Source organism: Cibotium barometz, chromosome 47 (assembly GCF_041138505.1).
Source record: "Cibotium barometz isolate CiBa-2024 chromosome 47, ASM4113850v1, whole genome shotgun sequence".
In the NCBI taxonomy this organism is placed as follows: Eukaryota; Viridiplantae; Streptophyta; class Polypodiopsida; order Cyatheales; family Cibotiaceae; genus Cibotium; species Cibotium barometz.
The window spans coordinates 31,491,272-31,563,360 of record NC_141092.1 but is presented as its reverse complement, the minus strand read 5'-3'; positions in this window follow the sequence as shown (position 1 = coordinate 31,563,360).

The following is a 72,089-nucleotide window of genomic DNA, read 5'->3' as shown; positions in this document are numbered from 1 at the left end:
AAGCACAAAAATAAAAAAATTAGAGCTACGCAAGTGAAGACAATTGAGAAGAAGAATAAGAAAAGAAGAAGAAAAAAATTAATACCTGAGTATGCACATAGAGATTGAAAAAAGGGTGAGATAATAGAGACTATAAACCCTTACCTTCACCATGAAACTATGAAAACACATAAATGAAGGAGAGCATGTTTTTTATGCTTAAGGTGCTTGAGGTATGGAAGATGAAGGGAGGAGAGGAAACGAGTTTAGCGCAAGTTTTTGAAAGAAAAGATGGACATAGAAAGGACATGAAAACACATAAATGAAGGAGAGCATGTTTTTTATGCTTAAGGTGCTTGAGGTATGGAAGATGAAGGGAGGAGAGGAAACGAGTTTAGCGCAAGTTTTTGAAAGAAAAGATGGACATAGAAAGAACACGTGGGAGAACTAATTTTATACATGGCTATAGCTGATATGTCATCCATTATGAGGAGTAGCCATGAGAAATAATGCTTCATCCTTATATTAGATTGTCCAAGCTCAAACTAGCTTATGTTTATATATACCCCCCATTTTGAGAAGTATCCACCATATTTTGAGAAACCGAATCTCGTATTCATAGGAGAAGGTGGCCTAAGAGGCGAGATAGTTTATAGATTACTTGGATTAGATTTGGCACCACTACCAAATGGTTTATAAATGGCTTTGATAAGATTTGGCATCATTGCCAAATAGGCTACATGATACACTAGACAATTATCTCATAATCGTCTTTGCATGGAGTAGGTTTACTTTCCTTTTGGATACCCTATCCTGACATTCTGAGGCTTCAATTGAGCCCAGATGGACCTGGGAGAGGTGGTAGCATTTTGTAGTTCAAATCTTTGTTAGAAAATATGGTGTCATATATTCATATAATTGAAGGGGAGTGCGGGAAGCATATTTTTGGTTAATATCAATTGTGTAATATTGCAAGGATAAACACATGTTTAGGTGGCATCTTTGTGGAAAGGTGACAACTCATGAATAAAGATGCCACATGGCAAAGAGTCTTGGTTAGAGGCTATCTATATATGAAGCTTCTCATTATATGATTGATAATATATTATAATACATTTGGTTGAGTGTGCTAATTGGTATCCACATTTCTTAATCATGGATTATCTTTATTATTTTGAGCCTCCACAATCTTTATTATCATGCTTAATATAAAAGAGGAGATGCTATGTGCGTGGGTGGTTCATCCAAAAATATGTAAGTATACCATGTGAGTTCAAAAGAAGGGATTTTTAAATTCAAAAATTTAAGGTAAATGTATAGAAATACATTTACCGAAGGGATTTTTTAAATCTATTTTGAATAAAAACCCATAAGTTCATAAAGAAAAAGGGATCATTTTCTTCATGAAAAATTAACAGGTAAGGGGTTTTTTTAAAATACCCCTTGAACGCATGTGATACATAGGGTTTCTTTAGTAGTGCACCCCCCAAGGCTATGTGATGGTATTTGTGATTGCCCTGGTTTTTACATTTGGCAAGAAATGTGAAATGGTGCCAGATTATCCAACTAAGGGATAAGTGGTTGATATAGCCAACCTTGAGCACTCCAAAAAGAGAGTTGTGCTAGTTAAGTAATCTCATGAAAGATATGCAAAATGGTATGAAGGTTGTTGAAGCCTTTCATGTTAGTTTTGCATGTAACTCTTAAAGATTTAGCATGCAAGTATGCATGTAATAAGCTCAATATTGAGCTCTAGTTTATTTTAGAAATTGCAACAAGTTGGTAAAAAAAGTGATATGCCTAAAATGACACTACAATAATAGAATGAGGGTTTAGTTAGTGAAAATAGCGATGCTTTTATAACTAGAAGGGTACAGAGATATCAGGCCTATGTCGCTGCTAAAAATGCTCTTATTTTTGCTGCAAACGAGTTTGTCGCTCAGCAATGAAGCTAGCAGTGATATTTTGCTACTCAGCCAGTGCTATGTCGTTGCCCAGTAGCAAAACTAGCAGCGATATTTTGCTGCTAGGCAGTGAAAGTACGAGGCAGCAAAATACTAAATTTGGTGCTGAGCAGTGAAAGTACTACATAATTTAAAAAAAGCCGGGACATAATACTGGGGAGTATGCACAGGACTCCCCAGTATGCTCCAACTCTTTCTTTTGTAATGTAGACACAGTAAAACTAACACAACTTTACATGATCATGGACAAGTGAAATGTAAAAATTGACAAATATATAAAAAGAAAAAGATAATTGCAATTCATGGTTTTAGGAATGTCAAAATTCAATTACAATACTTAGCGGAATTCCATAAGTGTATGATTCCAAAAAACTCATATACAAGATAAAGTGTAATGAAAACGTATGGAGCTAAGGACTATCTAGATCTCATGCTGTGTGATTATTATGATTCCTTGCAGCTCTACCCCCTTCGCTTCTTACATTTCCATTGCTCCTTGCTTAGACATTTGCATCATCATTTCTAGTTACATGATCCTAAAACATAATAAAACTAACATAATTCAAAATCAGTTTTACAAAAATAAAGAGGTTTAGGGTTTAGGAATGTACTTACTTACCATGCTTGCCAAGCATGTCCTCTAGTAATAACAATATATCCTTTGTCTTGCACCCTATCAATTAGAGCTTGCAAACCCCATTGTAATGCAAAATCATGTTGCGTAGGGGGACAGTCCATTGCTTCAAGCTACGGACATACAAACAAATGAACATTTTAGAAAGTTGTTATTTAAGATAACCTTCTTTAATTAAAAGATAAGATATAATTTGAGGCTAATATATACTTATACAAATATTATTGGGATATCGACGCCTCCTTCACATGTAACATCGCGCCTCAAGTTATTTGTATCTATCCAAGAAAAACCATAAATACTTAAAACTCTCATGCATATATACGGCCTTATACATATAGCCTTATATATATTGCTAATACATATGGCATAATGCATAAGCTACCAGCATGCTTAAGAAGCTACCGGCACGCCTAGGAAGCTACCGATATGCATAGGTAGCTACTGTCATGCATTGAAAGGTATCGGCATGCATAGGTAGCTATCGGCACGCATTGGAATCTACTGGCATGCATAGGTAGCTACCGGCATGCCTAGGTTGCTACCGGTACGCATTAGAAGCTATCAGCATGCATAGGTAGCTACCTGCACGCATTGGAAGCTTCGGGCATGCATAGGTAGCTACTAGCATACATTAGAAGCTATCGGCATGCCTAGGAAACTAGCAGGATGCATTGGAAGCTACCGACATACATTGGTTGCTACCGGCATGTGTTGAAAGCTACCGGTGTACGTAGGTAGCTATCGGCATACGTTGGAAGCTACTGGCATGCCTAGGTTGCTATTGGCATGCCTAGGTTGCATTAGAAGCTACCGGCATGCATAGGTTTCTACTGGCATGCATAGGTAGCTACCGGTATGCCTAGAAAGCTACTGGCATGCATAGGTAGCTACCGGTATGCCTAGGAAGCTAGAGGCATGCATAGTAGCTACCGGTATGTGTGGAGCATGGATCATGGAAAAATAAACAAACCTTAAACTTACAAACCCTATAACATGTAAAAGCATAAGAGAAGAAACATACAAAAAAGAGATCTCTTACCTTCTGAGGCTTGTATGTGTTGAAAACTACAAAATCAAATCAAAAAAAGGAAAAAATATATTAATAAAAAATCCTAATTTGAAAAGCCCTAAAACTTACAAACCCTATAAACATGTAAAAGTATGAAAGAAGAAACATACAAGAAAGAGATCTCTTGTGAGGCTTGTATGTGTTGAAAACCTACAAATTTAAACCAAGACAATAAAAAAAAATTATTAAAAAAAATCAAAATCTCTTACCATATGAAGCTTTAATGGAGAGCTCTTAATTAGAGAAAAAGAAGAAAAGAAAAACTTAAAAGAGAGGAAAGAGAAAGGAAATACTTAAGAAAGCTTTCATGGAAAACTTATTTTGCAGGAGATAAATGAAAAACAGTAGACATACCTTGCTTGAGCTTGAGGAGAATAGGGTAGGAGAGGTAGAAGTGATAGACAATGCAAAAACCTGCAAAAAAAACTCAGAGTACAAGTTTATTGTATTCAAAAGATAAAACTATGCGCGGCGCCAAAAGAAGTGATAAAAGAAACGGGATATTTTTATAGTATAGCAGCGTTTTTTTGCTGTTATGGATGCTGCAACATTATTTTGCTACTGGGTAGCTAAATGTCGCTGCTAGGCAACGATATTTTGCTGCTAAAAGTGCTACAGAGCAACAATAGATCGTTGTTGAGCATCGTGAAAATCCTCGATGTTTTCCTTCCGAAAACCTTGCTTTGCTCGCGATGTGTTATAGTTTGAAAGGGAAAAATATTTATAAAAATTTATGCCATTAATAAAAGTCAGAACGAGAAACTGCTCAAATACTGATGAGCATCATCAAAGCAACAAAATGTATGATCAAACAGTGAGAAAAATCAAAATATCATGATGAAGAGAAGCAACAATTAGAGATAGAGAAAAGGTTGAATGACAAATAAAAGGGTGACAGAGTATGAAACGGAGGAATTGCTCAAATTGTAGACTCTGAGGTGTTTGAAAAAGAAATTGATGACTAGAGAGCTCAAACAAAGGTACATATGAGAGAGAGATACCTTGCTTGGAAGAGAGGCACCATTTATACAAAAAGGTGGGCAAAGAAGTCACAACCCATCTTGAAACTCATCATCATCAGTATTTAGTCCCTTGTAGGACACGGGTGTAACTAGCAGCCCCAATATAGAGTAGTGTTGCTTCACTGTAGCACACAGAGGTGGGTAGAGCTTGTTTCTTTTTCCTCTCAAACCTATAGATGACTGTTGATTATTACACACGCGGCTGTTGCACCCTCTCTTTGTGTAGCATTATTCTAAAGTTATGTTCACACTTAGGATTACCTGGCTACTTTAAATTTTTCCTCCCTCATGCACACTAGAGCTATGAGTACTGAGATATAAATGGAGTAGTATCCAGAACAATCTCAGGCTGGCTCGCACAATGGTCATCAGAAGTAGTCCGGTTCTAGAAAGAAACGCCTCTACGTAGTACAATCAAGCTTATTTAACCAAAAATGGCACAACACTGTCTACGCTCATAATATCACTAACAATAGCTCGGCAACACAACAACAAACAACTCAATGAGTAAGAAAAAAAGTAGCAGCAGTGGCATCTTCCCTCCATCATGAGCAACATTGTGCACTCCATCAAGAGGCTCCACTGTACTCCGTGAGGACCCCTAGTATCCTCTAAAAAGTGAGGCTCCCTTCTAGTAGTTGCTAAATGTGTCTTATAAGAAACACATGTATAGGCTATATGTGGCTGGTCTCCATGATGCACGTTATGGAAGCATACATGCCGAGTGTCATTGGTGTGAAGGTGCCCAAGCGGAGGCATACTTGGTCTTTTGATGGTCATGTAGAACCACAATGGGGCTATGATATCCCATCTTGTGGTGCCCATGGGAAGCACGTGATGGTTATGAGAGCCATGTTTTGGGGTTTATTGCATTGTATTTATATGAGGGTGCTCAACATTCTACACGCTTAACATATTCAGTGTTGAGTGTTGTGAGGTGTCCTTGCAATAAAGGAGCTCTCTCAAGCAATCTATGAATATGTGATTAATGACACTCTCCGGCAATCTATGAACATGTAATTAATGGTACAATGTTTACATCAAGGTTGTAAAATGTGAAGAACTATAGGAGTTGAAGTACTCTAAGTAGGGTAATCTTCCACCTTGTGTGGTCCACAAACATAGAAGCACTACAATACTCTAAGTAGGGCAGTCTTCCACCTTGTGTGGTCCACAAACATAGAAGCACTACAATACTCTAAGTAGGGCAGTCTTCCACCTTGTGTGGTCCATGAATATAGAGGCACTACTACTGTAATGTTTGCCTAATGCCTTCCCTGGCAAATTTTATCCCTTGGGTTATTTTAGCTTGGGTCAAGGAAACTTGATGTGTACATGGGGTGTCTTGGATTTGAGGTAACATTTATACATTTGTTGCAGATGAATGACAACACTGTGATGTGTCATGACCCAGAGTTTTACAATGGTTTTAGTATAGAGATATTGAATTAGGATATGCTCGATGTTAGTTGGGTGGTATTGCTAGCAATGTACATAACACATTCGGTCCACAAGTGAAAGGTGAGGGATTGTGTTCAATTGAGCTCATCCCCTTTTCTGAGTCCCTTCCCAAACTTTTCAAACAAGGTGGTATAAAGTTTTGAGTTGGACATTTCAAAGATCAATTTCTCTTTAGAGTTTTCTTCCATTATTCTAGACATGGAATATTTCATTTCACAATTATTCTCCATGATGTTATCATCTAAACGGATTACTTCTTTGTAATATCAATCAAAAGAATCTAGATTTGAGACTATGATCAAGTTGTGCAAAGTTGCCTCTTTAATCCCATGAGGAAACATTATTTCATTTATTCATCATTGAGCTTCTACCAGTTTGAGATCACATCTCGAGTTCATGGTTTTCACGTCAAGATGCAATTCCTTACAATTTCCTATAGTTTCCACTCTACCATGTAGATTAATGGCACAATGTTTACATCAAGGTTGTAAAGTGTGAAGAGCTATAGGAGTTGAAGTACTATAAGTAGGGCAATCTTCCACCTTGTGTGGTCCACAAACATAGAAGCACTACAACGCTCTAAGTAAGAAAATCTTCGGCCTTGTGTGGCCCACTAACATAGAAGCACTACTACTATAATGTTTGTCTAACTCCTTCCCTAGCAATTTTTATCCCTTGGGTTGTTTTAGCCTAGGTCAAGGAAACTTGATGTGTTCATGGAGTGTCTTGGATTTGCAGTAACATTTATACAATTGTTGGACATGAATGGCGACACTGTGATGTGAGTGTCATAACCCAAAGTTTTACAATGGTTGTAGTATAGAGATAATGGGTTCGGATAAGCTTGATGTGAGTTAGGGTGGTAGTGCTAGTAACACATTTGGTTCACAAGTGGAAGTCATCAGGGATTGTGTTCAATTGAGATCATCCCCTTTTTTGAGCCCCTTTGCAAACTTTTCAAACAAGGTGGTATAGAATTCTGGGTTGAACATTTCAAAGTTCAATTTCTCTTTAGGATTTTTCTTCCATTATTTTGAACATGGCATATTTCATCTCACACATATCCTCCATGATGTCATTATCTAAACGGATTACTTCTTTATAATATTGATCAAAAGAATCTAGATTTGAGACTATGATCAAGTTGTTCAAAGTGTTTCTCTTCAATCCCATGAGGAAACATTATTTCAGTTATTAATAGCCCTTTAAAATATAATGCAGTTCTTAGTGTTCCATATTTTCCAAAGACAGTAGAATCTGATTATCTTTAAGATAAGATCATCATATCCCTCATTGGATGCCCATTTCCCAAAAAACCAATCCTCCCATAGTCTGTACAACCCAGTGCAACTAAACACCCATCTCAAGATTTTGGACCAGATACCTCTAATAGCTGGACATTCCCAAAAGGTGTGTTTCCCATTTTCAAGAGAGAGTTTTGCATCTGGGAAAGCACCCATTAGTAAAGTTTCTCTGCACCAGTTTGACCCCCAAAGGAAGAGCTCCCATACATACTCTTCACACGAAGACTTGGGACTTAATAGGGATCTTCAATTCGTAGATGATCATCCATCTTTTCCTCTAGCTGCAGGGACCCCAACTTGTCTTCCAGATCTTATTACAATAAACCACATTCTCCTTAGTTTTACTTAGTTCCCTATATAGTATATTGGTGGTCCCCTTGTCCAGCTTAACCCCATTATACCAAATCCAATCCTTTACCCACAGCATGATTCATCATAGACTATGGAACACTATTCTTTTTGCACCTCTTCCAACACAAATTTGACTATTTGTCTTTCCCTATAGTTCAAACTAAAATCCTCATCCAGCTGTTCAAGCTCCTTCCATCCTACCAAAACCCTATCCCAACAATCAGACAATTTCTTAAGGGCTTTATTATTCAAGCTCCTAGCAATTTTAAGGTCCTGTAGGGCTAGAGGAGGGTTAAATTTATGTTTCCACCAAATCCCAAGACATAACAAAGAATTTCATGAAACTCTAACACATCCCTCCCATAGTGTTAATTCAAAAGTCTCTTTCCATTTGTTACTCAACAAATTGGACAAAGAGGATCCAGTGATATTGAGGAGGGCATAGGAAAACAACTTATCCTTCCAATCTAAACCTTTCCATTTGCCTCCATAAGAGACATGAGAGCCTTCAACAATTTCCTTAAGAATCTTTGTCCAAACCTCCTCTTCATGCAAGCATTTAGGAAGAAAGATTGATATTCTGGCCATTGTGTGAGAAGAGAAATGAAGAATACCAATGTCTCGTTCTTCCTTAGGCAAAGTTAGTCTGTCCCATGCCAAACAAGCTAAGGCTTTCTTAGTAGAGATACCATTTCTCAAGAGAAACTCTCTAATGGACTTGATGATTTTTTTCCAGTGACCTTTCCCAAAGTCAAGCACTAGGCATAAGAAACATAATGTAAGCATTTAACACTGTGTTACATATGGCCACTCTATCATGAAATGGGACTCTAATTCCTTCCCACTTTTTTAACTTCAATTGAAACCTATCTAGAGCCCAATTGTAAGTTTCTTATTAGTCAAATCTACCCCAAAACGAACCCCTAAGTGTCTAACTATTTGCCCTCATCTAATGACCTCACACCCCCATCTCTTTTGGGTATAATGATTCAATTTTGACACCTTGGTAAGGAGAAGGGGGCTCTTCAAGGAGGCGCCTATTTCACATGTATGGTGGAGTTTTAAACTCAAAAATATTGTGATATTTATATCTCTCCTCTCTCCTAGATCAAACCAAATCAAAAGGGAGCCAAACTAGGTCCAAATCTTGTCCAAGTTCAGCCAAACTGAACCTCGAAAATTCTAAAAACTAGTTGGACTTGCTTAGAGGCCTCCCCCATCTATAAATAGATCCTTAGCCCTTTGTAAAAATATAGGAGAGCTTTACCACGCTAGTATTATACTAAAATAATGATATTTTCTATTATCCTCTATAAATCCTCTACAAATTGAAGAGATTGGAGCTTCTCTCTCTCTTCAATCTTCCTTGGAGACTTCATCAACATACCAAACCATCTGATTGGTTGGGGGCCTCTACTGTGATCAAATAATCAAGTAATTTAGGAGGTAAAGTGTGGATTATTGTCTTCTTTTTCTTAAATCTCCAAATGTTTCTCTTCTCAACCCCTCTCAAGCTTGAGAAGCATTAAATTGAATGGCTTTTGAATACTATTGAAGTTCTTTAATGTATTGTAATGAAGAAATACATAAATTTTCATTTATGCTTAGTTTATAAAACGGTTTTTAAGCATTTCTCTCTCTCCCCCAAAGAATGGTCATTCCTTTGACCTATTCTCAATTTGAATAAAGCTTCTCATGAAGCATTTCTCTAATCTAAAAGTAATTTCTATGCTTGTCTAATTGGAGGCCAAAATAATGGCTTTTTAATACTTTTATGCTATTAAATTTATGATAAAATTAAGAATCAATCCATAATTGGATAATGATCCAATTAGTGGTTATTCTAATCATAGGGATATTACTAAACTTTATGCTTTCAAGTTATTTGAGAATTATCAGTAATAGCAACGGAGCTATGGCAAAATTTTAAAAAAAATTAACACATAAATCATTTTCATTCATAATATGAAAAGAGGACTTTCTACCATATTCTAGGATATCTCATCCTAGATTAATTGAATGTTCTCATTATAATCATGAAAAATTTGATCATTATGTCATGCATAAATAGTTAATTAGGAAAAAGAGGAATTTCTAGTAATCCATTTTTATATTAAAAGAGTAATCCCCCATATGACAATGGAAATCCATGTATTCCAATGAACTAAGAGAAAAAAATCTGATGCTAAAATAATGTATATTTTATTTAAAAATTAAAGAAGGATTCTAGTTAAATTTTTCTTTTTGTATAGATAAGTTTAAATGATGAAAGAGGAATTCCCACCATATTGGAATTCAAATATTTAAATGAGGAAAGTGTAATTTTTAGCATATTGAAATTAATGGGTATTTTATTTAAATTCAAAGATAATTTTTAGATAAAATTATTTTATCTATGAGAAATATTTAAATGTTAAAAGATAAATTCCTATGACATTTGGAATCCCATCATTTAGATGGGAAAAGAGAAATTCCTAGCATATTGAATTAATGGGTATTTTATTTTAGATGAAATTACTTTATGAGAAGTATTTGATGATAAAAGAGGAATACCCATGACATTTGAATGCAATTGATTAAATGTAAAAAGAGGAATTCCCATGGTATTTGAGATCCAAGAATTTAAATGAGAAGAAGAGGAATTTTTAGTATAATTCAATTTATGATTATTTATCAAAAGTGGAAATATGGGTAGAATTGATTTCTATAAATCCCATGAATTCTTTTATTCAAAAGAGGAATACTGAATATAATTTATTTGAGAAATTGAGAATGAATATGGAAATAGTTGTCGAGAAAAAGAACCTTTAATTAGGCCAAGCAATTGGTAAAAATTTAGAAAAAGTCTCATTATCGGGATCAACCTGGAAAAAGCTATTAAATGGGAATAGCATGTGAATGGATGAGATAAGGTTAAAATAAGATGCGATAAGATGTGTATGAGATGTGATAAGATATAAACGAGATGCGATATAGTGAAAATGGATGTGATAAGATGTGTATGGGATGTGATAGAATGTGAATGGATGTGATAATATGTGAATGGGGGATAGAATGTGAATGGATGTGATAATATGTGTAGGGGATGTGATAGGATGTGATAAGATGAAAATAAGATATGATAAGATGTGATGTAATAAGAATGAATGTGGATGTGATAATATGTGTAGGGGATGTGATAGGATGTGATAAGATGAAAATAAGATATGATAAGATGTGATGTAATAAGAATGAATGTGGATGTGTATGTGGAAGAACGGATGCGGATGTGTATGTGGAAGAATGGATGTGGATGTGTATGTGGAAGAAGGGATGTGGATGTGTATGTGGAAGAATGGATGTGGATGTGTATGTGGAAGAATGAATGTGGATGTGAATGTGTATGTGAAAGAATATTGGAACAAGGAGTAAGAGTTGTTTTCTGAAATCGGGCATGGATCTGGTTGATTGACCTTGTTGGTCCTCAACGGATGAGTCCATGGCTCTTTTATATGGATTCGTTGGTTGATCTTGCTGATATTCAACAGAGATTCCATCTTGATTTTTATAAGTGAAAACTATCGAAAAGGCCCCCGAGTGGACAGGTGGTGAGCGTTCTGGTTGCCAATGATGCCATAGATACACCGATGAAGGAATGATTGGAAATAAGGATTCAACCGGAGATTTTGAGGATTATGATAAGTGACACTATGGTTTCATTAAATGATTGTTTTAAAGATAGATGAATCTGTGAAAAAGGTAATTTCATATTGGGTGTGTAAGTGGTGTGACTGGCATTAAATTTGCATGAATATCTAGCTAGGGGGCCTGGGAACTCTTTTCCTTGGTACCCAAGACAAAACCTAACCAAATTCCTAATTGGATCCCATCACTATAATGGTTGCGCGGTTGGCTAACCCATGGGACTGGCTGGATTGATGGATCCGTAAAATAATACTCAATTCTGTTATAGTACGATAGATGAAGTAAATCACGGATAGTAATTGAAAAAAGAATCAATGGCTGTGCCTCTCGAGATGGGAAAAAAAGCATTGGTTTCTATGATCAAAGTGCAAGTTTCTTCCTTGATTTGACCAAGTGTCTCACAGGTTTGGTCGGATTAGTTTGGTCAGCAAATGACCCTGACTATGTTAAAGTACAAATATCTATGGGTGAGGCCCCAAGTGAGGGATCCTGCCCTGCGCAAGGAGTGCTACTACCGCTGCTAGCACCCCCCGAATCCGTTGCACAGAGGGGGCATGGATCTTTCAGCTAGTATCAGAGCGAATTATCTAATGTGGATCAACTGAAAAAGCCAAAAATGTTAAAAATTTGTGAAGTAACAGTAAAAAATTATAATTGTGTGATGAAATTCATACAAATTGATATTCAGAATGAAATTCATAAATTGGTAATTGGGTCTTTAGATGGAAGTTCCACAATTGTATGGAGTCCCTGACTTGCTTGAGGCCTAGTCATGATGGTATTTACCTTATAACTCCAAGGAACATGGCTACTCGTATATACTGAGGGTATAACTGCAGCTCTTTACTGGCGATATATACAAGTAAATCTAAGACCTTGAAATTATAAGTAAAAATGCTATCCAGATGATGAATTCAAATGTGGTTGATATGATTTTAAAATTCTGGTTGAGAATTGATGAGTTGATTTGGATTCTGATTGAAAAAAGATGATTCCTCAATTTTGGTTGAAAAGCGATCAGTTGAACAAAGCCACAATGAGGATGAATGGGACAAGTCCCTGTGATGATGTTTGTAACTAGAATGATGATAATGACTTCAGCAAATCACTACGAGATTAGTGGATTGTGCTGTGTGATAGATTGCTACTGTTAACACTTGACCTAGTGGATCCAGTTAAGGGATGATGAAACTTCCATGGAGGAATGTTCAGATGGAATTTTTGGTCTGATGGACCATTATTAAGTTAAGAATATGAAGGATATGTTCTAAATGAATTGTTATGTGATAATGAGTTCTATATAAGGGATCCTTATCCCATGAGTCTGTGGAGAGCTTGCCAGTCTAAAGAACCCCAGAATCAGTTGGATCTAAAGTCAGATTTGAATTGTAAATAAAAGGACTGAACAAGAATTTTCGTATTGATAGGATCATGGATTGAGGTCGTCATGGTAGGAATGATAACCCCCAACTCGATGAGGAAGAGCTCGACTTGGATGTTTGTAAAACTCTTCATAGATCGCAGCCTAGACCTTTCAAGGGTGAAGGGAAAAACTTGGGCAAGACTGTGGAGAAGTGGATCGAAGCAATGGAAGAGTACTTCGATGTCACCGAGTACAATGAGAAGAGCAAAATGGCTGAAGATAGTAGAAATAGCAAGAGTAGCATGGAGAAACCATTGCGAGACAAACCGTGTGGATCGAAACACTCAGACATGGAATGATCTCAAAATTTACTTAAGGAAGAGATTCTGTCCTCCCGGCTTTTTGGAAACAAAGATGAACGAATTCTTAGAGTTAACCTAGGGGAGCAGAACTATTGAAGTATATCACCAAGCTTTCGCTCTCCTCCTCACCACTGTTGGATGAAGAATAGCTGATGGTGGCCAGGATCATTCGGGGACTAAACGAACTTTTGAATATCCTAGTGAAGAATGACAAGCCAGTTTCCATCGCCGAAGCAGTGTGGATGGCGAAGATTTTGCCAAGGTCTTTGATGTCAAGGTCCCGCCAAAGCCAGCACCATCACCTTTCAAAAGGTTTTTAGCTCCAGAAGGTGGTTACAACCTTCCACCGTCTAAGATATATAAGGGTCAAGCCCAAGATATGGGAAGTTCGAGAATGGAAGAAATGTCCTTTTCCCAGAACTCAATCCCTTGGAATTCAACTTCAAAAGTTCCACCCTTGAACAAGGGAGTGAAATGCTATAACTGTCAAGGATTTGAACATCGCAGTATGGATTGCCCAACTTCTTTTGGAACAACGTTTTTAGGGCAAGAAAAATCAGGGATCAAGATTCCATACTCCAGCTCCTTCCTTCCAGAATAATCAAGTTTCTTTCCGCCAAAATCATAGAAATCCCAGAGATAGACCCTCTAACCAACCCGCAATTTCAATCCAAAGTAATGCAAGACCTCTACCTCAGAATAGGGAAAGTCAAAGAGAGATGTTCCCAAATCGGCCGTCCACTTCCAAGGAAGTAATGCTGGAAGTGATTGAAGAAGAAGAAGAACATGAAAGAGATCATACTCCACCTACGAGATGAGGACATCTCGTGTTTTTTAAGTGGGGTAGGATGTAAGATTCCTACCTCCAGCTTTTGAGGTGTACAGGTTTAAGAACCTCCCCTTCTGATCTTGTAATTATTTCCCTCTTTGAAATAAAAGAAAGATTCTGTTTTACCCTATTTTGACCTAGAGAGAGAAAATATCTAGAGAGAGATAGTCCAAAATTGAGATATTTTTAGATATAAAAATCCTCCTAGTGTCTAAAATGGTTTCCTTTGAAAGAGAAATTGTTTCTCTTCTCAACCCCTCTCAAGCTTGAGAAGCATTAAATTGAATGGATTTTGAATACTATTGAAGTTCTTCAATGTATTGTAATGAAGAAATACATAAATTTCCATTTATGCTTAATTTATAATGGTTTTTAAGCATTTCTCTCTCTCCCCCAAAGAATGGTCATTCCTATGACCTATTCTCAATTTGAATGAAGCTTCTCGTAAAGCATTTCTCTAATCTAAAAGTAATTTCTATGCTTGTCTAAGTGGAGGCCAAAATAATGGCTTTTTAATACTTTTATGCTATTAAATTTATGGTAAAATAAAGAATCAATCTATAATTGGATAATGATCTAATTAGTAGTTATTCTAATCATAGGGATATTACTAAACTTTATGCTTTCAAATTATTTGAGAATTATCTGTAATAGCAACGAAGCTATGGTAAAATTTCTGAAACAATTAACACATAAATCATTTTCATTCATAATATGAACAGAGGACTTCCTACATAATTCTAGGATTAATCATCCTAGATTAATTGAATGATTCTCATTATAATCATGGAAAATTTGATTTTTATGTTTATGCATAAATAGTTAATTAGAAAAAAGAGAAATTTCTAGTAATCCATTTTTATGTTAAAAGAGTAATCCCCCCATGACAATGGAAATCCATGTATTCCAATGAAATAAAAGAAAAAATTATGATGCTAAAATAATGTATATTTTATTTAAAAATTAAAGAAGGATTCTAGTTAAATTTATCTTTTTGTATAGATAAGTTTAAATGATGAAAGACGAATTCCCACCAGATTGGAACTCAAATATTTAAATGAGAAAAGTGTAATTTTTAGCATATTGAAATTAGTGGGTATTTTATTTAAATTCAAAGATGAATTTTAGATAAATTTATTTTATCCATGAGAAATATTTAAATGTTAAAAGAGGAATTCCTATGACATTTGAAATTCCATCATTTAGATGGAAAAAGAGAAATTCCTAGCATATTGAATTAATGGGTATTTTATTTTAGATGAAATTACTTTATGAGAAGTATTTGATGATAAAAGAGGAATACCCATGACATTGGAATGCAATTAATTAAATGTAAAAAGAGGAATTCCCATGGTATTTGAGATCCAAGAATTTAAATGAGAAGAAGAGAAATTTTTAGTATAATTCGATTTATGATTATTTATCAAAAGTGAAAATATGGGTAGAATTGATTTCTGTAAATCCCATGAATCCTTTTATTCAAAAGAGGAATATTGAATATAATTCATTTGAGAAATTGAAAATAAATATGGAAATAGTCATCGAGAAAAAGAACCTTTAATTAGGCCAAGCAATTGGCAAAAATTTAGAAAAAGTCCCATTTATCGAGATCAACCTGGAAAAAGCTATTAAATGGGAATAGCATGTGAATGGATGAGATAAGGTGAAAATAGGATGCGATAAGATTTGTATGGGATGTGATAAGATGTAAACGAGATGCGATATAATGAAAATGGATGCGATAAGATGTGTATGGGATGTGATAGAATGTGAATGGATGTGATAATATGTGTAGGGGATGTGATAGGATGTGATAAGATGTGATGTAATAAGAATGAATGTGGATGTGTATGTGGAAGAATGAATGTGGTGGATGTGTATGTGGAAGAACGGATGTGGATGTGTATGTGGAAGAACAGATGTGGATGTGTATGTGGTGGATGTGTATGTGGAAGAACAGATGTGGATGTGGAAGAACAGATGTGTATGTGGAAGAACAGATGTGGATGTGTATGTGGAAGAATGGATGTGGATGTGGTTGTGGAAGAATGGATGTGGATGTGGATGTGGATGTGTATGTGGAAGAATGAATGCGGATGTGTATGTGGAAGAATGGATGCGGATGTGTATGTGGAAGAATGGATGCGGATGTGTATGTGAAAGGATGTGATATCGATGTGAGTGAATGAATGAGATGTGATGTGATGTGAATCGGGATGTGAATAAATGAGATGTGATGTAAATTGAGATAGATGTGAAATGAATGAGGTGTGATGGGATGTGAATATGGGTTGATGCGAGTGGATGAGATGTGAAGAGAATAAATGAGGAAAGATGACATGATGAGATGGAAAATGATGTGATTGGATGAGAATGGATATACATATGAATTGGATATGGATTAAGTAATGTGGACGGATGTGGAACAATGTGAAAGACGAGAGTTCATTATAGGAACTATATTTATGACCTATTTTTAAATGACTGTTTTATGTCAAAAATGTTGGGGAAGTATTTTTGACTGTCTTGTGAATGAGGTCGTTGGTGACCTAACTGATAAAGTCGCAACAGCTGACGGAGAGTCAATGGAGGACATCTCATGTAGTAAGGTCGGTCGAGGTCTTGACCAATCTCGGTTCAATTTAAATGGTAAGCTTTCGGTACGGTGGATGAGGGACCAAGGAAGCGGCCTATGAGTGAAGCACTAGGTCACCTGCGAAGGATCCTAGAGGGTGCTGATCATACGGTGCTCGGGCTCTGGGTTACCGAAGATACCCACACGTGCGTCGTGGAAGATATTGGAACAAGGAGTAAGAGTTGTTTTCTGAAATCGGGCATGGATCTGGTTGATTGACCTTGCTGGTCCTCAAACGGATGAGTCCATGGCTCTTTTATATGGATCTGTTAGTTGATCTTGCTAATCTTCAACGGAGATTCCATCTTGATTTTTATAAGTGAATATATTGCGGGTTACTATGAGCTAGGAACTATCAAAAAGGCCCACGAGTGGACAGGTGGTGAGCATTCTGGTTGCCAATGATGCCATAGATACACTGATAAAGGAATGATTGGAAATAAGGATTCAAACGGAGATTTTGAGGATTATGATCAGTGACACTATGGTTTCATTAAATGATTGTTTGAAAGAGCTACCTCGTCCTCTTCCTGAACTTGTGTAGAAGGCCTATTGCTCTGAACTGTTTTTGTTTTGTGAAGACTGTTGGTCTTCACCCAAGCTCTTCTCTCCTATAATCAACATAGACACCAAATCTGTGAAATTGGGAATGTTTGCCCGAGTCAGAATAGACGTCTTGAACGCCTTGTATTGTGGCCCGAGACCATGTAGACAGACTTCCACCTTATCATCATCATCTACTGAAATGCCAATAGATGCAAGGGATTCCACAACACCCTTGATCTTCAATGCATAGTCATTCACAGACATACTCTTTTTCTCCATAGTATAAAGTTCATTCTTCAACTGTATCTTTCGTGCCTTGGTATTCGTTTCATAGAGTTTTACCAAGGTGTCCCACGCCTCCTTGTTGGGGGACTTGGCATCCTGCATGTGCACAATCATGGTGTCCTGTATACTGATAGAGAGAGCCAATACATAACTTTTCTGGCTCCTTGGTTCCAATCCTTGAACTCTTTCACATCTGCAACAATCGGATTGATCTCAAGTATCTCCGGTGCCTCTTCATGCTCACCTTCTATGTAGTCCAAGTAACCCTTTCTCATCAGGAAATTCGTCAACCTGAACCTCCAAGCATGGAAATTGTTCTTGTCAAGCTTCTCAGTAACAATCTGGTTTATGCCATCATTTGACATCTTGCCAGACACACAAATTTACCAGAAACAGTACTCTAGTTTGTCTTGCACAAACTGCTGTATTTTCTGCAGCGGTACTGTACTACACTCAAATGTCACAACAACCAGTGGCCTCAATGTGCATACATACACCCAATGGCAACTGTTTGACCTCCTTGCAGCAGCACACATAATGTCTGCACAACCAATCTATCTTCCTGGAGTTCTTAAAACAGAGTTCTACATAGAATCGATGACTTACCCGCAGTGCTCAAAATCGCCTGCTTTCCAAAAAACGGAGGTCCTAACACGCCCGAAACGTATTTTTGACACGAAAAATTCTTTCCGATAACTTTAATCCTGATAGGACAATATATTTGCCCTATAGCTTTAATCCCGCGAAGAAATCTCCTCAATCAGAGATCGTTTTTCGGTGCTTCCTGTAGAGCTCCCGACAAGGGTGTAGTCACCAACACAAATAGGAAAGAGTAAATGAAGCTCTTACCCTCTACCGCTTTCTGTGCTTTTCTTGCTTGCAGCTCAGCCCTTAGCATGAACCAGGCTGTGATACCATGAAAAGATGCTGAGGAGAAGAGAGCTTGAGTTCTTGCAAGCACACACACACTCACAAAACCCTAAAAGAGAACACCCAAGGTGAGAGGCTGAAAATCTTCTTCTTCTTCACACAACACACAACACACCATATACAAAGATAAGAGTACACACAATATGAAAAGGTACTCAACCAAATACATACTAGGGTTCTCTATAGTGTGAACCCAACTAAATGAGCTGGCGCTATAACTATGCCAGTTTCTAGAATGGTTGTCACACACCCTGTCATCCCACTGGCCGCATATCACCCATGACCTCACCAACCATGCTAGTGGTGTAAGTGTGGGGCCTATCCCCCAGGCGGGTCATCAGTGTCCACCACCTCACTAGATGAGCTTGATATCTCAACATAAACTTCTCCTGTGGTGCTACATCTATGGTGCTACATCATGTATGACTGTAGTAGGAGTCCTGTTCATGATATAAAGTATTGTAGACATAGCCTCCGCCCAATATCTATGCGGCATATTCTTCTTTGACATCAATGCTCGTGATATGACTACAATGTGCTTGTTTTTTCACTCAGCAACTCCATTTTGTTGCAAAGTGTATCTACATGTAAATTGTCTCTGAATTCCATTCTTTCATAAGAATTCAGAGAACTCATTGGAGAAGTATTCTCCCCCTCCATCATCTGACCTTAGGCACTTCACATGCTTTCCTATATGTTTTTCAGCCATCACTCTGAAATTATGAAAATGAGTGAATACTTCACTCTTCTCCTTCATGAAATACACCCACACTTTCCTCGTGTGATCATCAATGAATGTTACGTGTAGTAGCACCTGCAACCACCCACCATAGACATAGTCTTCGCTGGACCCCATACATTTGAATGCACAAACTCTAGTACATTCCTGCTCACATTTATGTCATGTGGAAATAGATGCTTTCTTTACTTTCCAAATTGACATGGTTCACATACTTTCTGCATACCTTTAACCTTAACCTTAGGAAGCCCTGTCATAATGTCTTTAGTCTGCATAGACTTTATTCTTTGCACATTTATATGCCGAATTCTCTTATGCTAAATATATGTATCTGTAACAACTCTTGCACTATTTACAAACATTGCAACACTCGCTTCAAGCATATTTACATATTCAATGTAAACAGTATGGCCTCTCTATTTCCTTTTGCAACCAACCTACACTTATCTTTAAAGTCTTCCACATAATAGCCATTAGGGTTAAACCGGACGTGCAAACCCTGCTCAATCATCTGGCCAACAAAAACTAGATTCTTTGTAATGTTCACATTTGCAAGGTATTTCACCTTACCATCCTACATAGACAATGGCACATCTCCAACATGGGCAATCAGATGAGCAGTGACTATAGTTCTGATTACCTGTTCGGTTACCACCTTGGCCATGCCCACGACCACTACCTTTTCCTTTACCTGAACTTATGTATAAGGCTTGTTGCTTTGAACTATTTTTGTTTTGTGAAGACTGTTGGTCTTCACCCAATTATTCTCTTCAATGGTCAGCCATTGACCAAAAACCTGTGAAGTTGGGAATGTTCTCCTAAGTTTGAATAGATGTCTTGAACACCTTGTATTGTGGCCCAAGACCATGTAGACACACTTTCCACCCCACCTTATCATCATCATCATCATCATCAACAGAAACACCAATCGATGCAAGGGATTCCACAATGCCCTATTTTTCTTCTCCACAGTATGAATCTCATTGTTTAACTGAATCTTTTGTGCCTTGGTGTTAGTTTCATACAACTTCACCAAGGTGTCCCATGCCTCCTTAGGTTACTTGGCATCCTGTATATGCCCAATCATGGTGTCATGTATACTAATAGAAAGCCAATACCTGACTTTCCTTGCCCCTTGATTCCAATCCTTAAATTCTTTTACATCTGCAGCAGTTGGATTAATCTCCGGTATCTCTGGTGCCTCCTCATGTTCACCTTCAATGTAATCCGAGTAACCTTTTCCCATCAAGAAATTCATCAATCTAAATCTCTAAGCATGGAAGTTGTTCTTGTCAAGATTCTCTGCAACAATCTAGTTTATTCCATCATTCGACATCTTGTCAGCAACACAAATTTACTAAAACAACACTCTTGTTTGACCTGCACAAACTCTTGTATTCTCTGTAGCATACTATACTACACCCAAACTATTACAACCATTGACCTCAATTTGTATACATACACCCAATGAAAAATTTAAGACCTTTTTGCAGTACACACATGTCTTCACAACCAATCGCCCTTCTTGCAGTTCCAAAAACAGAGTTCTGCAAAGAATCAAAACTTACCCGCAGTGCTTGTGAATGGCTACGAACTGAAAAATGGAGGTCTAGATGTGCTGAGAACACATTTTCGGCCCAAAAAAAATTTGTCCAACAAACCTTATAGTTGCCTTGTAGCTCTGCTCCCACAAAGAAAGCTTCTCAATCAGAGTTCGTTTGTCGGTACCTCCCAAGGAGCTCCTAACAAGGGTGTAGTAGCTAACATAAAGGGGGAAGAGTAGATGAAGCTCTTACCCTTATACCACTTCCTATGCTTCTCTTTCTTACCACTCAACCCTTAGCATGAACCAAGCTCCAATACCATGAAAAGATGTAGGGGAGAAGAGAGCTTGAGCTCTTGCAAGAACACACACACTCACACAAACCCTAGAAGAGAACACACAAGGTGAGAGGTTGAAAATTCTTCTTCTTCACACAAAAAAGAGGCTTACAAAGAAGATAAAGTGATTAACATACATAATAGACTATATACAAGTGGTCCATAATGTGAACACACAAAGTGGAGTGGGTAGGTGTGGACTAGTTGGTGTAGTCCAACTGTAGAATCTCTGGCGAAGATATGTTGGTGCTAGCTACCAAACCCACTAGTGATGTAAATGTTGAACAATCATGCAGGAGCCTCGTGAGTGTCAGATCATGTTGAGCTTGACATCTCAACATTTTGTGCCCCCGATATTCCTCCATTGGTAGCTTTTCTTGGATGGCCACTCTCACATTGGGCACAAAAAATTCCATGGGCATTATTGCCTCTAGCCCGTAAACTAGTTTAAATGGTGTTTTACCCATTGAGACTTTGTAAGGTGTGCGGAATGCCCATAGGGCAGCATCTAGCTTTTTTGGTCCCAATATTCCGCCTGGAACATGTATAATTGAAATTCTCGTAGGGGAATGTTCGGATGTTAATTGGAAATTACTGGTCTGATGGACCATTATTGTGTTAAGGATATGAATGATCTATTTTCTAATAATGAGTTTTGTATATTTCTTCTTATAGAAGGGATCTTATGATCCCAGGATTCTGAGAGGGTTGACCAAATTTTAAGAAACCCCTTCCACCTCCTAAGAGACAACAAGGTACTAGTTAAACCCAAGATACGAGAAGTTCCAGAATGGAAGAAAGGCCTTTTCCTCATAACATAATCCCCTGGAACTCAACTTCAGAAGTTTCACCCTTGAAGAAAGGAATTAAATGCTTTAACTACCAAGGATACGGTCATCGTAGCATGGAATGCCTAACTGCTTTTGGATCAAGGTCTTCATGACAAGGAAGTCAAGGACTAAGATTCCAGATTCTAGCTACTTCCTTCCATAGTAATCAAGGTCCCTCCCAAAATCAGGGAAACCCCAGAGGTATATTTTCAACCAACCCTCATCTTCAATGCATAGTAACGCAAGACCTCAATCTCAGAATTAGGAAAATCAAAGAGAGAGGTTCCCAAACTAGCCATCTACTTCCAAAGCAGTGATGCTGGAAGTAATAGAAGAAGAGAGAGATGAAAGGGATTATCCTCTAGCTACGAGATGAGGACATCTCACGTTTTTTAAGTGGGGTAGGATGTAAGGTTCCTCCTCAGCCCCAAAAAGATGTATAAGTTCTCCTCTCAATCCCCTGTAATCATCCCCTAATTCAGAATGCAAGAAAACATTGATTTCCTTTTTTTTTGGGCCTAGAGAGAGAAAATATTCTAAAGAGGTAATACAATTTTGAGATATTTTTGGATATAAAGTTATCTCTTTTATTTAAGATGAATTCTCTTGAAACAAAAGTTTAAAAAGAGTTTTCTAATATGCATTAGAAATTATTTGAAATATGTGCATTAGACACTTTAGCCTAAGGGGACCCATTTTCAGAAAATTATGGATTAAGGTCCATAGAGTGTTCTAAAGGGCCAATGTGGTTAATCTAAGTGTTTGAATAAGAAAAATGCAAGAATAAAATAAAATCCCCCAAAAAGGAGTAAATTCTCATATAAGATGAAGAGTTGACTAGAACAAGCACTTAATAGTAAAAAAATGGGGATTTATTAGAAAAAAAAAAGAAATTTTGACACCTTAGGAGGGTGAGTGGAGCTCATGGAGGCAACTAGAATCCTCATGATTACCCTAATTTTTTTTTTAATGAGATATTTTATCTCTCCTCTCACATCTTTCAAACTAGATCAGAAAAGTGGGCCTAATTGGTCCAAAACTTGTCCAAATTGGATCAAACTCAAGCTGGAAGCCTCTAGATTCTACTTCAGTTTGGTTGGCAGCCCCCCTCACCTATAAATAGACCCCTATTCCTTTGTATCTTCATCTTAGAGAAATTATATGCTAGTGTAATTTTAAATTTAGTGTATTGTCCTCTTTCCTCTTCATTGGCCCTCCATTGTGAAGCTTTGGTGCTTCACTAAACCCCTTCTTCTCTTCAAGATTACCCTCTTTATTTGGTGGCCAAACCTTTTCTTTGAGGGCTATACAACTTCTGCAAGGTAAAGAATCAAGCATTCCAAGGGTAAGCCTAAACAATGAAGTTTATGCCCTCTTTTTAATGTTAATCTTCTTCCTAACTCCCCTCATGCTCGGGAAGCATTTTATTTTATGGGTTTCCTCTTAAAACTGTGCTTTTCTTGATTTATAATGAATTAATGTTTATGTTCAAGCTTAGTTCTATGCATAAACTAATCTTTATACTAAAAGTAAAATTTTAACCATTCTCAATTCATAGAAAATGCAGGAAAGTTATGGCAAAATTGTATTATTAAAAAATGAAGGTTTATGCTTAATAAATTTTATTTTAAAAGTGTAATTTTAAGCATTCTCATTTCATAGAAAATGCAAGGAAACTATGGCAAAATTTTTATCATTAAAAAAATAAATTTTATGCATAAATAATTTTTATATTAAAAGTGGAATTTTGAGTAATTATCATTTCATAGAAAATGTGGGGAAGGTATGGAAAAAATTATATCATTAGAGAATGAATTTATGCATAATAGATTTTATGAAAGTGGAGTTTTGAGCATTATTCATTTGTTAGAAAAATAAAGAAGGTTATGCATAAATTTTCTAGATTCATTCAATTTATGAGAATTATGGAAATGATTATGAATATAATTAATTTAGAGAAAAATAGATTAGTAGGTGTGCATAAATATTCTATGCTAAAAGAGGGATTTCCATTATATTTTATTTTGGGAAAATAGAGAAAAGAATGTGAAAATATTCATAGGGGTGCATCGAGAAAACATAGATAAATTTTTAATCAGAAAGAGTTATTATGGGTATAATTGATTTTGTAAATCCCATGAGATCATATGTATAAATATTTTATTCAAAAAGAAGAATATTGAGCATATTTTATTTTGAAAAGTTTGAGAAAAGAATGTGAAAATATTCATAGGAATGCATCAAGAAAACATGGATAAGATTTTAGTCAGAAAGAGGAATCACGAACATATTTAACTTCTGTAATTATGAAGTATACATCTAGATTCTCAAAAAATAAAATCTTGGGAACATTCTGAATGGGAAAAGGATTTCCCACAAAAGACCAAAAACATGTGTAGTTGGATGAACGTAAATAATTGTGACTGACTTATTCCTAGATTCCTTGGGAAGAAAGGAATCTAGAATCCTTGAAAGGATCGAGGATCCAAAAGTGAATGGAAATTTAGACTTAAATTGAGTCAAGAAAAAGTTGCCTTTAACTAAGCCAAGTAATTGGCCGAGACTTAGAAAGTCCTGTTAGTATGAAAAGTAGAGTAACTCTACTCTTAACCTAGCTGATGTGGAACAAAGATTCTGATAACTAGAGCAAGGAAAGTTGATAATCAAAACTGATTCGCTCAAAGCAAAAAGAGATAACCTTTTTTGTGGAAATTGGATTGAGGTGAGAAAATGATGTGGGGTGATGTTGTGTAGCGATGTGTGGAATGATGTGGAGTGATGTGTGGAAGGATGTGGAATGTGTGGATTGATGTGGACTGATGTGGATTGAATGTGGAAATGATGTGAATGAATGTGGAAATGATGTGGGATGATGTGAATGAATGTAGAAATGATCTGGGACGATGTGAATGAATGTGGGATAATGTGAATTGATGTGGAAAATTGTGGAATAATGAGAAGTGATGTGGAATGATATGGAATAATGTGGAACGATATGTAATGAGGAGGAATGATGGAAAATATTATGGAAAGATGGGAATTTTGTTTGGAAACTGTAGTTTGTATGTGAAACCTATTTTTAAAGTTTGTTTTACGTCAAGAATGCTAGGGAAAGCATTTTGACTATCTTATGGAATGAGGTCATGGGGACCTAAGTGGAAATGTTGTAACAACTGGCAGAGAGTGAAAGAAGGACGTCTCGCATGGCAAGATTGGCCGAGGTCTTAACCAGTCTCGGTTCGGTTAAAATGGTGAGCTTCCGGTAGGGTGGATGAGGGGCCAAGGAAGCGGCCTATGAGTGAAGTGCTAGGTCACCTCCTACGAAGGAGCCTAGAGGGTGCTAACCATATGGTGCTCGGACTCTAGGTTGCCCAAGATACCCACACGTGTGTGATGAGGAATAAAATGAGTTGGAGTTGTTTTCTAAACACGGGCATGGATTTGGTTGATTGGCCTTGCTGGTCTTTAACGGATGAGTTCATGGATCTTTTAAATGGATCTTGTTGGTTGATCTAGTTGATCTTCAACACAAAGTCCATATGGATTTTATGAGATTATACTCCTGGGTACTATGGGCTAGAAACTATTGAAAAGGCCCTTGAGTGAAGTACTAGGTGAGCCTAGAGGGGTGGTGAGCGTTCTCGTTGGCAATAATGCCATAGGTACATCAAGGAAGGAATGACTGAAATTTGGACTTTTTGGGTGGAAAGTGGAGAAGTTGGAAATTGGACCTGGAAATGGAATACTGAGGATTATGATGAAAACACTGTGATTTTATTGGAATTCTATTTTGAAAATAGTTGAATCAAAGAAAAGGCGATTTCATATTGGGTGTGTAAGTGGTGTGTCTATTTAATTTATGCATGAGAGCTGGCTAGGGGGACTAGGAACTCTTTTCCATGGTACCCAGGACAAAACATAACCAAATTTTTATAATGGATCCTATCAATACAGTGGTTGGTGGGCTATTGGCTATCCCATGGGATTGGATGGGGTTAGGCTAGATTGATGGATTCCTATAATAAAATTCAATTTAGTTCAAGTTACTATAGTTGAAGTAAATCACAGGATAATTCTTGTTCTATGGAAAAAGAATCAATGGTTGTGCCTCTTTTGATGGGAAAAAAAGCATTGGTCTCTATGAACCAAGTGCAAGTTCCTCCTTTGATTCGTCCATGTGACCAAAGGGTTCGGTCGAAATACAAAGGATAGTTAAGGCTCTTGAATACGTTAGAAGATTTTCCTGGAGAAATCACCTATGCTTTTTGGGCAAGGGAAGTTTTTTCCGTGTTCGGTTTTGAAAGAACCGCCAGATCAGTCTCTTGTCCAGATACTCGTGGGCGAGGCCTGCAGCAAGGTTGCTACTTCCGCTGCTAGCATTCTAGTTTCTGATGCATAGAGAGGGCAGGGGTCTCACAAATATTCACTAGTGATGGTGAGGATGACATACATGATGTTATGAGGATTTTGAAGTACAAGTTTTAGATGAAGGACATGGGTGAGTTGTAGTATTTCTTAGGCATAGAGATAGTGAGATCACCCTATGGTATTTTTTTATACAACAAAGGTATTATGGCTTGGACATGTTGTCCAAGTATGGTATGATAGGATGTAAGACTATTTTAGTGCCATTGGAACAGAACACAAAACTTTCCACAAATATAAGTGAGCTTTTGGAGGACCCCACTACATACAGATGCATAATGGGTAGCTTGATCTACATGACCACTACTAGGCTAGACTTGAGATATATTTTTAGACTTGTGAGTTAGTTTATGTAGGCCCCTAGGGAGCCACACTTGGATGTGGCTCAATGGATTCTCAGGTACATAAACTCTATAGTTGATTATGAACTTTATGAGGCTGGTGCAAAGATACAACTACATGGGTACATAGGTGCTAAATAGGCTAGTAGTGCCATAGACAGGCGGCCTACTAGTGGATTTATGTTTTTTTTTGGGAGTGCTGTGAAGAGTTGGAGCAGTAAGAAATAGCCAACAATTGCTTTGTCGAGTATAGAGGCAAAGTATACTGGTGCTTCTATGGTAGCTTATGAGGGAGCTTGGTTTTAGAATCTACTTAGTGATATGGGTGAGCTCATGGGAATTTGTTATTTATTATGACAATATGAGTAGCATACAGTTGGCCAGTAGTCCAGTATGCCATGCTATAAATAAAGCACATAGGTGATGTAGATCTTGTATATGTGAGTAGAGGATCAAGTGGCTGACATCTTCACAAAGGAATTAGGCACAAAGAAGCTCCATAGGTTTAGGAGCTTACTTAGAGTGCAATGTGTGGAGTTGAGCTCGAGGGGGAGTGTTGAGATATCAAACTCAACACTTATTCCACTGTAATAATAGCACTTATGCCACTAGCATGGTTGGTGAGATTATGGTTTATATGCTGCCAGTGGATGATAGGGTGTGTGACATCCACTTTGGAGTACTAGAGTTATGGCATAGTTATAGCCCCAGTTCATATTGTCAAGTTCACACTATGGACTGAACATTGTATGTTATTGTAGGAGACTACTTTCACTTATAGTATCTACTCTTATCTTTTTAGATACATGATTGTAGAGAGAAGATAGAAGACAATTTGGCCACCATCCAGCTCTCTCTAGTTATGTCTTACTCTCTCTTATGTGTGTGTGTTTGGTTGCAAGGAACTCAATATCCCCCTTTTCCCTACATTCTCTTTACTGGCAAGGGTATTAAGGCAAGAGAAGTATTTTGGTCCCTAAGGTCACACCATCGGCTCATCCAACCTCTTCAAATACAATTCAAAGTTTTTCACGTATAAAAAGGTTGCTACCTACAAAAGCAAGATAAACCGTAATTAGCCCTTCACAACAACAGCCAGGAACATGAATATCCCAGGTTTTTCATGCCCAAAAAAGAGCTTCAAATCTATCAGTCAAGATGACAAGGTCCTTCCCTAGGGTACAACAACAACCAAGGTTTGGTCAAAACCCCAAAACAAAAAATTCCAAAAGTTAATCACACCATGATTATCTACTTTATGCATGATTATATAAAACAAGAAATATCTCATCCTATGTTGAGCGACAGTGGCGATGACGAGGTGCCAACCCTATTTATCATAGGGAGAATGAACATATTCCCAAGATGTAAGAGTGAGGAGTCACTCCTTATGTCTATAGTGTATGACTTCACTATTGAACATATAGAATATACCTCACTAATAACACCTGATGATTTCACTATTAAACATATAGAATATCCCTAACTAATAACACCTGATGATTTCACTATTGAAAATATAGAATATCCCTTACTAATAACACCTAATGATATTACAGATAAATATATGTCTTTAATAGGACAAAACCACCACCCTCTTTAGGGAAAGATAGAGAGGGTTATAACTACTAAGAATCTTCTTCTTTCAACTTTGATTTTCGTATTAACACTCTTGGCCTTGAGAAACTACCATTAGTATATAGAGACACTAGTATAAGCACCCTGGTTGAGGTAGATCTACCATCCCCTAAATTGCATCACAAGTGGATTATTACATTGACAAAGATGTTTGGGAAGATATTATTCCTCTTAGATATTATGAGAATAATAAGAATGACAAGTCTGCCATCCCTTGCCACATTACAAGGGTTTACATTGATAAATATGTCTTGGAAGATCTTATTATTATAGATTATGAAGATATTATCACAACAATGAAAAATAAAATTTTGAGGCTAAAATTTTTCTTTAAAGTATTGATGATGTAGATCATGCGCCTTTCAATCCCATGACAAGGATCTATCCAGAGGCTTACATTGCAACACCCTAGAAAATACCCTACATGAGATATCCAATCAAGGCACCAATGCAAGAGTGAGAGGAGCTTATGTCGATGGTAGGGAAAGGCACCTTATTGGTAAATTTAGCATCAAGCACAAACAACCCATAGTTGTATGACCTTGTGGAAATTAGAATGGTCATCACATTTATGATAGCGTATATCTACTATCGAGAGGTGCAAGAAATAAAATCAAATTGGTCATATTTGTGAAAGCACACATCTACCCCCAAGTTGCAAGAAACAAAATCTAGTCGAGGATACACAAAGAAATAAATAAATGATGAGAATCCCCAAATGAAAGATTTTGGAATACAACTTGAGTGAAATAAAGAGTTATTGGCAATCCACCAAGAGTACATCTGAATCTATAGATGGGTTTTGCCAAAGCTCCAAGTGGGACCATGATAACCTCTATTATTGGGGCTATTTTTTAAGCATATTTTTAGAGTAAAAGTAGTCAATTTTATATATATTTTAGTGAACTTTTAGGGTGAAAATTAGGAAAATAAGATATTTTTAAAAAAAAAATATAGAATAGTTTTCCACCTTTTTCATTTTGGTCATTTGTCTCTATTTTTAGGTGTACTACTCATTTTTGGGCTATTTTGATGTATTTTTTGCCATATTTGCTAAAAATTTAATAAAGGGACAAGAAGCCAAATTTGTGTGGCCAAGCCGAATGAGAAGTGGAGGCATAAGCCAAATTATCAATAATGTCTAAGAAACAAGTTTTTAAAGGTGAAATTTAGCTAAGTTTGGACATTTTGGGTAGCTGGACATGTGTACATATGAAGGGGAGCCCGGAATAAGTATGAATAGCAGGTTCATGTGAAAGGGGAGGGTCATTGAGAAAGAAAATGGTGAGTTTTGCAAGTTAGGGGGGGTAAAGGAGGATTAACCCACAAGCAAATTAGTAAGGAGGGGAAGGTGATTTTATTACATTTAGGTACCTAGCAATATTTTCACATGATCAAATCGTAGTTTTTCTCTCTCATTCTTCCCTAATTATCCATATGATCAAACCAAGATTAGAATTTTTTTAGAATGGTTTACATAAGATTAAAGAGTGTTTAGTGAAGATTAGGGTCATTACGATGTGTCTCTTTCATATAATAAGAGGAGTCAAGTGATAAAGAAAATGATATTTTCATACTTTTTTTAACTTTTTATACTTTGATCTTTTTTTTGGGGCAGTCCCTTTGTGGTGGTCTTAAAGAGGTCATGGAAATTATGTTTGTCAATCCGTTTGTGCTGGGTAGTACCACTGTGTTGGTCTTAAAGAGGTCATGGAAAGTATGTTTGCCAGAGTCCCTCTGTGCTCATCTTAAAGAGGTCATGAAAAGCTAGGATGGTATGTATAATAACGAGATAATATATAACCATGAAAAAAAATTAACATTTCCTTGAGTACTATACACACTGTAAGAGCCATGCACTTTAGACCTACCATATCTCTAGGTGCAAAACATTAGTTAATAACTATTAAAAACAAGATATCTTTCGTATAAGACTTTTGGTTTTGTGAATAATTGTGATCATTACAAATATGATACAAATACACTCTCTTTTTAACATTTTCTTTATAAAATCTATGAAAATATTTGTTACGAATAATAAAATTGACTATTTATATTGGGTGACCCAAGTGTGATATAGGAATTAAGAGAGAATCCGATTAATTCTTTAGAGGGTGAGCCAAGTTGGTTTTGTGAGTGAACCCAGCCAGACATGACATGTGTGAAACATGCATATTAAGTGATTATTTAATTATGAGTGAATCCGACCAACTCAAAGACAAGTGTGATGCGTGTTAAGATTGTGTGAGTTTGGTTGTGAGTGAATCCAATCAACTCTAAGACATGTGTGACGAGTGTAAAGATTGTGTGAGTTTAATTTTGAGTGAATCCGATCAACTTTAAGACACGTGTGATGTGTGTAAAGACATTGTGAGTGAATCCAATGTGAGAGTGGATCTGATTAATTATGTGTGATGCCATATGTGAGAGTGGATCTGATTAATTATGTGTGATGCCATATGTGAAGTATGTAGATCGGGTCAGTATTTGTGTATGGGATGTGCCTTTTTTATTTATATCATTTTCAATGATTAATGTGATTAATCAGTTATTTACGCTAGTATGATATAGTCAAGATTAATGTATCTAATGGATTGTGTGCACATACTATATTTTTTTTGGTGTAGGCAATGATTGAGTGGCGAACTATGAGTTAGCCGCGGTTGGAACATGCGTTGGACCACAATGAGATATCTTGGTAGACATGTGATCACCTCTTAGGTTTTCATATTTGGCATTTATATTTTTGGAAGGGTTAGCGTTAAACCTCTTTACATACCAAATACTATTTTTGTGCTTTTAGTAGACCCAAGACTCTATAATTAGGCTTGCTATATTTTTGGAAGGAGCTTGTATGCTCATGGACTCAAAAAGCTATTAGGCTTTATTTTTGGAGTATCTTTGTGTAAATAGCAAGCATCAATATATTTTAATATGTATGCGTGGTACGATGGGCACAGGTGAGTGTGGCCCATCGATGGTCACTTCTTCTCTATTTTCAAGCTTTAATGGTTTATGCTATTTTGTTGAATTAATTATGTAAGGTTTTGTTCTTTAATTTTTGCAAAGTCTATGTTTTGTTCATTTTTGTGTTTAAGTTTGAGTAATTCTTGTCCAAGGTGTCATAATATCTTGATAGTGGTATCAGATCTTGGGGGGTGATCAAGGAAAAGAATACGTGGGCAAAAAATAAATTTAAGGCAAAAAATTTTTTGAAGCTTTTTGGAGAAAGAAGGTTACTCAAATTATTTTTGGATAATTATAAAGTTTCATCAAATTAAAAGGAAGAATTATGAGAAAATGAAAGGCCCGCAAAAGGCCTACAACAAAGCTACAAGCTGGGCTTTGGACAAAGAAATGGATTCATTCAAAAATCCAAAGGGAAAAGGAGGCAAAAGCAAGGAGAACCTTGGACAAAGATTCAATGGTTTAAGGGAGATTTTTGGGCCATCCAATCAAGATTTGGATCAAGGGTTGAGGTTTTAAGCTACCTTAATGCATAAAACCACTTTTCTTGAAGTGAAACCAACCTTTTTCTTCCCAAAACCACCTTCATGAATTTTAATCCTCTTTATAATCCATCAGTATGGATGGAATCAACTCATTGAGGAGATCATTAGTCCAATTTCAGAATTGATAAGCTTGGTATCTGCTCAAATTATATAACGGAAGGCTTACATAAATCCTCTAAACCCACAATTTTTGAAATGGTCTCATGGGTAGATTTGTGATGCGCCTATGGCCAAGCTTAAGCTTAAGGAAAGCTTAATAACCCTACTCTATAGCATTTATAACTACTAAGGCTATAAGATATATTAAATAGCTTTTTTAAAGCTTTACCATTAAGCCTTCAACCATTCAACCCACTATAAACCAAGCTTAAAAACCCATGCGTTCTCAAGTCAATTAAAGGCTAAGATACCCCTTTTTGCTAAAATTTCAAATTCTACACCAATAAACAATGAGCTCCAAAACTCAAATTTTGGTCAAAGATGGAGATAGATGGAGTTTCTATGCCATAATTTTTTCTTCATCCTCGACTCTCCTATTTCTAAAATTTGAGACAAAAACAAGTGTTTGGGGCTTCCACTTGCATACAAAAAAGTTTGCCATATTGTCAAACTAATTAAAGGGGCTTCTTCAACAAACTTTTTCAAGAATTCTCCAAGTTAAAAAATCCACTTACGGATTTATTTGACACTTGGAGATTTATTCTCGCTCACTCAAGAATTGGTGCAATACTCAACTTCCAAAAAATTGAACCAAGGCCATACGTATTACTCCACACATGTATTTCTTGCTTTGCTTATCTTAAATACAATAAATTTTTACAATTTTTTGGTCTTCTTAATTCATTAGGAATTTTTTGGACCCAAAGAGAGCCTCTTGGATTAACTTTTGATTAGGAATGGACCAATAGGAAGAGGGCTGGGTGCACATTTTTTACTTCTTTGACCCTAGGGGGCCTAGGCTTTGGTTTGCTAATGGGGCCTAGTTGCTACTCTTGTCCCCCTACCTCCTGGGCCCAAACTTAGAAGTCCCCCCACCTAGAATCTCGCGGATTAAAAAACCCTAAAAATGGTAAAATTTTGTTTTATTTTCCCAAAAGTGTGTTTTCCCTCTCAAACTTCCCCCCAACATACTCTAGGTTTGGAAAGCTCATTTTGAACCTCTTTCTTCCTCTTCTAAGCTCTCCATTGCTGCAAAAACTCCATACCTCTCAAGATCTACCTCCTTCTCAAGATCCTTCTCAAGCTCCCTCCCTCTCAAGATCCCTCCCTCTCAAGCTCCCTCTCCCTCTTTCTTCCTCTTCTAAGCTCTCCATTGTTGCAAAAACTCCATCCCTCAGGCCACAATACAAGGCATTCAAGACATCTATTCAGACTCGGGATAACATTTCCAACTTCATAGATCAATACTTATCATTGAAGAGAAGAACTTGGGTAAAGATCAACAGTTTTCACAAAACAAAAATAGTTGAGAGAGAGAAGCAGGCCTTCTACACAAGTGCAGGTAGAGGTCGTGGATGTGGCCAAGGTGGTGGTGGCTGAACAGGTAATCAGAATTATCATCAGTAGCAGCAACAGTCACAATAATCGCAACAACACATAGGTGGAAGAGGCCAGTTTAGAGGTAGGGGGAGCCAATAAGGTCGTGGTAATTGGCAAAGGCAGCATAATGATACACGGGGTTATTTTTACTCTGTGGCCTGGACATGTGCAAGCATATTGCTATAAGAAGCAGAGTGACATGCGAAATGGAAAAGTGCAACAAAACAACTATGCATCCTCTAGCAAAAATAATGAGGATAATGAGAGGTTGTTTGTTATGCAACATGTGATTAATGATGTGTCTGGAAATGATGTGGTAGCATGTAAGGATGATACATGTAAGGATGATGTGTGGTATGATGATTTAGGTGCTTCGAACCACATGACAAGTCATGGTGGTGAGTGGTTCAAGGAAATGAAGAGTCTTGAAAGACTCTTCATTTCCTTGAAAGACAAGTCATGGTGAGTGGTTCAAGGAAATGAACCTAGTCGTGAAAGACTAGGTTCTGTTTTAAAAAAGTGGATGACACTGCTCATCCAATTGCCCATGTTGGGGATGTGCCATTGTCCATGCAGATGTACTTCATGTTCGGAACATTACAAAGAATTTGGTTTCTGTTGGCCCGATGATTAAGGTTTGCAGAATTTGTTTAACCCAGATTAGCTACTATGTAAAAGACTTTAAAGATAAGTGCAAGTTGGTTGCAAAACAAGCAATAGAGTGAGCAAAATGTTAACATATTGGACGTAAATATGCCTAAAGTGAGTGCTGCAATGTTTGCAAATGGTTTAGGAGTTGTTACAAATACAGACATTTGACATAAGATAATTGGGCATGTAAATGTGCAAAGAATGAAGTCTATGTAAACTAAACAAATTATGATAGGAGTACTTAAAGTCGAAGGTATGTAGAAAGTTTAAAGTCGAAGGTATGTACTTAAGTTTAAAGTCGAAGGTATGTAGAAAGTTTGTTAAGCATGTCAATTTGGAAAGCAAATAAAACATGTATTTCCACGATAGAAATGTGAAAAGGAATGAACTAGATGTTGTGCATTAAGATGTAAAATAATTAGGCATGTAAATGCACGCAAAGAATGAAGTCTATGGAGACTAAACAAATTATGATAGGAGTACTTAAGTTTAAAGTTGAAGGTATGTAGAAAGTTTGTAAAGCATGTCAATTTGGGAAGCAAATAAAACATGTATTTCCACGATAGAAATGTGAGAAGGAATAGACTAGATGTTGTGCATTAAGATGTATGGGGTCCTGCGAAGACTATGTCTATGGGTGGCTGCAGGTACTACGTAACATTCATTGATGACCACATGAGGAAAGTGAGGGTGTATTTCATGTGAAGGATAAGAGTGAAGTATTCACTCATTTTCAGAATTTTAGAGTAATGGCTCAAAAACAAATAGGAAAGCATGTGAAAGCCGAAGGTTAGATGGAGGGGGAGAATACTTCTCCAATGAGTTCTCTCAATTCTTGCATGGAGGAATGGCATTTAGAGACAATTTACATGTAGATACTCTCCGCAACAAAATGGAGTTGCTGAGTGAAAAAAACAGGCACATTGCAGAGATAGCACGAGCATTGATGGCATAGAAGAATATGCCACATAGCTATTGGTGGGCTGAGGCTATGTCTACACCAGTTTATATCATGAACAGGACTCCTACTCTCTGCAGCCATACATGATGTAACTCCAGAGGATAGGTTTAATAGCAAGAAACCTGATTTAGCTCACTTGAAAGTTTTTGGATGTATTGCATATGTGCATGTGCCAGATGAGTTACGTACTAAGTTGGATCTAGAAGTAGAAAAATATGTCTTTATTGGGTATTCCCTTGAGCAAAAGAGATATAGATGTTATAATCCTGCTACACGTGAATTGACTGCGGTTAAGCAGGGACGTATTTGATGAGATGAGTAGCTCATATATGCTGCTGAAAATGATGTTGTTGGGGCTGATGTTAGTGGAAATGTGGTTGCACAGAATGCAAGTTAGCAATCACAGTCATTGAGTGGACTAGGGGAGTTCTCATCTAGCAATTCTGTTGAAAGACCATGGAGTGGTAGGCTGCATCATAATACTAGTCATGAAAATGTAGTTGGTACATTACATAAAGGCAAAGAGAAAGTGATTGAGTCCTTGGTATGCCTGATATTTCTATAGGGCATTCTCTTGTTGATGGAGATTCTAGTGGCTTAGAGATGAGCCTTGATGAGGAGCTTCAAATTCGAGCAATGAGAACACCTGGTGTGAAGAAGGCTATGGAAGCCATGAATGCAAAGATACAAAGATCTCGAAGACATTTCTTTATTTATATAAAAGTTACAATATGTACATAGATCAGCTCGGCTCCAGAAGTCAAAATCTCCTTGAGAGACGCATAAGATGATGGTACTAGGCTATAGACATGCCCTAATACAAATGTTCCCTTACTGCCAACAAGGGAGCTACTATCATCTCCTTAGGAATAAAGTGACTCAGGAGTCTGTAGATTTGGCAAGAAAGTCTGAAATTGTGAGGCCTGGAGTGATATAAAATGACACCATGTATCACTTTCAGCTTCATTAGAATCATGGCCAATGAGAGGTTCTGCCTCAGCATCGCACGCTGGTCACAAGAGGCGTGGACATACTGCCCTACAAACCACTTGTGCTACCGTCTCTCCACTGGGTATATAGATCCTCGAAATGGCGTGCGAGTCTTGCTCAGCTCGTTTGAGTTGTAGCGGAAGAGATGAGATGCTCGAAGGCAAACGCAATCATGTCTTGTGAGTGGGTGAGGTTGGGAACACCAGATAAGTATGGAACTTCCATCTATAAAAACATTTTCTTTGATTAAAATTTCTTCATTAATGAAGCTTACGAAATGAGAATACAATATGAAAATGCTTTTTTGAGTTTTTATTATCAAATTTTGATAAGAATTTGTTTGTCCTTATTAGCTTTTAACAAAGCTCCCCTTCGGGGCTCCGCAAGCGGAAGTAGCATCGGCCTCCCGTGCGGGGCGGGGATCCACACTCGGGGCCTCGCTCGCGGATGTCCGGACGAGAGGCTAGCCCGGGTGGTTCCTCCAAAACCGGGCCCGGAAAGACTCCCCTCGCCCAGAAGGCACAGGCAATTCCACCATGGGAACATCTTCTAACGGGGGAATTATTCTAACGAGTCAAAGTCTTAACTAGTTAAACTGATCTGACCAAACTTGAAGTCACATGGTCAGATCAAGAAGAGACTTGCACTTGGTCCATGGAATCACCGCTTCTTTTTCCATTAACGAGGCACCGCTGATCCCCTCCCACAAAACAAGGTCTTCTCAGGATTTAATTTAATTAATGTAACTAATCGTATCTAGTTGTTTTACCGGAATCCTCCGATCCAGCCTAACCCCATCCGGCCCATGGGTTAGCCAACCAGCTTAACCCCATCCAGCCTAACCCTATCCGGCCCCTAGGTTAGCCAACCAGCCTAGCCCCATCCGGCCCATGGGTTAGCCAACCAGCCGACCACTGTATTGCTGGGATTCCTTTATAAAGATTTGATTATGTTTTTGCCTAGGTACCAACAAGGAAAAGAGTTCCCAGTCCCCTTAGTAGCCGGCAATTCATACAAAAATTAAGGTAGGCATACCACGTATACACCCAATAAGAAATTGCCATTTATAACAGATTCGACTAGATTTAAACAATCCTTCAATAGAAATTATAATATTTTTTATCATCATTTTCCAAAATTTTGAGTCCATTGTATTACAAAATGTGTCCTCTGGACACTCCGTTGAAGACCACCTGGCAACCAACGAGATCTAGTATCAAAATTTGAGTCTCAAAAATCTTTCCTTTTAGTCCATCTGAAATCTTCCTCGACTTACGCATGGGTGTCCTAGCAACCGCGAGCCCGTGCCTCGCCTGGTTAGAACCCTCCTAGTTCGAACCCTCTAGGATCCTCCTTAGGTTTCCTAGCACTTCACTCAGGGACCGCTTCGTCGGTCCTCGCCCATCATACCAGAAGCGCACCATTTTAACTGTACCAAGGCTGGTCAAGACCTCGGCAGGCTTTGTCGCTCGCAAGCCACGTCCCTTGATGACTTCGAGCCAGCTGTTCCAACGATCCTCCTCTTAGTAAAACACATGCCGAATGCTTCCTCCAGCATTTTGGCGTAAAATAGTCCTTTAAATGAAAAATAGAGGTTCCAATGCAAGTAAATTCTAGTTTGAAATTGGTTCCAAAAATCCCTTTTTTCCATAATTCCCACTTTCATAATGAGGATCCTTGATCTCTCATGAGGGTAATCTACCCATCATTTTGTATGTTTGTCCAACTAGATTCTTGGTGAGTTCCGTCAAAGGAAAAACTAGTTTAGTTCCGGTAGTCTATTCTTTGTATTTAGGAACTAGAATTGGTCACACGAAGTTTTTTACTTGATTCATATCGAGAGATGGACAAGTAGGTTTTTTGCTTGATTCAGATCAAGATCCTTACCTCGTCTATAAAGAGTTGCAGCATAAGTTCGTAAGGTGCACTCTGTTTTAGCAACTTTCTTGCTAAATCTTTTCTTATTTCCTTTCCTTCTGGAAAACCATTAGCTGAAAAGTTAACAATTCTCTCACTCCATTCGGAGAAATAGCCTCAACCTTGAATAGTGTAGCATTATTAATTCATCAATAAACCCCGATTAGTGCTTCACCCCCATTAGGTATGTGGGATAGATTATATTCCATGACATGTTTTGTGCAAGGCCTCACAACCATTGTAAAATCGAACTCAAGGAGAATCAACAACCACCTTATGATTCTTCCCGTGGTGGAGCATGGTTTGTTTACTAGATATAACAAGGCTTGATGATCAACATAGAAAATAAATTTGTTAGCAAAAAGATAATGACGATATTTCTTTATAGCATAAACCATTGCTAACCCTTCATGCTCAGTGGGTGGTGTAATTGATGTTAGCTTCATCTAGTTGCCAACTTGCAAAACTAAAAATTGAGTCTATTTTTTGCTCCCCTCGCTATGCTAGGACAAATCCAATTACAAAATTAGAGGCATCAATGTGTATATGAAAGATGAGATCCCAATTAGGTGTTCGCAAGATTGGAGCACTAGCCATGGCTTCCTTCAGCACATCATAAGCTTCTTGACACTCCTTGGTACATATAAATACAATCAATAGCTTGTACAAAGGATGAGCTATTTTTGCATAGAAAAGAATAAACTAACGGTAGTAGCTGGCATGGCCCATGAATCTTTGGACTCCCTTATAGTTTATTGGTGGGGGTAATTACAACATGACCTTGATTTTACTCTCATAAGTGGAAATCCCATTTTTGGACACTATATGCCCAAGAATAACTCCATGTTTCATCCAAAACTGGCATTTGTAAGGGTTTAAGGATATTCGATAAAATTGACACCTTTCAAAAACCCTTTTTAGGAATGGTAGGTGATCTTTCCAAGACGAATTAAGGCATAAATCATCCAAGATAGCTTCAAGAAAATTTGTCAAGAAGTCCTTAAAAGTAGTATTCATAAGTCTTTTGAACGTGGCTGGTGCATTGGTTAGACCTAATGGCATAACTCTATAAGCATAACAAAGGTTATTTTGGCTCAGTCCTCAAGTGAGATCAAAATTGGATTATAGCTTAAATATCCATCCAAAAAGCTATAATCCTCCTTGCCTGCACACTTGAGCACATGTTCTAAATATAGCAAGGGGTAGTGAATCCTACATGTGGAAGCATTCACTTTCTTGAGATCAACACACACTCTAAGTTTTTCATTCTTCTTGGGTCCAACCAAAATGGGTGAGACCTGTTCTGAGTGTTCAATATCATAGATGAATCCACACTCAATGAGTTTATCAATCTCATCCTTAATCATGCTTGCATATTTGGGATTCATTTGATAGGGTCAATGTTGGACTGGTTTAGCTTTGGGCACCATGGGGATGGTGTGTTGTACCACCTTTGTGGAACTCCCTTTATATCATGGTATGTCCACTAAAAAAAAATCCCTATACTTCTTGAGGAGAGCTACAAGTTCAGCCTCATCAGCCTTATTTAATTCCTTGGCTATGTAGACATGCTTAGGATGTTCTCTTGGTTTAGCCAAGTCTACTTCCTTGACCTCTGCAAGCCCATTCATAGACTCCTCCACTCTCACTTGTGGGGTTACGTTTGGAACTATGAAACACTAACTTGCATTTCCCTATGGTGTATAATTTGTAATTCTTAGGTGCTGGTGGGTGTAAGTCGGGCTCATTTTCCTTACCTTGGTCAGCTTCTTTAGCTGCTACCTTAGCCTCTCGTTCCTTCTATGCGAGTTCACGATTTTGTTTCCTTCTAGCTGAGTGACTCAGTTTTTGTTCATCATAGACTACCACCTTAGCTATATCAATTCGGGGTGGTCTACAATACTTATGGAGAAGATATAATCCTTATGTATATTTGGATATGGACCAAGGTAATGGGCATCAAGGGAAGGGTATTTTTTGTGTCATGCAGCTTATGCTAAGGTAATTCTTGATTTGAAGACTCATTCCCTTGGAGGCTATCAACAAAAGAAGTTACTGAGGCATAGAGACAAACTACCTTAAGAAGATGAGGACTATCTGGAAAGGAAGGTGAACAACTACCCAAAAAAGTCCCAAAAAGGAGGGTAGTCTCGTTGAGGAAGACAAATAAAGGCTGACTCTTCAAACTCTCTCTCAGACCTCTTTTTATTTGCATAATGCTTTTGTCTGTCTTGGGTTGCCTTTATATCTTTACGGATTGATTGCATCTATTGGTCCATGTCATCAAGCATTTGTCTAGACATTTCAACTATGATCAATGGGTCAGACCAAGTCAACGATGTAAGGCAATCTTGTCCATACAAAGCTTTGAAAGGACTCATCCCAATGCTCCAATGATAAGAAGCATTGTAAGCAAATTCGACCAGATGCATATGATAAGAAGCATTGTAAGCAAATTTGACCAGATGCATATGATAAGAAGCATTGTAAGCAAATTTGACTAGATACAGATGATAAGAAGCATTGTAAGCAAATTTGACCAGATGCAGATGACTTAACCACTTCTTGGGTTCCCTACCGCAGCATGATTGAAGATATAAAATTCCCTATTGTATAAGTGATTGTTTATGGACGAGCTGATAAAGAAAAATCTGTTACCGGACACATGTCATAGATCTCCAATAAGATCATGTATCTTGTTTAAGAAATTATTTTCCGAACCTCAAATCAGGATCTTGTGGATGATATCAAAATAAAAATTTAATAATATATCATTTTTTGCATAATCATGAGATGAGAAAATCGTGGCCATCAGCCAGACCCTCTCTCTGAAGATGAAGCGGTTGACCCCGCCATCTGTAAGGCTCTTCAAAGAACTCAGCCAGGACCCTTCAAAGGAGAAGGGGCAAACCTGGGCAGCAGCAAGGCTATGGAGAAATGGGTAGAAGCTATGGAAGAATATTATGACATCACAAGCTACAATAAGAGAAGCAAAATGGCTCTTGTAAGATTCCTCCCCAGTCCCTCAAGATGTCCAATTTCTTCCCCTATAATCAATCCCCTTTTCAGAATAATAAAAGATCTTGTTTCTACATGTTTTGGCCTAGAGAGAGAAAATGTTCTGGAGAGAGGTAATGTGGGATCCCACTTCCCCCTCTACGCACCGGATTCCCTGATGGTAGCAGTGGAAGCAGCTTCCTCTTGCGCGGGGCGGCAGGGTTTCCCACTCGGGGCCTTGCCCCCCTCGAATGTCCGGGCAAGAGACTAAGCTGGTGGTCATTCCGAAAACCGAAACCGGGAGAATTTCCCATGCTCGAAAAGCGGGGACGATTTCACCATTTTTATTTTCTTAACAAATTCTTTTAACGAGGTCAAGATACTGAACTAAACTTCATGTGATTAAACCAGATAGAAGGAAAACTATTATAGACTTAACTTGAAGGAATCAACCATTTTTTCCCAATTTAATCAAGCACAGCCGTTGATCTATTCATTTGAGAAGTCTTCAGGTTAATTAAATACTCGAGTTCTAAGCATAATCCTATTTATCTGAAGCATTATATTGGCATACCTTAAAGATTTAAATGTCAAGTAAAAGTTAGTGTTAGAGAAGAGGCCTACTAAAAAGATTACTCATAGGTTGTTGTTCTAGGTAGATGATCACGAGGCTGTAAGGGATTATAATTATGAGCCTTTGCCTAGTTGTTTAGGCCTTCATGATTGTGGCCATTTATTTTCATCGTCCTTCTTTTCCTTATATGTTGTTAGGTTACCCTCACTCACATTCATGACATCAACTACCTATGGCTTCCATCATGCAATTTAAGCTCCTATGCATAGCTAGTTGATTATGAGGGTCTCTACATTATGATAGTAGCTATTTGGACCCATGTGAATAGTTGCCTAGCAACTCCCAACATTGCATGTTTTTATTTAAAAGATATTTTCTCAGATTCTTTTTTTTGGTTTCCATGCTTATCCATTGTGTCCACATATTCAAATACCTTTACAGTAACGGTCTTACCTCTTTGTTCTATCTCTAAGAAGCAAGTTTCCAACTTCTTTAGACCACAATTGCTGCATCTCCCATTAGACACACTCAATTGTGAAAATATGCATCAATCTCCTTTGGGAAGAGCATTGATTCCCATAGATCTATGACACTTTGAAAGTGCGAAGTGAAGCCGATCAACCAATGCTAGTGCCACCACCTCCGAGACAAATGCCATATGTGAAATTACATCCCGCTTCATTGCGCCCAAAGGTATGAGACCATAGGTGGTTCAACGTGCCCTTTAGAAAGGACATTTGCACATGGTATGCACAACAGCATGTGTATATGTTCTTCAGCTGTTATACATAAAATAGCTTCAATATCTCAAACAATCTAAGCCCAATAATGCATTTTATTGGGCTTAGATTGTTTTTGGATGTCTTTCTTTGAACATAAGGAAGAAATAAACTTGTAAAATTTTAAATTACTACATTAATCTCAATCCTAGACAATTAAAGTCTGAGCATACATGCTACTTAGCATCATTAAGTTATTAGACTAGCTACTGATAACACCATGCTTGTTATTTGATCGTGCTAGTTAGCATCATGTAGTTATTGGACTAGCTAGTTGTGACAACATGCTTGTTATTTGACTATGCTAGTAAGCATAATGTAGCTATTGGACATGCTAGTTCTCTAATGATGCTACTTACCTACAATGTCTACTTTCTAGCATCACATGCTAGCTATCACACCGTGCTTATTATGTAACCATGATACTTAGCATAATCTACTTATTTGACCATGCTAGCAAAAGGATCATTTACTTATTTGACAATGCTAGTTATCGGACCATGATTGTTATTACACCATGCTTGTTAGCATAATCAAGTTCAAACCATGCTTGTTAGCTACATCTACTTGGAAGTATAATCTAGTTATTAGACCATGCTAGCGAGCATCAACCAGTTATTTGACCATGCTACTTATCAGACCATGCTACTTAACAACATCTACTTGAAGCATGAAATGCTAGTTATCTAACCATGCTAGTTAGCATAATCTAGATCAAACCATGCTAGTTAGCATCATCTATTTATCAAACCATGCTACCCAGAAACATCTACTTGGAAGCATCAAATGCTAGTTATCTGACTGTGCTTGTTTTTAGACCATGCTAGTTAGCAGAATCTATGTCAAACCATTCTTGTTATTAAACCATGATCTTAGCATTAGTAAAACATAAATTAATAGTGATATTGGTAGAGAGGGTGGGAATTAGTAGAAGGTGAAAGAATGTATATAGTGATAGAAGCATATGTGCGTAATGGAACATGTGCTAACTCATGATGCGTATTAGCTAATCACCATCACATGCAAGTTTTTTCACTTGAGTCAGACTGATCACCTGAGGCTCTTTGAGAAAGTGCATGCATGGGGTGTCTTATGTAACTTTTTCTCCCCATTCTCTTCCAAAAAACATCCTTATTGATAGGGGATACATGCATCTCATGTTTCCAAGATGTGTATACCAATTCTTTCATTTCATCTGGGATTGAGCGACGTCATTTTTGCTTTTCACATGCAGCCAATGAGAATCGTTTATCAGCATCAGGTTCCACCCATGATTTTGTCTTGTACAAGCAAGGAACGGGGGACTTCAAGGACCCTTGATATTTTTGCAATAGGGATGTTTTCCTTTGAATTGAGCATCATGGACAATGTTGTATTCTTCAAGAAAAACGCATTTTTACAACTTGGTTTCTTAACAAGAGCGAATGTGTTGCGAACATTGGAAACAATTTTGGTTCAAACAACAACCTCCTCTAGTGTAGACTATTTGTGCATTGCTTGCGCATGATAGGGTGTTGAATAACTAGATTCGAGATTTCTTGTCTCACCTCTATAAGAATGTCTTCAGTCCTTTGCTTAAAAACTTTCACAATCTGAGGGGAGATTTTGTGCTTTTCTTCTTCATCAAGAGAATGTACTCCACTATCACCCTTCATACATTTCTTCTCCTCCGATTGTTTCCTCTTCCTTTCTCTCTCATACTGCCTAATGACAGTATGGCATATGGGTCTTGGGAGTTTGGAGCCATCATTCATGATATATCCCTTCTATAATCTTCAATTGTACTGACTATAAACGTACATACGTTATGATAAATAGTCAAAGAAATAGTAAAGATAACAAGCATGCCTTCATACAAACAGTGGTTATAGATCTTTACGTCCATGACACATTCTCTACATTGCAATGACACCTGCCTGATCAGATGCCAATGCACGATTTTCCATATATTTATAGAGAGAGAGAGAGAGAGACAGAGAGAGAGAGAGAGAGAGAGAGAGAGAGAGAGAGAGAGTGGGAGAATAAAGAGAGGCTGAGGGAGGAAGGGAATGAGGGAATCTCAAAGATTGATGAGATGCTGAGAGAGAGAGACGTCAGGATGGGGGCGGGGGGGAGAGGGTTTAGAGGGGGTCGTAGAGACCTGTGTGTGTTTGTGTGTGTGTGCATGTGAGAGATGGGGAGGGAAAGAGAGAGAGAGAGAGAGGGAGAGGGAGAGGGATGGAGCTAAGGCACTTGCCCATGTTATGGCATAATTGAATGCCAATATTTTAAAGGCACTATATTTAAACTTTGGAAATGGAGGGAATGACATTTGCAAATACATTTGAATATAAAAAAGGAGAATGTAGCTAACAAGAATTTCAAGTTAGAAATGTCCCGAACCACGTTTTTAGTGCACGTTAACATACTTACACCCTACTATTCAACCTGTAAATAACTATTCTCTGATTTCATTGCAAATATCTCAATTACCTATAGGTACTGTCAATGCCCCACTGAAGGCAACCAATATGGTTGCCAGTAGATCACTGATGATGATAGAAACCTACAGAGTATATGAAAAATTGTAAAGTGTAGAGTGTGGAAATGATGCTTAGCAGTATGCAAAAATCGATGATAATGTTGATGATGCTATTGAAGATATTAAAAATGAGCTCAAAGATGCGATGTTGAAGATGACAAGGGCCCTATCTTTTGTTTATAAACAATACCCAAAATCAAATAAAAACACTTTAAGCTGGCACTCCCTTGGGATGCCTACAGAAACCTTAAAGCATGCTCGAGAAAACCCCAAAATGTGCTGGAAACACTTTGAAACATGAATTTTTTTATTAACATAGTTACTGTCACGGGAGTGAGTTTTGAAATATTTTAATGTCCATTTTTTGTACAAAAAAAAATCTTGTAAAGCAAGATTGGTCTAAAAATAGCCATGTAATCTATTTTTGATGGAATAAAATACTATAAACATACTCTATTTTGTATGGAATAAAATACTATAAACATACTCAAGCGGGGATGCTTTTAGACACATGCTTGGGGGGCAGTTGGGACTCAATCTAGTGCTCTCTCTCATTTTTTAATATTTTTTTCCACACGCTTCTCGGGGTCTACATTTTCTCGTTTCAGTGGTATCAGAGCCTAGGGTACGCTCTGCCAAAAAGGTGGGTGATTAGGGCACTCAGACAACCCAGGTCCTTTGAAGATGAAGATGGGCAGCATGAAGCCCAATGCAATGATAAAGAGAACGACCCGTGTAGCACCGGCCAAATAGCAGCGACAAAGAAGCGAATGGGCATGATAACATTGCATCAACAAGGATGTATCTAGCAATACATGGCACCGAGACGAGTGTACGAGACTACCGTAACACATGCAACAATAGCCACATATCAACGGTGACAGCCAAACAACCATTGGTAGGTGGCTAACCGAGCACAGATGATGTGTCCTTTAAGAGACAAGAATACAACCCAACCTACTCTTCTACTTATACCCTCTTCAACAAGCACAACGCCATATGGGATTAACCACATTTGCTTGGCAGCGTGTGGTGAGCCGTCGAGGGGGAGAAGAAGAAGAAAAAAGAGAAGAAGGGGAAAGAAGAAGAAGAAGAGGAGGGGAGAAGAAAGAAGACGAAGAAGAGGAGAGAGAAGGAAGAGAAGAAGAAGAAGAGGAGGAGAGAAGAAAGAGAAGAAGAAGAAGAGGAGGAGAGAAGAAGAAGAGGAGGAGAGGAGAAGAAAGAGAAGAAAAGGAGGAAAAAAAAAGCAATTATTATTACAATCTTGACCCATCGTTGGATTCAATGGTTTTAAATGTTTTCTCAACTCTACAAGGACTCTCGTCTAGGGTAAATTTTCAAATTAGACTCCTAACTCAAGGCTGACATTATTCTAGGCTATATGATCATTTCACTTCACGAGTTTATAGACTTGAGTTTGTACATGTGGCGTAATTCCTCCTACTTATCGAATAATTAAGTTTTAAGTTATTCACAAATTGTTTTAAATTCTCTATTTTCTTAACCTTTTCATTTTGTACCAATAATACATCAAGGTAAGACTCTCTTACTTTTGGATTTTATTTTATCAAGTTTTATTTAATATTTGTAATCTCACTTCTTGGACTTGTTGATGATGAACAACAAGACTACCATGATGACTACTCCGACTCTTAGGATAGCATATTCACTTGATTATCTCTACAATAAATTTCATTTAATACTTTTTGTAAATTTCAAGGAGAGTTCTTATGCATCAAAAGTAGACTTCTTGGAGGTTCTGGCCCTTCCATCTTGAACTATAGTTTATGAATTTTTCACTATGAATTAGTCTTGTGGTATGGGACAGGAGATTAATTCTCTATGAAGTATTCCAATGTATACTTATTTCTAGATTTGTGTGGGATAATTTTTGGTGGTATGGGAAACTAGAATTTGTTACACATAGAAGTCCTTAATACAATGTCTCTTTTACATGTGTGGAATGAATACTTTTGGTGATATTTATCTGTGTGACAGATAACTTATCACAATTAAGTGCTGGTTTGTGAGTGAAACCAACCAAATGTAACATGTGTGACACATGTAATGAATGTATGAGTTGATTGTGAGCTAATCCGATCAACTCTTCTGATTAATTGTTTAATGAGGGTGACCTAGTGTGGCATAAGAATCAAGAGTGAATCTCATTATTTAGAGGGTGAACCTAGTTGGTTGTGTGGTATACTCTATGAATACGTGTGACATGTCTAAAAACATTATGAGTGAATCCAATGTAGGAGTTGGATTATGTGAGTGAATCCGATCAACTCTAAGACATTTGTGACATGTAAAAATTATGGGAGTTTGATTGTGAGTGAATCCGATCAACTCTAAGACGTGTGACACATGCAAAGATTATGGGATTTTGATTGTGAGTGAGTCCGATCAATTCCAAGACACGTGTGATGCATGCAAAGGTTTTGTGATTTTGATTGTGAGTGAATCCAATCAGCTCTAAGGCACGTGCGATGCATGTGAAGACATTGGGAGTGAATCCAATTAATTATTGAGAGTGAATCCACTTAAATATATAATGACATTGTGAGTGAATTCATTGTGGGAATTATTAATGTGTTTGATCACTCGTGTGTGCTGATAGTTACAACTGAGAACGATTGTCTCCTAAACCGAGAGGACTGTCTCACAGGAGTGAGATTTTGAAATATTTTATTATCCAATTTTTATAAAAAAAGAAATCTTATAGAGAAATCTTGGGCTAAAAATAGCCATGTAATCTATTTTTCATGGAATAAAATACTATGAAAATACTCAAGAGGGGATGCTTTTGGTACATGCTGGTGGGGGGGGGGGAAGGGGAGGGCAGTTGGGACCAAATCTTGTGTTCTCTCTCATTTTTTGTATTTTCCTCTGCACGCTTCCCGAGGTCTATATTTTCTCATTTCAGTTAAAATCAAACTATAGGATATAGCTTCTCCACCTAAGAGGATAGCTCAATCTAAGATAATCAAAAGAGTAACTCTACGAGAAAATGACAATGGGTGGTGAGAGCTAAGAGAACGTGCTCTGGTACCAATTGTTTGAGTGGAGATAAAAGTTAACAACACACACACATAGATGCGATAAGCAAGGAGAGATATATGGAAGCATAACACTAATGAGAATGAGTGAAGTACAAGTGAAGTGACATGATAAGATCACTTACACACACTCATAAGAGTGCATACATACACTCAGGGGAAAAAATCTCCTAAAGAGGAAAAATGTGCCTTGGCCATTGTTAGCCCACGTTCACAATGGCTATATCACATCCATTAGTTTTTTATCATTATTCATATATTGCACAATGAGAAATGTAAGGCACCCTTGTGTGCACATTGGTTATTTTCTCCATTCTTGTTGATTCTTTATACATAGAGACCTCTATGCATGTACCTCTCTATGCATGTGCACATGCATTATGTATATACGTGAGCTCTTAATAGAAGACCATTGTGCTAAGTACTAGCATTTTTAAGAAGTGAGGATTGCTGGTTTTGAAAAAGTTTGTTTTGATGCACTTCTATGGATTGTGTTATCGCGTCCAACAATTAATCCAGATCAGATTTGGTTCAAAGCCCTTTGATGCTCCTAAAGTAGGTTTAAAACTTATTCCAGACATGTTTGTTTTTCTTAAGCTATAAAAAAGTAGTTTTTTTAATCTCATGTCTACATACTCAAGCCTATAGGCTCACATTTGTAGGTTCATGTCTTCAAGCCTATGTTTCCAATTTCGTGTGACTATAGGGGCCCACATTTGCATGCATACATATTTTTCATTTGAAGTAGGGTCATGTATTTTATTTTTTTGAAATAGGCTTACCTAGGGAACAAAGTTTTATGAAATAGGCCTACCTAGGATACAAACTTTTATAAATTAGGCCTATGATAGGATTGGTGTGCAATTATTGGATAATAATTGTACTTTAATTTTATAATAATTATAAAGGACAGAATTTTACTTGGAATTTGTAGGTGGTCCAAATTGTATGATGGAAATTTCTTAAAGGACATGAGTAGGTATGTTCTTACAAGTCTTCAAGGCAGTAATAATTACTTGATACAATATTAGGTATACCCACCTCTGGAATCATGTCTACATGCTCACGTTTTCAAGCTCACATGTCTAAAATCGTGGCTTATGTATCCAATTTCAAGCTCACATCTCGAGACTCATGTATGGTGACTCACATGTTTGACTCATGTCTTTTTTTTGCAAGAATATGGGCTCACGTCTACCAACCCGAGAGTTGGTTTGGCCTAGTTTTTAGAAATTTTTGAGATTTTAACTTTGAAGGGGAGGATTAAGGATCCTAATCCTCATTAATGGTGGTTATGTAATTAAATAAATGTTTTTAATTATTTTTTGTTATATTTATATGCTTCTAAGCCACCAATTCAAACACAACATGAGAAATTATGAAATGTATGAATATGTAATGATGGGTAAAGAGAGACAACGAGGATGCACTCATAATGGAGTACCACATGCACTCAAGGGAGTACCACCATAGCTATGGAAGCTTGGAGCTCCAAGAAAGTATGATTTGATTAGTCAAATGATTAGATGCCCCTAATTACGATTTGCTCACTTATATACTTGCCCACCTTTTCACACTTATTAATGGTTGGCCCCCATACTTACTCAGCCATATCCATGCCCATGGGCTTCCCTTATGTCCAAGACCAAGCCCCCTTCATTATCACAAACCATCCCCACCCAAAGGTTTCCTCCTCGAAACCATTTAGGAAAAAATGTATGGACTATGGAAAACCTTATTGTCTTCAAGCATTAGTGTGGAAGAGCATTCTTTTTGCAATCAAAAAGGCATCTCACACAAGAGAACTCCACATAGAGTTGTCCACTTATTTTATGTACATATGGACTGCCCTCTATGATACCCATAATCCCATAGAGTCTTGTTGTGATGATGAAGCACACCAATGGTCATGGCTTTCCATACAGCAAATTTACAGCAATGACACTCTTCATACTATCATCCCAATCCATGCATATAGCTATCCAAAGACACCATACAACTATACCCTTTTTATCCACTATGATTCATTGCTTATAGAAGCTCCAGATGGTCTTTTATGAAGCCTTCAGACTGCCAAGAAGCTTCTTCATTAGGTAAACCTCTCCACTTCACAAGGTACTCAACTTCATCCATAGGAGGAGGCAACTCATCAATCACTTCCAATTGAGGTCACACATACTTCTTCAAATGTGACACATGAAACACATTTTGGATCCTTGTGTGGTAGAAGGTAACAACGATTGGTAGGCAACCTTCATCTCACACCTTGTAAGGTCCATAAAAGCGATGAACAAGATTTATATTGGTGTCTCCCTTCAATGAATCATACCATGACTTAGGGATTCTTAAGAATACATGATCCCCTTCCTTGAGCTCCACATGCTTCCTTGACTCATCGGCATATTGCTTCAATTGGTTTTGTGCCTTAGCCATGTTATCCTTGCACCTTTGCAATATTGCACACATCTTCTCAATCTCCTATTTGGCTTGACAATTCACCTTTTCCTCATTGAATGCAATAGAAGGTACATGCACCTTATACCCATACATGGCTTCAAATGGAGACATACCAATACTCATGTGATAGGTGTTGTTATGAAAAAATTAGCTAAGTGCACCCATCTATCCCACGAAGCTTGGGTGTCATAACAATAGTGTCTCAAATAGGTTTCAAGCCACTTGTTCACCCTCTTAGTTTTGCCATCCCTTTGTGGATGATAGGATGTACTTGGGGTGAGTGTAGTTCCCATGAAATCAAAGACACTCTTCCAAAAATGGATCATGCACTTGACATCCCTATCACTCACCACTTGCTTAAGCATTTCACGCAACCTAAACACATGCTCCATAAATTGTTGAGCCACCATAGAAGTATATTATTACACCTTTGTGGGTATAAATGAGCCGCTTTTGTCAATCTATCCACTACCATATAGCTGATTTTCCACCCTTGCTTAGTAGTGGTGAAAGATCCGTGTCCCCTACCGCGCAATGAATTTAGGGGTGCTAGCAGCGGAAGTAGCACTTCTTGCATGGGGCAAGGTCCCTCACTCGGGGCCTTGCCCATGGATAACCGGACAAAAGAGTAATCCCTCGGTTCTTCCAAAACCAAACCTGAAAAAACTTCCCTCGCCCAAAAAGCACGGGCGACTCCTCCAGGATAATTTTACTCTAACATAGGCAAGAGCCTTAACTAACTGAACTCATCTGAGGGAACCCGTAAGTCCCATAGTCAAGGAAAAGACTTGCACTTGGATCATAGAGACCAATGCGTTTTTCCTCATTAAGAGGCACAGGCGTTGATTCTTTTCCATAGAACAATTTTTATCTCGGATTTACTTCATCTATCGTTCAATAAAAGAATTGAGTCTCATTTTAGGGATCCATCAGTCCAGCTTAACCCCATCCAGTCACGTGGGTTAACCAACTACCCAACCACTGTAGTGATGGGATCCATTTAAGAATTTGGTTAGGTTTTGTCCCGGGTACCAAGGAAAAGAGTTCCCAGGCCCCCGTAGCCGAATATTCATGCAAACTTAAAACTAGTCACACCACTTACACACCCAATATGAAATTGCCTTTTTTCACAGATTCAGTTGTCTTTAAAACAATCTTTTAATGAAACTATAATATCATTGATCATAATCTTCCAAAATATCCGGTTGAATCCTAATTTCTAATTTTTCCTTCATCGGTGTACTTATGGCATCATTGGCAACCGGAACGCTCACCACCTGTCCACTCAGGGGCCTTTTCAATAGTTCCTAACTCATAGTACCCGGCAATATATTCACTTATAAAAATCAAAATGGAATCTCCGTTGAAGATCAGAAGGATCAACGAACAGATCCATTATAAAAGAGCCATGGACTCATCCGTTGAGGACCAACAAGGTCAATGAACTAGATCCATGCCTGAATTCAGAAAACAACTCTTACTCCTTGATCCAAAATCTTCCCCGATGCACGTGTGGGTATCTTCGGTGACCCAGAGCCCGAGCACCGTATGGTCAGCACCCTCTAGGATCCTTCGCAGGTCACCTACTAGTGCTTCACTCATAGGCCGCTTCCTTGGTCCCTCATCCACCATACTGGAAGCTCACCATTTAAATCCAATCGAGGCTTCGACCGACCTTGCTATGCGAGATGTCCTCCATTGACTCTCCGTCAGCTGTTGCAACTTTATTAGTTAGGTCTCCACCACGACCTCAATCACAAGACCCTTTGAGTAATAATGATATATTGGTCAAAATGCTTTCCCAACATTCTTGACATAAAACAGTCATTTAAAAACAGGTCGTAAATATAGTTTCTATAACAATCTCTCGTCTTTCCACAACATTGTTCCACATCAATCCACATTATTTAATCCACATCCATTTCATATGTATTCCCATTCTCATCCAATCACATCATTTTCATCTCATCACATCTCTAAGATTCCTCCCTTCGGCTTTTGAGGTGTGCAAGTGTAAATACCTCCCCTCCTTCTGATCTTATAATTATTCCCCTCTCTAAAATAAAAGAAAGATCCTGTTTAACCCTGTTTTGGCCTAGAGAGAGAAAATGTCTAGAGGGAGGTAATTCAAATTTGAGATATTTTTGGATATAAAAATCCTCCTAGTGTCTAAAATGGTTTCCCCTGAAACAGATATTCAAAAAGAAATTTCCAATGTGCAATTGGAATAAATTGAAATCAGGTAAAAAGGACCTTAGCCTAAGGGTCCAGATTTTCTGAAATTTTTTAATTAAGATTCTTATGGACCAATTAGATTAATCCAAATGTAGGGAGGAGATAAATTGAAGAATAAAAGAAAATCCTCCCAAAAATGAGTAAATACTCACATAAGATGAAGAGTTGACTAAGCACAAGGTTATTAGTTAAAAAAGAAGAGATATTTAGAAGAAATGATGCATTTTTGACACCTCGGTGTGGGGGAATTCCCCTCATGAAGGAGGCACCTATTTTACATGTGTGGGTGAGTTGTAAACTCACAAATAATGAGATATTTTCATCTCTCCTCTCTCGTGCTTCAACTAGATCCAAAAAGTAAGCTAAACTGACCTAAAAATGGTCAAAAATTGACCAAACTGATCTAGAAAATTGTAGAATCAACTTGCTTGGTTAGAGTCTCATTTTTTCCTATAAATGAAGCCTCCCTCTTTGTAAATTGCATGTTTGGGTACGATGGCACCACGAGGAAGATCAGCGGGATTTTCCATGGCACCAAGAGACTTGAAAGATCCACACTGGGCGTTAATTGCTAATCTAAACATGATCCTATGGTGACCACACTTTTCGAGCATGTGGTAGCGGGTCTCCTCCACATTCTGACAAAGTTTGGTCACCATCAGAGCAAGTTGGGGTACAATGGCATGGAGAACAGTAGGATTTTCCATGGCCTCTCAAGCACCAAGAGACTTGAGAAATCCGCACTAGGTGCTAATTGCTAATCTAAACATCCTGTGATGAGATTACCATACTTTCTGAGCATATGGGGAGTCTCCTTCACCTTCTCATAAAGTTTGGTCATCATCACAGCATGTTTAAGTACGATGGCAGTGCAGGATTTTCCATGGCCTCTCAACCATCAAGAGACTTGAAAAATCCACACTCGGCGAAAATTGCTAATCCAAACATGCTCTGATGAGAACCAAAATTGCATGCATGTGGGGGAGGGTGCTCTCCCACATGCTCGCACAGTTCAGAGCATGTTTGCATATGATGGCATAGGGAAGAGCGAGATTTTCCATGGCCTCTCAAGCACAAAGAGACTTGAAAAATCTGCACTGAGTGCTAATTGCCAATCCAAACATGCTCTGATGGTTACCAAAGGTTGCGAGCATGTGGAGGAGGGTCCCCCCCACATGCTTGCAAATTTGGTCACCATCAGAGCATGGTTGGGTACGATGGCATGGGGAAGAGCGCGATTTTGCATGGCCTCTCAAGCACCAAGAGACTTGAGAAATCCACACTCGGTGCTAATTGTTAATCCAAACATGCTCTTATTGTAACCAAACTTTGCAAGCATGTGGGGGCGATCCCCCCACATGCTTGCAAATTTTGGTCACTATCGAAGCATGTTTGGGTACGATGGCATGAAGAAGAGGACGATTTTCCATGGCCTCTCAAGCACCAAAAGACTTGAAAACTCTACTCTCGGCACTAATTACTAATCCAACCATGCTCCGATGGGGACCAAAATTTTCAAGCATGTGGGCAAGGGTCCCCCCCCAGACATTCACAAATTTTTGTCACCATCGAAGTATATTTGGGTACGATGGCATGGGGAAGAGAGGGATTCTCCATGGACTCTCAAGTACTAAGAGACTTGAAAAATCCACATTGGGCATTAATTACTAATCCAAACATGCTCTGATGGTGACCAAACATTTTGAGAATGTGTAGGTGGATCCCCCTACGTGCTGGAAAAGTTTGGTCACCATATCGGAGCATGTTTGGGTATGATGGCATGGAGAAGAGCGAGATTTTCCATGGCCTCTCACTCAACAAGCACCAAGAGACTTCAAAAATCTTCACTGAGCGCTAATTTCTAATCTAAACTTGCTCTAATGTGGTGACCAAACTTTGCAAGCATGTGGGAGCGGTTCCCCCCCACATGCTTGCAAATTTTGGTCACCACCATCGGAGCATGTTTGGGTACGATGGTATAGAGAAGAGCGAAATTTTCTATGGCCTCTCAAGCACCAAGAGACTTGCAAAATCTGCACTAGGCATTAATAGCTAATCCAAACATGCTTCGATGGTGACCAAACGTTTCGAGCATGTGGAGGTAGGTTCCCCCCATATGCTCGCAAAGTTTGGTCACCATCGAGCATGTTTAGGTACGATGGCATGGACAAGAGTGGGATTTCCTATGGCCTCTCAAGTACCAAGAGACTTGAAAAAAACACACTGGGTACTAATTGCTAATCCAAACATGCTCCAATGGGGACCAAACTTTGCGAGCATATGGGGGAGAGTCTCCCCCCACATGCTCACAAATATTGGTCAACACCACCATTGGAGCATGGTTGGGTACGATGGCATGGGGAAGAGCGGGATTTTCCATGGCCTCTCAAGCACTAAGAGACTTAAAAAATCCACACTGAGTGCTTGCTAATTCAAATATTTTTTGATTGGTGACCAAACTTTGCGAGCATGTGGGGGCGGGTCCCCCCCACATGCTCACAAATTTTGGTCACCATCGGAGCATGTTTGGACACGATGGCATAGAGAAGAGCAAGATTTTCCATGGCCTCTCAAGCACCAAGAGACTTGAAAAATCCACACTGGGCGCTAATTGCTAATCCAAACATGCTCTGGTTAGTGACCAAACTTTTCGAGCATGTGGGGGTGGGTCCCCCCCACATGCTTGTAATGTTTGGTCACCACCATCGGAGCATGTTTGGGTACAATGGCATGGAGAAGAGAGGGATTTTCCATTGCCTCTCAAGCACTATGAAACATAATTTAAGGTCACACCCACTGCATGTGGGGGTGGGTCCTCCCACATGCTTGTAAAGTTTGGTCACCATCGGAGCATGTTTTGGTATGATGGCATGGGGATTTTCAACAAACAATATAATAGCCAAAGTGTTAAAAAAATCCAAAAACCATGAACATAAACTCAAATGCAATGATCCTCAATAATGAAAAAACTCATAATGATATAAACATTAACTAAGTACATTAGAGTGTGAGCTAACGCAACTACTCTGGGTTTAGCCACTAACTCAATAGATCAAGGGCCAAGGCATAATGAAAATGAGCTACCCCAACTAGTCTTAGATTAGTCACTGCCAGTAAATCTAAGTACAATGCAAGTGAGCTAACCCAGCTAGTCTAAGTTTAGTCACTTTCAATGGGAACCCAATCAATATCGTCTTCTCTTACTGGTGGTCGACGTTAAGTCACGACTCACTTTCAATGGGAACCCAATCAATATCGTCTTCTCTTACTAGTGGTTGACGTTGACATTGAGGCTGCTATGCACATTGAGGAGGTTATGCCGACCACGGGGGTCATTGAATATCTGCAGGGAGGTTTGCCTTAAAGGAAATATCATAAGCTGGTGCTAGTGTACTCAAGAGCTCACGAGTCCCATAAGTTATTATAGCCCTCTCCCTCTCTCTACGTTGTGCTACTGCAAGATGCCTCTGTCTCTGTAAACCCAAAATTTGTAATCAGAATGGTACATGCTTGCTACTCTATGCGTGTAAGCTTCTTTGCACGACGCTGTGAGGACACACTACTCATGGGAAGCAGCACTGCTGCCAACACCATCACTCGAGGTGCCACTTAGGACCAACACCACCCACATGCTCGTGTGCTATAAGCTGGCTCTCTTGAAGGACTCTCTGGTATGTATCAAACTTGTGTGCACTCCACTCAATCTCTGGAGGTAACTTAGGCTCCTAATCTCTATCATCATCGACGGCATCGAGTCCTAAGTTAGTAGTAGCTGAGGTAAAATCAAGTGGCCTGCCAGTCCTAGATTCTACTCGAGCGAAGCCTAGCCAAAAATCATCAATGCCAAGAACTTTGTATGTCACTAGGTCGATGCGTGCTCAGCAAGAGGGGCATGCCGAGAAGCGTGCTAGCTCTTGGGGGGTGATGCAAAACAAATGAAAAAAATATCCACATCCCAAAGCATATCCACAGTATCTCTAGAGGTAACTCAGGCTCCTAATCTCTATCATCGATGGTATCGAGTCCTAAGTCAGTAGTAGCTCTCAATCTCTAGAGGTAACTTAGGCTCCTAATCTCTATCATCGACAGCATCGAGTCCTAAGTCAGTAGTAGCTGAGGTAAAATCAAGTGGCCTGCCAGTCCTAGCTTCTACTCGAGCGACGAAGCCTAGCCAAAGATTGTCAATGCTGAGAACTTTGTATGTCACTAGGTTAATGCGTGCTCGGCAAGAGGGGCATGCCGAGAAGCGTGCTAGCTCCTGGGGGGTGATGTAAGACAAATGAAAAAAATATCCACATGCCAAAGCATATCCACCAGTATTGTCAATGTCCTCGAGGCATAGAGCGTAGCATGCATCGTGGAGGAATGGTGGTGCATCCTGAGGGAGAGGTCATAAAAAATCATGTGTAGTAACACGCTGTGGATATAGAGGCAAGTAAGGCATTGTCATGTCTGAAGATCTACTAAACTACTGTGACACAAAGTTGGAGTTTTGACTTTGGTGACTTCTTAGAATCAAAACACACTTGTATGAAACCTCACAGCCTCCTCATCTCTCTTTCTCTCTCTAGGTTAAGATAAAGATAAAAACATCAAAGGTGAGATCATAATTCATGGAAGGAAAGATGAAAGGCTCAAGAGAAGCAAGAATTTTCACCAGTCTTGCAGCTCCAAACAAGAGGGCACTTCTTTGTTTGAAGAAAATCTTCCGACTCAAGATTATGTGAATGGAAACATACAAGGAATGTTGGTAAGGTTCATCCGTTCGAATTGGGTGATTTGGACGGAGAATCTTAAAGTAAAAGAATATATCAATCACTTACAAGAGGATAAGATACATGGGATTTGCTTTTTGATAAGAGATTAAGAGGAATTAATCATTAAGAAGAAATAATGGCCAAAAGTCTATAAAAATAGAGATACACAGAGAATTGTAGTTTTCAATCCATAGAGACTGTACAAAAGAGAACTATATAGGTACGTAGAGCTTGAAGAGAGCTTTGTGCCTATATAAAAACTTTCAAAAAAGGGCAATCGAGCGAAAAGTTATGAGCATTTTACTACAAGACTATAAAACTACCAAAATTCGTTAGCAACTTTGGGAGAAATTTGGATCATCAATGAAGTAAAGGATTAAGAAATTAGTTGCATGAGTGGAGAGAGCATATAAAGAGATTCCTAACCATATGATCACTTTTAGAAAACAATACCCAAGTGATGAGTAATTACCGGTTGAAATTTGGGTATTAGACCACAAAAACTGCACTTCCGTCTCTTTGCATTTGCATGAAACCTCAATTTTCACATAGCCTCTTGCCTTTCATCTCCTTCATGATTCAAGCTAGAGGGTAAGGGTTAACATTGCACAGCGGACAATCGTAAAGATTTACGTATAGTACCCAAAGTCTTTCCACATGCTCATTACTGCTAAAACCATTAGTACCTCCAAAGGAGGGCAGCAATAAGGCAAGGGCTACCTTGAGAAGTCACAGGCCCACCAAGATAATAACTCCTTATCCCACTTATCATGAATCATAAAAGCGGTCCAAAATTGGGTTAAGCTTGAGGAGCTAATGCTAAATGAGACATTCACATGTAAAGAGAGTGTTTGAATAAGGATTTAAAGATAAGAGAATGAATCATAAAAGAGGTCCAAAATTGGGTTAAGCTTGAGGAGCTAATGCTGAATAAGACATTGATGCAGTGTAGAGATTGAATAGGTTAGTTCAAGCCTTAATAATTACTGCAGCTAACTAAAGTAAAGAATGTTTTATGCCAAATGTATTGTTCTTTTCCTAGAAGGCAAAAGACAACAGTTAATCGAGGGACTATTAAGTGGTATACTGAGCCTATGCTAAGTCAAAGATGTCGGTTCAACACTAATAAACCTAACATAATTATGTAGTGGCAGACTTTTGATATTGCTTAGTGTTTTGGTTTAATATTTTAAGCACAACGGAGACCATCCTGGATTAGACAAGCATTTCTCTTGGTGCCTTTTTGTCCTTTTTTTTTTTAATAGGGATCTCTTCAAGAGTATGTTTGCGCACCCGTGGTATGGCTATTCCTTACTACACAAGCCATTGGTCTGGAAAAGGTATAGACCTCCCTCGTCTACCATGAATAACAAGGCAATAGGCCACAAACATATACACTTTTCTTTTATTTTTGTCATGCCAATTTTTGTTATGGAATGTTTATTAGATTGTCCCTAAGCAATGTCCTAGTAAGGGCAAGATATCCACTGACGGTCCTATGATTAATTTAGTCTCTTTGTCCTAGGTCTGAAACTCTACCTTTAGCACAAAACACTAATCACTTTGTATTGCTAAACGGGTAAAAACAATTATGGTCAAACTTACACTATCAAGTCTAAAGCCACTAGAATGCTATCCCTACTCTAGACCAAAGGAGATGCATATTGCCATGCTTAGTAAAGTGAAATTTATAAACAATCAAGCAACAAGAAAAATACAAAAACATTAGAGATTGGCATGAGTTCACCTGTTTCTGTTAAAGCGCTGGTTGGTGAAGAATTGTTTGCACTTGATTGTATGACCTTCAGTTTTGCAGTACTGAAGCGGAAGATGTAGTTTGGTGCTTGTATCTGTTTTATTCCGACAAAACAAACTAAAGAGAAAGAAAATTAAAAAGACAAAAAATAAGAAACATTGGTGCTAAACACCGGATTTGGCGGAGGGGAAAAACCCAATGGGAAAAAGTGCCCTGGCTTCTAATTCTTATTAAGAGAGTACAAGTGCTAGTCTTGCACTGGGGGTGGATGTATGTCTGCATTCTCGGGTGGGTGGACATCAATAGCTTCAGGATGTAAAGATAACCCAGAACGTAATCCTACCCATGGAGTAGATGGCAAGGGAAGAAGTGCATCTTCACTAACATATGGTATGGGCACAGTAGGAAGGCTAAAGAGGCACCTATGGTTTTGAAACCGTTCTAAAGACTCACTCACATTGAGCCAAGACTGACATGTAGATTCATGGGGAAGAAGAACCTGCAAAATGGGAGGGGTGTCCTCGCGCCATATTTGAGCTCTTTCCTCTTCCGAGAGTCTTTGTTGGTTGGGTCCACGTTGCGGCATCATAATTGCCCAGAGATTATGTCGTTGAGGTGTGACCCCCATGATCTGCTGCATCATACCAATGCCATAGCGACGGAAGTATGTGCGACACTGCCAACATATATGGGAAGCATTCCCCAATACCATACGAGCACATTCGTGCGACAGTGTGGAAACGGATGATGTTGCTGGTAGTATAACTCCACAAATGGTCTTCCACAGGAATCCTCACCCACTGGGGCATAAAAATACCGGGAGTGCGTCTGAAAAGGTACAATGCTGTAGCCCCCTTGTGATGGTCAGGGTGAGTGCTATCTAGGTCCAAAGATGGACTGCATGTGTCCAGCCAAGTCTCCATTTGGTTATTCTACACAACACATAAGGGAGTGTTCAGATTTTTTTTAATTTAATGCAAGTTGAACGAAGAATGCTAGTATGTACAGGCATGACGGAAATAGAGCTAATAGATTCGATAGATGAATTGCGAAAAAGTAGCTTTTGTAGCATGATAGCTCTTTCAAAAATGAGTTTTCTTTTGGATGTAACATTATGCAAATTGTTTTTGGGGTGTTGACGTATGGCACAGGTTCCTTTTTGTTGGATTTTTTGGTACCCATTTCAGAGTACGTGCAAGAGATTGAAGTTTAGTCGGAGGTGAGATTTTAGCAATAGGCATAGGAAATGCATTGGGACAAATAGGAGGAGGTGTGAATGGAGATGTTTGAACACTTCTGAGCTTTGGCAACTATATGGCAGCTGTGTTCTTGCCATCCCATTGGGCTTTCAAAATTTTCTTGGGTCTTCAGAGTGCCCAACTCTAACACCTATGCCTGTAGATTTATGGCTAGTAATGTAATTTGATTAGGGAAAGAGTAGAATATCGACGACATTCCAAATAGTTAGAGTTGTAGGAAGAACGCTCTTTCCTTGATAGTCAGGGAGTCTACTTGTGTAGGAGCCTGATTGAAAGTTGTCAGCTTTGTAAGACAAACTTTGACATTGCTTGTGTTTTGAGGAATAGACTCTGAACTTGATTCGGTTGTAATATCCTCCTTTTGATGTGTTGCCTCTAAGATAGAAGTGAGTAAAGGTACCCACTTGCCTTTTTCTTCCCATGTCAGTTTGGAGTATCCCTTCCTGTTCGAGGCCTTCTGATGATGTCTGATTGACGTGTCAGCTTGTGTTTCCACCTGGACTCTTTCAGGCTTGGTAAGGCGTGGTTTCCAGTATTGATTTGGTTTCTGTAAGTGAGGTGGTATTGACTGCTTTTGTTCTTGAGTAGATTCAAGAACATGATTATGTTTTGCTGCAGTAGTCCCTGCATTCTTCTTTGGTAGCCACAAGGTAGTAGCACCCTCGTAGTAGCCTTGTGCTTGCAGAACCTTCTTTGGGATCCACCGTTGTTGAGTGGTCTTGTTGGAGGTGAAACTATTGGCTCTAGTGAACCTCCTCTTTAGCTTTGTATTCCTTGGATGTTCCTTGGCAGCATTGGGTCTTGGCTTGCAAGCTACTTTAGGTAACCATATTTGAATTCTAAGTGCTTCCCCCCTTCCGTAGCCTTGTGCATATAAGAGAGATGTTGGCACATGCCATCCTTGAGTATTGTCATTGTCATTATTCACCCAAATCATTGGATCTTTTGAGGTTGTCTCTATCACAGTAGTGATGGTCTCCACCTTTTGAAAAGATGGGAGTGCCGAAGCACTTGATCTTGTAAGGTGAGTAGAATTTAACAACAAGGTGTATTGTCATGAGTTCTAGTCCATACCGCATCTAGTGGTTCTAATCCATGATCTGCCTAGAACAACATCCACCACTGCTTGGCTCTTGTTAGCAACATAAAAAGTCACGTGCATAGAATGATCCTGAATGGACATATTAATACAGCACTTGCCTAGGGCTGGGGTTTCATCACCAGAGAAACTCTGGAAGTTCAATGATGCATTGGTGAGAAAAGGTTGGCCTAATGATGTCCAAGATTCATAAGACAAAACATTACAGTCGGCTCCCGAATCTATAAGTGCAGACGCTGCAAAGATTGCTCTTTGAGTAGGGATCCTTCCTTCAATATGAAAGGGATCTACAAAGTCTTCATCATCATTCAAGTGGATGGCCATGATAGCTGCCTTGCGGCGCTCTCGTGCTAGTGCTACTCTAGCCTTACCTTCTTCTTTTGCTTGACTTTGTAACAAAGCTTGAGCTTTTTTACGTGTCTGACTAGCATGTATGCGTATCAGCATATCATCTGTTAGAGGTTCTTCATAGCGCTTCAAGCGGCTACCATTGATGAAGTTAGTCATTGGCTCTCCATCTAAGGTTTCCAACCTTACTGCACCACTCGCACTAAGCTCGTTGATCTCACAAATGGACCAAGTCCTTGCATTTTCAGCTTGCGTTTTTGTTTCTTCAATGTGTAAAGCAACACTAGATCACCTCTCCTGAAGCGACCTTTCTTCACATGCATATCATGCCAACGCTTTTGGCGTCGTTTTTCAGCATACATGCCAATGACTGCCAATAGCCTGTCTTCATCTAGCCTCTCCAATTCATCGATCCGTGTAGAGAATACATGATCTGTCCACTCAAGTTGTTTTGCAACTCAAAGTGTAGGTACAATAAATTCTATCGGAAGGATAGATCGGAAGGATAGTATCTAATCCAAAAACTAGATTGAAAGTTGTCGTACCTATGGATGTTTTGTAAGCAATTTGGTAAGCCCATAGAACTGAGTGAAGTTTCTATTCCCAATCTGTTCTATGTCCCTCAACAATCTTTGTAAGCGCAGTGCAAAGAGTCTTGTTTGTGCTCTCAGCTTGACCATTTGATTGCGGGTGATAAGGCGCTGACCTCTTATGGATGACCATAAAGTCTTCCAAAAGAAAGGTAATGACTTCATTGATAAAATGCACACCTTGGTCACTCACAATCTCAATAGGTAAACCGTAGCATGTAAACACATGTTCGTATAAAAACTTTGCAGTGGTCCTAGCATCGTTTTTTACTGTAGCTTTTGCTTCTACCCACTTTGTAAGATAATCTGTGGCTACAATGATATACTCAGCATGTGTATGGCGTGTTGGTGGTTTAATCGGTCCCACAAAATCAATTCCCCATTTTGCAAAAGCTCTAACCCCCATAATTGGTCTCAATGGCATGTCCTCATACTTGGTAGGAGGTTTGGCTCTTTGACATTGATCACATCGTTTGACATACTCTGTTGCATCATGAAAAAGCATAGGCCACCATAGTCCTGACCATAGTATAAGTTTGGCAGTTGTTTCTCCACAAAAATGTCCACCCCCAACTCCTGAATGTGCATGAGTCAATACGCTAAGGTAGTCACTCTCATAAACACAAGTCTGCAGGTTTCCATCTTTGCCCCTTTTGTACAGCTAGCCTTCAATAATCTGAAAACTCGCTGCTTCTACCTCTATGGCTCTCTTTCTATGCCTAGGCATCTTATCGTTCGTATGACCCTGCGTCAAATACTTCACAATGTACGAACTCCAATTGGGTGTTGTTGAAATATAAAATAGAGTCACATGAGGAATGGGTTCCCTTTGTTGACAAGTTTTACAATTCCGTACGTACTCTTCTGTATCAGCATGAAGTGTTGGCCACCAATATCCTTCCCACAAAACTCTTTTAACCGTATCCTTTCCAGAGACATGTTTGCCTCCTAAGCTCACGTGGACATATGAGATAATCTCATCATATTGATCAGGGTCAGGGCATAGATGAAGTATTCCATCTTTTCCTAATTTATACAGTCGTTCAAAAAGAAGCTTATAAGGAGGACAATGCTCTATGGTCATTATCTTTTCATTGGTGGGACTAATGGAGTTAACAAATCCTTTGTTAAAGCTTGAATGATGGGTTCTGCCCATCTTGGTGCCGTCTCAACCAAGAATAGAGTAGCATCAAGAATATCATCATCTATACCAATGGGTGCTTCTCCTGAAGTTATCCTAGAAAGATGATCAGCCCGTTGATGCATTTTTTCCTTCTTTACCGCTACTTCAAATTCAAATTCAAGTAGAATAACAAACAAGCGTACAATCCTTCCGGTTGCACATGGCTTGTTTACAAGGTAAAGCAAAGCTTGATGATCTACGAAGAATGTAAATTTGTTGGCCAAAAGGTAATGCCGAAACTTCTTCACAGCATAGATCATAGCTAAGCCTTCTCTTTCTGTTGTGGTATAATTCTTTTCAGCACTATTCAACTGGTGGCTAGCATATGAGACTGGAAAGTCCATTTTGTTCGTGCCTGGTTGAGCTCGCCTGGTTGAGCTAAAATATAGCCAATTGCAAAAGCCGAAGCATCTATATGTACGTGGAATAAATTATCCCAATTCGGCGACCTGAGAATAGGTGCCGTCACTAATGCTTTCTTCAGCTTTTCAAAGGCTTCTTCACAATCCTCTGTCTATTCAAATACAACAAGGAGTGCGTATAATGGCCATGCTATTTCAGCATACATGTAGATAAATCTACGATAGTAGCCGCAATGACCCATGAAAACTTGTACCCCTTTTGCATTGTAAGGTCTAGGTAGCTCAACAATAACAGCTATCTTTTCCGCATCCGTGGATATACCATTCCTAGACACAATGTGGCCTAGAATCTTCCCTTGCCTAACCATAAACTTGCATTTATCAGGGTTAAGGCATATGCGATACACTCTGCATTTCTCAAAGATTTTTTTGAGATGCTCTATGTGTTCTTCTCTGTCGATGGAATGCACACACAAGTCATCCATGAATATTTCAAGAAATAATTGCAGGTATTCTTTGAACGCATGGCTCATCAACCTTTGAAAGGTGGCTGGAGCGTTAGTCAAACCAAAAGGCATGACTCTATATGCAAACACTCCCCATTCTGTAGCAAATGCGGTTTTGTGTTGATCCTTGGGATCAATAGATACCTGGTTGTAGCCTGAAAATCCATCAAGAAAACTGTATGCCTTCTTACCAGCTACCCTCTCCAATACATGATCAGTGAGTGGAAGCGGATAGTGGTCCCGGACAGTAGCAGCATTCACTTTCTTTAGATTGACACATACTCGTAGTTTTCCATTCTTCTTAGGTACTACCACAATCGGTGAAACCCATTCTGTATGTTCAATCATAAATAAATTCAGCCAGCTAACAGCTTGTCAATCTCTTCTTTGATCTTTTTGGTAAAATTATCGTTATACGTATAAGGACGCTGCTTGGACAGCTTGGCATCCTCTCGCATGGGAATTGTATGTTGGTAGATCTTTGGATCTACCCCCTTAAGGTCTTTGTAACTCCAAGCAAATATATTTCGATACTCTCTCTCAGAGTAGAGATTAGCAATTCTTCCTCCGCTTGGGTTAAGTTTGTGGCAATCCACACGTTACGTGGCTCTTCCCTTGGTTCTGCCAGGTCTATTTTCTTGGCGTCCTCAGGGCCATCATAGGAAACTCCTGGTTCCTTAGGTTTCTATCGAATAGGTTGTTGCAAGACTATTTTCCGATCTTGTATGGTGAATTTCTTGAAGTTTGAGGGGATATTTGTGGTATCCTCTTCTTCCTTTGAGTCATCACTCATGGAAGACCATGCTGCTTTTAGCATTCTCTTCCGTTCTTGCACTAGAGCTTTACGCTCCACTCTCGTCATGGTGCTTCCGTTCTTGCACTAGAGCTTTACGCTCCACTCTCGTCATGGTGCTTTGTTCAGTCGACTGAATGCTTTGAAGCCTTATATTTTAGCTTCGGTTTTCGTTTCCTCTTCTTCTTTGGGTTGTCACTCTCCTTCTCGTTTAGCTTTTGCACTAATTGAAAGCCGTATCTCCATTTCATCTCGTCTTTGATACAATCATCAGCTCCTAAGTAGTACAAGTACTCATTCTTCCCTACAAAGGTTGGAGGTGGAATAAAGTCTTCTTTATCCACATCTTCTCTTTCTTTTTGTTGTTGTTGTCTCTTTTCCTTGACTTTCTATTTGCGAAACTTCTAGTGATTCTTGCAAAACTTACATTTCGGTTTGTCACTAGGAATACTCAGCAAGACCTCTCTGCCCTTTAACAACAATCTTATTCAGGGAATATGGCATCGTCATTAGAATCCTTCCCATCAGAGGATTCTAAGCATCTATCCTCATCTCCTTTGTCAGCTGAGCTGTACTCAAGAGGGGATACTTCTTCTACAGATACCATATCTCCTAGCAATAATGATTTGTTTGCTTCATACCTAGGGGCTTCTTGAGGTTCCTCTACATAGATCGGTCTTAGCATTCTTACGGGAATAATGTCATACCCATCTGGATCACAGAACTGTGTTTGCCTTGGCAATGCACAAGTGTCTATGGTAGCTAAAACATGGTTCCATTCTAAGGGATCTATCAAGTTCTCAGGAAAAGGTATAGGGATATACGCCTCATCCGTCACACTTCTATCTATGGTAACATTTCCAGGTTACAAGTCCCGACAAGATGCTCCACAGATCCATAGATCAGCTCTTCCTTCAGACATAGTTGCTCTCGATGCTTCTGAAGAAGTGGAATCAAAGGAGAGTGCGTCACATCTCGATAAGCATGGTTTTTTAGATTCACCCTCGTGGGGTTACATTCTCATGTCTGAGGTACAAGTAATTGTAACCCTAGTCTTGAATCATTTTGAATTGGCGCATGAATGGCCTTCCTAGGATCACTTCGTAATTTGTGTTCTTGCCAAAGTCTACAATAGCAAAGGTATGTCTGTACTCAATGCCACATGACTTGACTATAACGATCTCAAGCAATCCTATGGGACTCTCTAAATTTCCGTTTGCCAATTGCAAACTCATCCTTGTACTTCTAATTGCAAGTTTTCCCCACATTTCCCATACAATTTTTGTTGCTATACTCACCCCTGTTCCGCTATCTAGAATAGCTATAGATTCAATCTTGTTGATCTCCAGAGAAAGCGTAGTATTTCCTTCATCGTCTTCATAATGCTTTTCAACTTTGTTCATAGGAATCGGAATTGTTTGCTTAAGCATTAGCTCAGAAACCTTTGCCTTCAACAACTCCTTAACCTGAATGTTATGGTTCCACAATCCTTGCTCAGTTAATTGTGTAGCCACTTCTCCCCACAATCTTGGCCTAAGCTTTAAGAACTCTGCGAGTGGAATGGTACACGTAACTGGTGCCGACATCATTAAAGCTTACAAACTCCCTATGTCTCGTTCCTGATGAGGTTGTCGTGTCATTGATGGTACTCGCATGATTTGGCTATGTGCTTCGTACACTCGTAAATATGATTTGGCTATGTGCTTCGTACACTCCTAAATATGAGGGCAGTGTCTTGCATGTGAGCTTGTTGCTCCGAGCTGAGACAACAGTCTGAGCATCATCTGGTAGAGATAAAGCATCAAATTCTTAAACCCTTTGATTCGAGAATTCTACTATAGAAAACGGTGGTGACTTGTCAGTAGGTGCTAGATCCTCAACTTGTTTTTGCACCGCTTCCCACATCTCCCTTGCTACTGCTTCCTCTATTTCAGGAATTTCATCTCCAAAATCTGCGGTAGTCAATGGTTTTGACTCATCTGCATTGGTATGAGGTAAATCATCTCCTTCACGCATTTCTGGAAAATGTAGAGATACAACTTCACTTCCCTTTTGCATGCTTGGCGTGGCTTTTGGTATCGTCTCTAAGTTAGGCTTCAGAGAAGCAGGTCCTCTTGCGTACATAGGTGGTGTGCCATCTATTAGAGTCTGAGTATCCCTAATCAACTGCTTATGGATAGCCAAGTTGATTGTCTCTCACGAGGGTTGGGATATTCTTGCAGCTTCTTAGGCAGCTCGGTCAGAGCTGTGATCCTACTATTATACGCTTGAAGCGCTGCATCTAAAGGCTCGTACACCTTGTCCACAAGGACTGATCCTCCTGAGCTTTCCTCAGACTCAGATGCTTTTCCCTTTTGCTCATTTTGAGTTTTCTCTCCTATTTGTTTTGTTTTCAACATTCCTTCTAGCTCTTTTGGGATAATTCTGCTCCTTCGACTTCTTACTCCTCTTGCTACGTGGTTTACATCGAGTTGATTTCTTTCTCTCTTTTCCATCTTTGGATAGAACCCTAATCTCAGAGGGTTTCTCAACAACCTCTTTGACATTCTTTTGCGCTTGGGCTCTAGTCACTACTCTTAGCGACACTAGTTCGTTCTCCTCCTCAGATGTCGTGGGTGATGGAATCACTTCAACATAGTTGAGGGGCGCTTTAGCTTTTTGTGCTGCCGGATCAGCAGGCTTCAACAAGCAATCCTTTGGTAGATGGTCAATGCTACACCCTTGGCAAAACCTCTCTATAGGTGGAGACGTAGATGTTGTGCCTATGTTAGCTAAGAGGGGTCGTTTCTTGTTTGGACATTCTCTCGCCCAATGTGGCCCACCACATTCGTAGCATGGTCCTGTTTGTTGCGTGGGGTATAGTCTCTTTGTAGAATATGGTCCTGGATAACCTTGAGTATTGGTTGGCTGAGATCCTATAAGCATCAAAGAGCTTGGGTCTCCATTAAAGTCATGAACTAGGCTTGGTCCGGTTGGGTTCTCAAAGTAGGGTTCGACAAGAGGATGCTCCACTCTGATGTAGTATGGTTGAGAGCTAACCATCTCCATTCCTAATTCAGGATTCTCATATTCCACATATCTAAAGGAAGCTGTGCCAGGTGGAGGAGGTTGAGCTCCTAGCACCGGCCGTGCTTACTCTTGAGCAACTGAGGTTCTCTCATGGTTCACAACTTGCTGTCTAGGTACAGAGTTGGCTGCTTGTTCCCTTTGTATCCTTGCAATGTGATTGCAGTCCGAAGTCACATGTGCGTAGTTCCATTTACAAAGCTAGCACCACTTCTTTGTTGGTTGATTGCCAACCAATGGTGAGAAGGTTGGGCACTGCTCGGTTTTATGGTTACCTCCACATCCTCCACAAATGTAGGGGCCTGTAGGTACAGTATGCATGTATGATGGTTGGGGTTGGTAGGAAGGTCTGTAGTATTGCCCCATCTTTTTCAATACTATCTCGGCAATCTGATCTGGATTAACTAATGACACACTAGAGTCAGAGCCCTTCCCAGAGCTACGTTTATTGTCTAGATGACTATCTTGGTTTCCCATGCCAGTCATGTCAAAGTTGTCATCGTAATCCATGGCATCCATGTAACACTCATTGAAGATGACATGCTTCTTTGCGTACAAGTGAGCATGAAGCGTCTTGTTTCGTAAGCCTTCCAGGAAGATAGAAATTAATTTTCCTTGGCTTGGCTTCTCATCGCGTCAGGGCATCGATTAATGTACTGCTTTAGCCTATTTACGCAATCTCGCACAGATTCTTGATCTTTTTGCTTAAAAGCGTAAATTTGGGCTACCGCATTGTGCTTAATTCCCATTTTTGAAAACGCAGCTATAAAGCTCTTTTCCAGCCCATCAAAAGATCGCTTTGCCTCAGGCTCTAAAGTCTGAAACCATGATAAAGACTTACTCTCTAGTGTCAAGCCAAATCCTTCGATTTGCGTATGCGTATACGTGACTTGCTCCGCATGTATAGCTTGCTTAAAAGCTGCTATATGATCATATGGGTCACCGGATCCGTCATACTTCTTGAAAAGCTTTTGCAGTGCAGATGGTCTCACTTTTCTAGAATATTCATCGTCATGTCTCCTATATGAGTCTCGGTCTCTAACTCTAGGCTCTTTAAATGTCAGTTCTCTTGGTCTATGGGGTTCTCTTGGAGGTACATATCCACTTGCTCGTGGTCTTTCTTCTCCCCTAGATTCTCTAATAGCCACGGGTCTCCTTGTAGGATCAATCGTTGGAAAGACTGGTCCTTTAGCAGTTGTTCGCATGGAAGGTGCTGGTCGAGCCACACTTGGGGTTCTAGCCCATGGTGGTGCTAGTGTTTCTCCTCGAAAGGCAGATTCATCTGGACATGCCGTGTCTAAGGTAGACACCTCAGTGAAAAGGGGCCTTCCTTTCCATGTCATTTTCCTAACCTCTGGCCATTCAAGGGTTCTAAAGTCGTTTCCCCATCTATCATGAACACGCTTAGTGAAACCTTCTAGATGCTCTACAGTTATTGTATGCGTGACTGGAAGCTCTAAGCTCGGATGCTTAGTGGTTGCATAGTAGGTTTCTACCACATCCATATACACCTCTTTAATTGGGTCGTCTTGATAGATTTTAACTACTGGAATTTCTTTTACTATGTCCCATGGGTTTTTCTTGGTCTCTTTTTCTTTTCCCGTTCTTTCTCTATCCTCCCAATTCTTGTCGGAAAACAATTCTTCAAGTAAAGAAATGGACGTACCAGGTCTGCGCGATGTTCCTGGCACATTTGGGTCCGATGGAAGCTCCTTCTTCTGCTTTGCTTGTGCGCTAGGTTGAAGTACACCCAAAGCATCCACTTGTTCAGGATTTTTGGTGACCTCGTAGCGTACTCCATTTCTACCCATGTACATATCGTCTTGGTAGTTTACCCATGGTGTTGGTTCAAACGCAGAATGAATGTCTGCAATTTTAACAACAAATCAGCTCATGGGATCTTTGTAGATCTCACGCCATGCGCGTTTGTATACAAGAAATGGAGTCTCATGCTATCAATCAACTCCCCATCTGGGATTTCAAATGGATTAGCAGAATCTGCCATACCAATGGGTGTGGATGGTCTATTCATGCCAAATGACTCGTTTACATCCATTGAAATATCACTCGCGGTTCTTGAGAGGCTCTCTGTTTGAGACTCCGATGATTTCTCGAGAATGCTCTCCAAGTTGCCAACAACTGATTGAGTGCCGCTCCCTTGAGTGGTTACCCTAGATGGTACACTAGTGTTACGTCCCCCTAGTATTGTTCCCGAGCGTAGATGCAACCGTATGCTGCAGTGTCCAGTTTTTGAATTTATATATATATATATATATATATTTAAACCCTACCTAACCACTAAATGCAACTAACATGAATATGTGTGTAAATACATATTTTATTTTATTTTATTTTTTTAAAATAATTACACAAAAATACGAATTATGCTAAAAATACTAATTATGCAAATTACACTAATTATGCAAAAAATTACAAAAATTTTAAAAAAATAAAAAATATGCAGAAAATGTGGACTCCAAAGAAAACACATAATTTAGTGTTTAGGGCTGAAAGAAGACTACCCAGAGCTTCCGTGTGTTACATTGGTATCAGAGGCTCAGCCAGGCTAAACGCTGATTCAGTCCCATATGATGGTGTACAGGTCCAAGGTACAAGAAAGTACACGGATTCGAAGCCCACCAAGGCAAGAACACAGATCGGGAAGAACTCCCAGGAGGTTTGTTTTGGTGGTGTTCCACAGTGCTAGATGGGGATGGCAGTGCCGTGAGCCAGATAGGTTCTCAGGCAACGGTCCCAAGGGAGGTTGATCCTCCAAGGGTGATGTGAGAGTGCCAGACTCAGTTCCAGGAATGAAGACCAAGACGGTGTTCAGAGTCAGGACAGGAATGGATTGTGGACTAGAGGAAGACCAGATGCATAGATCTTTATCAGAGAACAGAGTGGTTTGGAGAACAGGCTGGGTTTTCAGAGAAAAAGGTTTGCCAGGGATGGATGATGACAGAGGGACTTCGGGACAGGATTGGGATGATGACAATCATCCAAGAGCAGGTTGGATTCCCGTCATCAAGTTTAGCAGAGGGGGATGTCATGTGCATCATAGATGCCATGGACAATCTTAGGGCTAGATCCAGAGGGGGCAAACAGATAAATAGTATGAACCAGATAGAGTCAGAGTGTGGAGCACAAGATACAGAAGTGGCCAGGTTGGACTTGGAGAAAGACCAGGGGAAGGGGCAGTCGGCTGAGTATAGGAGCTGTCGGCTGAACCAGAAAGCAAGGTGGCTGAAGGCGCATGATGACAAGGCAAGATAACCTGTCGGCTGAATTAAGAGGCATTTAATTCATGTATGACTAGCCGACCAGCAATCGGCCAGTTTACCAGCAGTCCAAGAAGTCCAAAAGGAGGTATAAAAGGCAAAGGGTGCTCCTCATTGTAAGCATTCAGCCCACTAGGGGTCTGAGTCAGTAGGGTCCTAGTCTAGGGTAGAATCTTGGGTGTTTTACCACCTTTTCAAGAAGGCAGCCAAGGGCTGCAGATATGTACCTTTTTGTACCATAGTATATACCGAATTTCTAGCACTTCTCTCTCTCTCTCTACTCTCTCTCTACCTGCGTTTTTGCATCAGATGGTGCGTTTTTGCATCAAAAGGTTTCCAAGAGTGTTTAGGGCTGAAAGAAGACTACCCAAAGCTTCCGCGTGTTACAATTATGCATAAGGCAGCTATGTGTAAGCCTATATGCATAAAAGGCTACGCATAAGGTCTCTTTCATAAGCCTATATGCATAAAGGGCTATGCATAAGGGCTATTATGCATAAGCCTATATGCATAGTCCTATACACAGAAGGGTTATTTTATAAGCTTATATGCATAAAGGGTATGCATAACCCTTATGCATAAGCCTATTGCAAAACCCTATGCACAAGCCTATATGCATAAAGAA